The 72,089-nt window shown below is 44.8% G+C and overlaps 1 protein-coding gene across 1 annotated transcript; it reads right to left on the reverse strand.

The window, feature by feature from the left end:
- Positions 1-10,165: 10,165 nt before the first annotated feature.
- Positions 10,166-33,244, reverse strand: LMOD3 (leiomodin 3). The gene is made up of 3 exons (XM_029601081.1): positions 32,772-33,244; positions 19,113-20,624; positions 10,166-11,572 (listed from the first exon to the last, which is right to left on the reverse strand). The coding sequence occupies exons 1-3, from the start codon at positions 33,063-33,065 to the stop codon at positions 11,546-11,548; spliced, it is 1,833 nt and encodes a 610-aa protein (XP_029456941.1). The 5' UTR covers positions 33,066-33,244; the 3' UTR covers positions 10,166-11,545.
- Between the last annotated feature and the right edge of the window lie 38,845 nt (positions 33,245-72,089).

The raw sequence follows: 72,089 nt of genomic DNA on the forward strand, positions 1-72,089 counted from the left end.
GATCCTGGGATTTGAATGGGGGTTTGTTTAGGGCAGATGGTGTTTGTTTATCCTTTATTGGGTTGGATTTATTTCTGAATTCAATTCAGGAGCCCTTGGATGGTTTGCTGAGTTAGGAATCATGGCCGCATCTTTGGGGGGGTCACAGGTTAGTTCTTCTACCTGTGCCTATAGTGGGTTGCCTGAGCTGGTTATGAGTTCAGCAAACCATTCCAGCATACTATTGATTTGACCAAATGGTCATGTCTGGAAAGTGGGGGATGGAACAATTGCGTGCAGTTTTTCCATTCATGGCTCCTTGTTGGGTGAAGGTGGGGGTTGTGGGTACTGAGGTTTGATATATTGGTGGCTTGCAGGTTGAGTGGCCTGGGGGTGGTCATCTTGCTGGGTGGTGGCAGATGATCACTGTGGTCTTGTTGTTTTGGTGTATAGCCAGCTCAGGCTTTTGTTATGTATGGGAATAAAGCTACGGCCTATGTTTATTCCACTTATGAGTTTGTGTGTTTCTTCGTATTCTGGTGACTCTTCTGTAAAAGGGTGGGTGCCAGGAGAGGTAAATGTCCTGGCTACCATATTATGGAGCACTTTGCTGATTGTGTGTGGGTTTGGGGTGGCTTTTTTTTTTTTGCCTGCTCCAGAATAAAAAAATCATTATCAGGAGTAGCCTTATATGTTTCTCAAAATGCAGTGCTTTAGCTTGTTTAAACTTAAGAAAGCTTCTGAAAAAAGACCATGCTTTTTACTTTTTTTTTCTGATTTTTAAATTAAAAAAAAGTATTGACTTCCTTGAGGCAGATTAGCATTATTTTTGTAGCTGTGTATGGTGTGAGACATTTTATTTATTTTAGTTTAAGTGCTTAAGCACTTAGGTTTGAAATTCAGAATTCTAAATAAGAAGGAAAGTGTCTTATTTCCCTTTTCTAAAGCAAGGTTGCATTTGAGGCATAATACACTCCAACTCCATGGCAATTTCAGTTTCAGGAATTGCACTTCACATTGCCTTGAGATATGTGGAAAACTACATTGGATGGATTTTTCCAGACAGTGGAGGGGAAGGGAGGATTTGTTTGTCTGAACTGAACTGTTGGGTTTGAGTTCAACCTTGAAGAGTTTGCGCACATCTGATTCCAAGTAAACTCTGGTTACAGGATGAAAGCTTGAACATTGCATTTTGAAATTTGCAGGAGTCCTGTGCTCTAATAGAAGATGGGATTTTTTAGGTATTAGCTAAAAATGTAAACAAATCACAACATCAAACCACCTCTGGTATTGTTTTTCATGAGCTTTCTGTGCCTGCCCAATAAAAAAAATAATCCAACTGGTATTTGCCCTCTCCCCCACCCCATCCAGTCAGGTATTCAGATAGGGCATGCAAATAAATCTCATGCATAGTCATTAGAAATATCCTGAAACCCTGGCTGGCTAAGACCCAATGACTGATTGAGCACCCCTGGCCTCTACACATCCCAGGAACCCCCAACAAAACACATGTAAGGAAGGTTGAAGGCATGTTCCTCCACTTTCGGATTATTGGCTTTGTTACATGATGCATGATGATTGCTATATCTTGTTGGGCAAGGAGAATTGCTCTAATACAAGCAAAAGCTAGAACTGCATTGGAGGATGGGCAAAGCATGCACTTGGCATGATGTCTGCATGGAGCTGTGGCTAAAAGCCAAAATAACTGTGGACATAGGCATATGCCTTGAAATGGAGTAGATGGCCTCCTTGAATGCAGAGCTGTATATATGCCTAAACTCTCTAGTATTCCATTTTCAATGCATCATTTTGCTTTTGTAGTGGGAGTCTGAAAATGCTTTCACTAATTTAGCTTTTTTTTAAATCAATTTTGGCTGTACTATGACATTGCAGGAATAGCTGAAGGAGAGAGTGAGGTTGAGGAATAAGGCTCCCTGCCTCATAAAACTTCCATGTAGGAACTCTGCTGTCAGGGTGGGGGGAGGGATGTAAAAAAATATAATAAAATTTATATGTAACTTTTTTTCCCAGTAAAATATTAGTCCTATAAATAATGAGATGCATTTTCTTATAGATATAGCATGAATAGGTGTGTATGCATGTGTATAGTGTGAATATAGATACTTTTGTATGTTAAGGAAAGTCTGCAAGAGAAGGGCATATGTGCATGAGCTATGAACATTAGACTGGTTGCGTAGGAGGCATAATCTCATGAAGCATTATTATAAAGATGGCTGCTGTCATCTGCTCTAGGGTACTGTCTCTTTCTTAGTATCCAGTCAGATGAATCCAGAACAAGTGGGTTATGCACCTCTACCAGCAGATGGAGAGGGAGCAAATTGACGTCACAGTGTATATACCTCTGCAGTGACATCAGCCTGCCAGTATTCTCCGTCTCCAGCATATAGTGGACGTGCATCTCCCTACTGGGGATTGCTTCATCATGAAAGAGGAGAATTAAGGAAATAAATTTACCACATTCTCCTGCGGTGATACCAAATGGTTCCTCCCCTAGTTGAGAATTCCTGAGGTGATTTCTGTGGTCCTTCACATGAGTGCCTTAGACCAGTAACTAGTTTTCAGCCGGCATGGGCTTAGCTGCTCAAGCAGCTGAAAGGCAGTGGGTGCAGGAAGCCAAGCGCAGCAGTGACCGGCTCTGTATTTAGCCAGGTAAAGCTGAGCTCTGGTAAGTTTAAAAAAAAAATAATAATGTAATATACAGAGACTTAGAAGAAGGCTTTTGTTGTGTAGGCTTCCTCCTTCCCCTGGTCTCAGTGCTCGGCGCACCATTCTGATGTTCGTCCTGCTCCATGAGAGGTTAAGGGACATAGGCAGCCTGGTGGGTTACAGCCTCCTTAGGCTAGGCCCTGCTCTGAGGCTTTTTTGCTGCATTACACATGGTAGGCTGCAACAGCACTTCACACACTTTCTCAGGCTGCCTTCTACAGGATTGTCAATTCAGCGTGTGCGTCTAGCAGTGCGTCAGGTTGTGCTCCCAGTTTTTGGACGCAGTCAAGGCTTATAGCCTGTGTCCAAGTTACACAGCACTGTGGTGGTCACACACTTTCCTGTGCACACAGGTTGTACTGCACGCTTAAGTTTTTTAGGGCACTTATTGTTGAGATGCCTAGGTGTTGGACGCCTAATTTTGGGCACCTAAGTTGGAAGTATATATATAAAAAAAAAGCTAGACACATGCCTCCGGCTGCAGCTCAGTGCACTGTCAGTCATAATGGCTCCTATACCAAAGAAGCCTAAGCGCCTTTCTCTTTGCACTGCCTGTCATATTAGGGCATCTCAGCCAGGAGTGCCCACTAACTTGTGCCAGGGCTGTTTGGAGGCTCAGGAAGATTTATCCTCTGATTTCACTAAACCTGGTTCTTCCCAACCGGATGTAGGGCTGGGTAAAGACGACTCAGGTGCGATGCCTGAATCTGGACCTCCCCTAACCGGTTTCTCAGCAGGGGACAGTAGCTTAGTGAGTGTGCCTCCTGATTTGAATATTTGCCTGGACCTTCTGCTAAGAGCCGGAGTACTCCTGCAGCGGGACTTCAGGATACGGATCATGGTGCCAATCCTGACTCTTTCAGATGGTGAAATTCCTTCAGGATTAGAACCATACAGAACTATGCTACAGTTCTTTCATAGAGGTGAACTGCCAGCTTTGCTCTCCCAGACCTTGCAAATTCTCGGGGTTTCTGGGGCAGATTCTGGGGCAGATTCTGGGTCTGAGCCAAAGAGAAATCCCATCTTGGTTTTCTTGTGTAAAGCTTTTTGTTTTTCCCCAAGATGGAGTCCATTCAAGAATTGATCTTGAGTGTGGTGCACCAGAGGCTAATTTCAAAGGGGGTCGGGTTTTGGAAGGCCTGTACCCTCTGGATCCAGTGGTAAGATAGTGCTTACTTTTGCCGCAGGAGATGCACTTGTGTGTGCAGTCTCCAAGCAGACCAGTATTCCTGTGGAAGGAGGAGTGGCCTTGAAGGATGCTCATGATAAAAAGATTAAGTCTATGCTTAAGCAAGCATTTGAAGCAATGACCTTGCAGATTGCTTCTTGTTGTTCCTTGGTGGCTTGCTCTTGTTTGCTTCTCTCCCAGGAGGTTGATGACTCTGGGGTAAGCTGCAGGGCAGTTATGGAACTAGCCGCTGCCTTCTTGGCAGATGCAGACTATGACTTGGTCCACACTTCATCCAAAGGGGTGGCTTCTATAGTAGTGTCCAGGTATCAGTTATGGTTGAGAAATTGGTTGGCCGATGCGACCTCCAAGGCTAACCTCACCAAATTGCCCTTTAAAGGCTCACATTATTTAGGAGCGAGTTGGAGGAACTGGCCAGTAAGTGGGGTGAGTCTTCAGTTCGTTTGCTAGAGGATAAGAAACAGACGTAGCACTCCTTTCACAAGAGAGGTCGAGCTTGAGGATCTAGGTATTCTCAACGCTATAGAGAAGTGATCTTTCAGAGGACTTGACCTTTCAGCGAGTCTCAGTCCTTTCGTTCCAGACAACCTAGGAGGGACATGCGCTCGGGTAGTGGCAGCTCCTGAGTCTCCCAATGAAGGCAGTGTTCCTCGAGATGTGTTCATAAAGTCCCCCTGCCACTCCCCGCAAAAGAAGCAGGCAGTGGAGAGTACATTGATAAGGCTCCTCTGTCTGAGGGCTGTGGTCTCGGTGTCCACATCTCAAATACGGGGTGCTATTCCATTTACTTCATCGTGCCAAAGAAGGAGGGCTCCTTTCGTCCCATCCTTACCGGCACTCACATGCGAGACCACATCTCTCCCATTCTAAAATCTCTTCACTGGCTCCCCATCTCCTTCTGAATATAATATAAGCTAGCTATGATCGTCCACTCCTTGATCCACTCCCCATGGATCTCCTCAACAATTAAAATCTATGCCCCCACCTGAAAGTTCAGATGTTACTAGAGGCTCCACCCGCAAATCTCACACAATTTGTGGAAACCAGAGAACGTGTCCTCTTCTCCGCTGGACCACTCCTGTGGAACAGCCTACGAAAGACAATTAGATGTCTCTGAGAAAGAACTCTATTCAAAAAAGCCCCCAAAAATTTCCTGTTCAAGAGAGCATTCCCGAACTAAGATTACAATGGAATACCTGCAACTTGTTTCCCGCAAGGTATATTATCTAGTCCTCTTTCTTTCTCCTATGACCCCTTGACACATCTGATCTCATACCCTGCTGATGTCCTTTCCCCCTCCTCCTAAGATTCTGCATTGTCGCTATAGTCTGTATTTGTTCATATTGTACCCTGCTCTGAACGTAGGAAGGGTGGGTAATAAATGCTTTTTAAATTAATAAAATAAATAAATAAACAAATAAACATCCTGGACCTCCAAAGGTGAAACATTTTCACATGAAAACCTTGTACTCAGTTATAATGGCTGTGCAATCAGGGGAATTTGACCTCCCTGGATCTGTCCGAAGAGTATCTTCACAGTAATGTGTTCTGCAGTTTGCAGTTCTGGGGCGCCAATTTCAGTTTTGGGTGCTGCCCTTTGGTCTGGCCACTGCTCCCAAAATCTTTTCCAAGGTAATTGTAGTAGTTACGGCAGAGTTGAGAGAGGATGGAATCCTAGTACGTCTGTAATTGGACTGGCTAATTCGAGCCCAGTTGCTGAATGAGAGCCGCCTGGTGACTCGCAAGTTGATTTCCCTATTGCAGGAGCTTGGGTGGGTGGTGAACTTAGCCAAGTGCAGCCTACTCAGTTGCTGGAATACCTTGGAGTTCAGTTTGACACGAAGATGGGCTGCTGGAAGCTCAAATTCAGAAGTTGCTAGCTCAACTCCATCTGTTGTTGAACAGTCTGTGCCTGACTGCATGGTCTTATTTGCAGGTACTTGGCTTAAAGACGGCAATCCTGGAAGTGGTACTGTGGGTGAGGGAGCATATGCTGTCCTCTTCAGTGATCCCTGCTGTCTTGGTGGAATCCAAAGTCTCAGGACTATTCAATTTGGTTCCACCTGCTGATGGAGATCTCCTCCCAACTGCAGTAGTGGCTGCAGGCAGATCATCTATGAAAAGGAGTTTCCATAGCCCCACCGGACTGGCTAGTACTGACAATGAATGTGAGTCTCCTTGGTTGGGGAGCTCACTTCAGGAGCTGACAGCACAAGGGCGCTGGAGTGCAGTATCTCTGGAACAGCAATCGGCTGGAAGCTGGGGTGGTCCGGCTGGCATGTTTACAATTCAGCAATAGGCTGCAGGGTTGATTGGTCTGAATAATTGCTGTCAATGCAATGACTATGGCTTACATCAATTGGCAGGGAGGTACCAAGAGCTAACAAGTGTCACAGGAAATAGATCAACTTATAGACAGGCCAATTCAGTAAAGTCCGTGGGAGAGCGGATGAACGCCCGCTCTCCCGGCACGCGCACTGGCCGCTTGCCGGTGTGCGCGATTCAGTATTCAAATTAGGTGGTGCGGTAGAAACAGGGAAAAGGAGGCGCTAGGGACACTAGCGCGTCCCTAGCGCCTCCTTTTAGCCTGGAGCGGCGGCTGTCAGCAGGTTTGACAGCCGACGCTCAATTTTGCCGGTGTCAGTTCTCGAGCCCGCTGACAGCCACGGGCTCGGAAACCGGACGCCGGCAAAATTGAGCGTCCGGTTTTCGGCCCGATAGCCGTGGGCCAAATTCAATTTTTTTTTATTTTTATTTTTTTTACTTTTTTTACTCTTCAGGACCTCCGACTTAATATCGCCATGATATTAAGTCGGAGGGTGCACAGAAAAGCAGTTTTTACTGCTTTTCTGAGCACTTTCCCGGTGCCGGAAGAAATTAGCGTCTACCTTTGGGTCGGCGCTAATTTCTGAAAGTAAAATGTGTGGCTTGGCTGCACATTTTACTTTCTGTATCCCGTGCGCATTTCTAATAGGGCCATCAACATGCATTTGCATGTTGAGGGCGCTATTAGGTGCCGCGGGTTGGACGCGCATTTTCCTCCCCTTACTGAATAAGGGGTAAGGGAAAACGCGCATCCAAGAGCAGACTAACAGTGCGCTCTGTCGGAGTGCACTGCACTGTATTGGCCTGAGAATGAGCAGAGGTGCATCTCCAGATGTTCTCAGCCTTGCACATTGTGGGCAAAGACAAAGTAAATGCAGACCTTCTCAGCAGAGAGAGTCTGGACTCAGGAGAGTGGGCGTTGACAGACGAGGCATTTCAGCTGATTCAGAATCACTGGGGTCTCCTGTACCTAAATCTGTTGGTGACTTTGTGCAATGCCAAAGTTCCGTGTTTCTTCAGCCGCAGGAGGAAGTCATTGGAGATTGATGATCTAGAGCAGGAGTGGCCGGAAGGCAAGTTGCTGCATGCCTTTCCTCCATGACCCATGTTGGGTAGACTGATTCAAAGAATCAAACACCACAAAGGGATGGTGCTCTTGGTCACTCCAGATTGACCCAGGAAACTGTGGTATGCAGATCTGTGGAGGCTTCTGGTGGATTTGACTCTTTGACTTTCAGTGCACAGGAACCTGTTGCAGCAGGGACCTGTTCTTCATGAAGATCCAACTCTATTTTGTATTACAGTATGGCCCTTGAAAGGGCTCGCTTGCTGAAACGTGGATACGCTGTGGCAGTGATTTCCAGCTTGCTAAGAGCTCGAAAGTTCTCCACTTCCTTGTCCTATGTGCGGATTTGGAGAGTGTTTGAGGCCTGGTGTGAGGATCGAGGTACTCTTCCTTTCCTTGTTCAGGATTATGCTAATTTTGGAATTTTGCAGGATGGCTTGAATAATGGCTTGGCTGTCAATTCCTTAAAAATACAACTAGCGGCTCTCGCCTGTTTCAGGGGTCAGTTAAATGGCGGATCCTTGTCAACTCATCCTGATGTGGCCATTTTCTGAAAGGAGTGAAACATCTTCATCTTCCTTTGTGGTTTCTGGTGCCCCTATGGAGTCTTAATTTGGTTTTGGATTTTTTTGACCACTACATACTCTGTCTTTGCGGTTGCTGACCTTGAAAATGGTTTTCCTTGTGGCAATTTGTTCTGCGTGTAGGGTTTCCAAACAGCAGGCCTTGTTTTGCCAGGATCCATTTCTTCAGGTGACTCCGGGGGCAGTACAGCTGCGTACTGTTCCTTCTTTTTTACTGTAGGTGGTCATTGAGTTTCACTTGAATCAGTCCATTTCCCTGCTGTATCTGGACAGAAAGCGAGATGTAGAGGAGTGTTGTCTTTTGCGACCCTTGGATATCAAGAGGCATATTGTCAGGTATCTGGAAGCTACTGAGCCTTTGCGGAAGTCAGATCACCTGTTTATCCTTTATGGTGGTACTAGGCAGGGAGAGCCAGCCTTGCGTGCTACAGTGGCTCATTGGATTATGGAGGTAGTCTCAGCTGCATATGTGGATGCTGGGAAGCCATTACCTAGTCAGGCTAGGGCTCAAGCAGTATCATGGGCAGAAGTTAGATTGTTGTCTCTTGTTGACATTTAAGTAAACACAAAGGGATAGATGCCTTGATCTTTTTCAATACTTTTTATTGAAGCAGAGACGTATTCATAAAAATGCCCGACTCAGGCCGAGTTTCGCAGCTCAACAGCTGCTGCCTCAGGGGCTCAGACACTCCAAAGTCATAAGTGAAACACAGTGATGTAGTTTCATCCAGTGAACAGTAATTGTATATCAGCAATACAAAAACAACTGTGCTTTACCTCTTCTTCGTCTTACGCATTACGCGTTTGAAGGCATTATGCGGGAAGTAGCTGCAGGTCTGTTTTGAAGGACTAAAGTTGATGGAGAGCCAGAGAATAAGAAGGTTTTAGAAGACGAAGAAGAGGTAAAGCACAGTTGTTTTTGTATTGCTGATATACAATTACTGTTTACTGGATGATGCTACACCACTGTATTTTATTCATGACTTTGGAGTGTCTGAGCCCCTGAGGCAGCAGCTGTTGAGCTGCGAAACTCGGCCTGAGTCGGGCATTTTTATGAATACGTCTCTGCTTCAATAAAAAGTATTGAAAAAGATCAAGGCATCTATCCCTTTGTGTTTACCTGACGGCTATTATAGATCGCCTCTTTGTTTTCTTGTCGACATTTGCCAAGCTGTGGCATGGTTCCCCTTACACACCTTTTCCAGGTATTATCATCTGGATGTGCAGGCCCGGGAGGACGCAACCTTTGCACGTGTGGTTTTGACTGGACCATGAGCAGCCTCCCGCCTTGTTCAGGAGTAGCTTGAGTACATCCCACTTGTTCTGGATTATCTGATTGGATGCTAAGAAATAAGAAATTATTACTTACCTGATAATTTCCTTTTCTTTAGGACAGTCAGATGAATCCAGCTCCCCTCCCTTGGCTGTAGAATGATTGCATAATGATCCTCTTGTGTGCCTACCTGTTGTAGGGGTTACTGGTAAGTGTTACTCCAGTCCCTAGACTAGTGTTATTACATTCTTGTCTGAGCTCAATGTTTCCTGTTGGCTGAGTATTGCAATGGTTATCTGTTTTTAATCAAGTATTTTGCTAGTCTGTCATCCACGGTTGCTTTTGAAGAAAATACTGGCAGGCTGATGACCCTGCAGGGGTATATATACTATGATGTCAGTTTTTCTCCGTCTCTGGTAGCGGTGCTTAACTCGCTTGTTCTGGATTCATCTGTCTGTCCTAAAGAAAAGGAAATTATCAGGTAAGTAGTAATTTCTCATTTAAAATCAGCCTTTGCCATAAGAATATGCAACCAGTTTATCTTTTTGTTGTTGTTGTTGTTTTCTTTTTTAAAGAGAACATGGTTTATCAGCTGTTCCTCTCATGTATATGATTAGAATAAAATGGCATTACTTGTTTTAGCTAGGTTTGCTATTTTGGACATGAAAAGTGACAGGCAGTTCCTGTTATAGCGCAGGAGGATGACTAACTAACTATAGCAATGGGCCTTTCCTGAGGTATTCCAGCCTTGTATAAATATGTTTAGGGTTAAGAGTCATGGAGGTCATATAAAAATAGCATGAGTATGTAGTCTGTGGGCAGAGGTGAGTGTATCCATAAACTCTATGCCTCCATACCCTGAATCTTTCTGGCTACCTCATATATTTCTAAAACAAAACCCCTTTTTTGTCTATTGCTATTCAGCAAAACCCAAATAGCCCTACATGTTTGCCCTCTGGAGCCCAGCAAGGCCAAGCTTGAGGTGATAGCGTTTATAATTAAAAGAGATGAAGACCACAGTGTTCAACAAAGAATAAAAGGTCTTTATGCAACTGAAGCTCTTAGTTTAATGATATAAAAATTGACAGGTTGTCTTTAAAGAGGATCTAGCATGCTTCTTTTCTGCAGATCTTCAGACTTGCTCTTCTAAATTGTATTTCGCTTTTGAAAACATTAAACCTTTACCACCAACCCCCAATATTAGGAAGGAATCCCTGTTCTGGCTGATGCAATTACAGTTTAAAACAGCAACCAAGGCAGAAAAATAAACTGGTGTTAACAAAAAAAGAAAAAAAAATCTAATTCATGATAGGGCCCTACTGAGGCAAAATCCAAATTGGATCGTTAGTTGTAGCCATTTCTGGAGCAGAAGCTCTCTTCACACAAGTGCTATAGGCAGATCAAACAGCTGGATTTATACCTGCACCATGCTTCTCCTTACTTCTATAGCGCTACTACATCCACAGTGTCTTCTATATACAACATACATTTCTAATTCTGCAAGACCTGATGCTAGAAATGGCCTACAGAAAATAAAGTGAAGCCAGTATTTCCTTTCGCCAAAGCTGAAATCTTACTTTAAATGAGTAGAAACCTCCAGAGTGGCTTTCTGAGGAAAAGACCAGTTAAGGGCTGCAAGGGGTATTCCCACCCAGCTCTCAGGAGCTATTTTTCAGCTGGGAGTGGAAATGGTGGCTTAATAAATGGTCTGTTTCCAATGAAAGGCTTGTGTGCTGCTGCAGCACCCAAAGAGGAGCAAAGGGCAATCCGTCGGTGTTCCTTACGGAGAACCCTTCCCCATGAGAAAAAAAAAAAGAAAGAAGTTTGTCCATCACCCAGAAATGTTGCCACTTACTGCCTTACCAGCAGACAGGGAGCCCGACACAGTTTACCCTTTTTGAGACTTGCAGAAGATGGGAACCTGTAAGCAATAAGGCAATTTTCTATTCTGCAAGATTCCCAAATCCCACCACTGGCCAAATCGCGGAAGTATTTTCTTTCCCTTGCCTGTGACTGATTTCATTCCTGCACGTGGTGGTGGTTTGTGTGGGGAGACTGTGCACATATTTGAATTTTGCAGAATAGTGGCCAAAAATAACTGAAGATGGTAGGGCTTCATCCTACTTTAGATTTCAGAACAGAGGGAAACGTGGTGGAGGTCACCAGGGACAAAAGAAAACAAGGGAGAGCTGGAACCCAAGCTTCATTTTCACAGCTGTTTAGGTGCTCTCTTATATCAGCCCTTGATAGCGTCACTTCATTGTACTGCTGAAAGCATCTGTCTAACGTTGTTCCCACGTGTATTTACCACCTGGCATCTGAAGAACAAGCTTAGAAGGATCTTGAAAGAAACACTGGACTAGTCCGTTTGGTTCAAGTTTTCCCCAGATGAAAGTGTTCTCCTACTCCAGCTCTTTCGGCAGTGGTACCTGAACAACAGCAACAAAACAGAGGAAGGAGATAAGATGAATGATATAATTAATGAAAGGTGGAGGAGGAGGAAGGTTCCCTGACAGAAGTCATGTTTCTGCTGCAGCTGCCTTGGAAAATAATACCGGGTAACCACAAACCAGGTCACGCACACGCGCGTGCACACACACACACACACACACACACACACACACACACACACACACACACACACACATATACACACACATATATATATATATATATATATACATGCTGCTTCAGGCCTGATTTACTAAGGTTTTTCTCCCATTCTGTATCTATGGGAAAAATGCTTAGTAAACGGCTCCCCAGCTAATTGCTATTTTGGAGCAGGAAACCTTTGTCATAAAGGTGGTCTCCTTTGCAAAAAATTGTATTTATTTTATTTATTTATCAATTTATAGCCTACCTATGTACAATAGTAGGCGGGTGACAATATTACATTCAGTTACAAAAAAACATAGCATTCTGAAACAACTTAAAACTTGAATAGCTAAGACATAAAGCATGCAAAAAATTCATTAAAACAAAATACTCAGATAATTCTATTTTTTGCACAGTTTTCAGAGTGCAACAGTTTTTTTTCAGATTCTTAGTTAATGAGCTGATGCGCAAAATAGTTCAACTGTTAATTCTGAAACAAAAAAATTTCACACGGAAAACTGCACCCAATTTTATTCTTTGCAAAGGAGAAAAACTTCACTAAAATGGCAACTTAATGCACCTTATTTCCATAGCGCATGCTATGTCCCATTTTGTAGTTATTTGTTTTGTGGAATTTCACAGTGCAGCTCTTTATGTGCTATTTTTCTCCCAAGCTCATGTGCATGTGTAGAAAAATAGCATGTGAAAAATGTGAGAGTGCATGCAAAAATTTTTAATTTAGTACACGAGCCTCAAAGTTCAAAGAACAGTTTTTCTGTGCTAAAGAAACCACAGACGGTGTGCTACTTTTCTAACTCACAACCGGTGGCACTCATGTAAACTTTCATGTGACGGTTATAGTGCTATGCTTCTACACTATTTCAAGGCAGTGAAGTCAGCCCCCAGATAGGACCTCACAAAAACCTGGCAAGAAGCCATTAAAACACTGAGGAGTCAAATGTAAAATAACAGATGTAAAAATAATTTCAGCTGGCCTTCAGTGCATAGTTTAGACCCCCCTAGCCCTTTATTGTTAGAAGAGGTTCAGCCTGGTGTTCAGGAGGAATAGATACTGAGGAAGGACATGATGGTAGGAGGCATGGCCTCTGCTTCCCTGACCTGGACCGAATACATTAATGGTGAACAATTTTACTCTTTTTTGGTGAATAACATCCTTTGTGGTTTGAACGGGATCTCCTGTGTCTATTTCTAAAGCACACACCACTTCACGAGTTGCTGGTAGCTAGATTTTAAGGAAGCAAATATTAAGCCAAGCAGTGTCACTACTATCTTGAGAATAGTAGATCATTGCTTTGATGATGGCATGTTTGTATGCAAGGTTTTTGCCTCAGCAAAATTCAGATTATGTGTAACCGTTATCCCGACTCCTTGAAGGAAAAAAGTAGTTTGAAAAGGAAATGCTAAAGGAAATTGTTAAAATGTTCAGACACCTCAGAATACCCCATCAAGCTTGTTGTCAACGTTACAAGGTAAAGGGACACCAGTAAGGTTGATATAACAGGACAGAAACACTTTTGAAAATAAAGATTTATATCAATTCTTCATTTTTTGTTATATTATAGATGAGAGGCGATGCAGGCTCGTCCTGCATCGCCGACTATAACATATGGAACGCGCATGGCGGCGAGGGAATAGTCCGGGGCTGGTGGGGGAGGGAAAGGCAGGAGCGCGGAAAAGAGCCCGTGCTGATAATGGGCGGGAGGATGCAGTGATTGGTATTGCTGCCTCCTCATTGGCTCCTGCAGTGCCTTGCCATGATGCAGCAGGTAGCTCGGTCTCGGTGTTCAGGTGGGCTGCAGCAACGGCGGTGTTCTTGGCTCGCCATGGAGAGGGACCCCGTGTACAATGGGAAGGAGGGGAGGTCGAGCCCAGGAAAAGAAAGAGGAAATCGGCCAGCAGCGGCGGGCGGTTTCCGTGGGGGAGCGCAGGCGACTGGTATAAAAAAAACCCCCAACAAATAAACAATAATGCAGGGATATGGGGGGTGGGGGATGGCAGGCCTGCCTTGTGGCCAGGTCGGCTGTGGGTCGAGCAGCGATCCTGTGTCCCGTTGGGGAGTGTGCGCGGTGAAGATGAGTTCGTGCGGGCTGATGCGTCATGGGGACTGTGCCCCACCAATGGGGGGGAGGAGAAAGTTGTCTTTCGGGCCGGTGGCAGTGCCCGCCTAGGCGTGCCATCCTGGGAGGGTGCGAGAGGGCGCTTCCAGGCGTTCCCCACCCGCGCAGTGGAAGGGCCTTGTGTTCTCCCAGTTCCCGCCATTTTGACATGCCCTTTCGGTGGCAAGCCGCTCGCAGCAGAGTGGCAGGGTGCCGATACAGCCGCCTGATGTACCAAAGAAAAAAAGATACTAATAATATATAGTTAAAGTTAAGACTAATACCAAATGCAGCAACAGTGCTCCGGGGCCATGCCAGTGCGGCGGTTGGTAGCGGTGGAGGGTGCAGGGTGTGGGGGATGGAGGTGGAAAGGGGGGCGGTCTGCCGCAGTGGAGGGAAAGGGCACCACTGACGGGGAGGTTTGCGATCACCATGGCGGGCACATGAGGCAGATCGTGCGAAGGGTGGTGGGACGAAGGGAAGGGTAGAGGGTGGATGGGGGATAGGCGGTGTAGTGGGCTGTGGGTGGAGAGGGTGCAGCGCGCTCTACAGACCAATCGAGGGACCCGCTGAGAGCGAGAGGGGCAACAGGAGATGCGAGACACTAGTTTCGTAGGGGAAGGGCCCAGTGCTTGCGTGGGGGGAGGTCGATGGCCTGTTACGATTGGGTAGGCTGGGGCGGACCTAGCCCTAGTGAATGGTTTGGTACCAAAAAAAAAAAAAAAAAGAAAAATATGAATAAAAATTAAAAAAAATCGATAAATACATATCTAACTAATGGAAAGGGGGGGGGGAAGGAGGTGGTGAGACCTGGGGCATGGGAGGGTTTTTTGTGGCTTGTGCTTGTGTGTTCCCAGGAGCGGCAGAGAAGGAGACCATGCATGTTCAGGCAGGTGGCTCGGTGGGAATGGAGGCATGTAACGCTTGACAAGCATTGCACCAGTGGATCTTTCGCAAGGGCAGAGAGTACAATCATGGGGAGGCGGTTGCCATGAGAGGTCATGTGAGTATACTTGAAGGGAGTGAGGGGTTACGCAGAGGGCGAACAAGGGGAGGGGAGTCAGCACCATTAGTTCTATGGGGGGGAGTTGCGTTCGGCACAGACAGTTCCTGTAACTCTAGGAAGTGGCGAGGATATGATAATGAGGAAACGTCAGAGGCCATGGTGGGACCTAGCCCTCGGGCGGAGTGACCCCAGGAAGGGTAACATGAGTGTGCATACAGGTAGGGAGTGAGTAGTGGGGGGGGGGGGGGGGGGGGGGGGCGCATAGGCCAAGGGAAGACGGAGTGTGAGCGCCTGCTCTTCAGGGGGATAGGGCTCACCAGCTAGCCTGAAGCTGGTCCGCACGGTGCGGCTGGGGGTAGGTTGCAGGTGATAGGATCCCTAGGTCATGTACCTCTTCTCAGCTCATAGGAGGCGCAACCATGTAGTGGGGGGTGGGCGCAGATAGGTGCGTAGATAGTAAGGTTTTCGAGGACAGGGGAGAGGGATCGTCGAGTAAGTTAGCTGATCGGTCAAAAGGTGAGCGAGGGCTCAAGCACATGCGCGGAGATTGGAAGGCCGCCGGACGGTGTTGCGAAGCTGCTGAGCGGTGCCTTCTTCCCTCGACAGGGCAGCCATTCAAAACAACAACAAAAAAAAAAAATCCCAGGGGACAGGGGCTTCAGGCTGGTCACCAGCCTGAAGCCCCTGTCCCCTGGGGTGATGTGGGGTGGTGTGGGGTGATGTGGGGTGTAAATAAGATACTAGGGCATGTACGAGTAATTTGAGGGGTTCCGGGGAGTTTGGGGAGGCAAATGGATGCTGAGTGAGTCGTCAGCCAGGGGCTCATTGATACATGAGAGAAGCCATGCAAGGAACAGGGTCGCATTTCTCCATGCCACGGGGACGACATGGGGGTTGGGGATGGGGTTTGACAGAGAGTGCTACGGCCCCCGGGAAACCTGTCGATGGCACTTGCCCAGCCACAGGTGGCGGGGTTCTTTCTGTGTCATAGTAACAGGCGGGGAAAGAATACACAATGGTCCGGTGCTGCATTTTGGAGGGTAGCAGGGGAAAAGAGAACGGGATGGTGCCAGGAGGATGCCCTGCTATCGGGGAGTGGATTAGTTAGAGGGGCCAGTTGTGGGGCGTGCAAGTTGGTTCCGAGGTGTGATAGTGAACGGGGCATTGCAGTGACTTCTACCAGGCGTCACGATGGAATACTCCAACGGAACCAGTTGGTTACCATAAACAAATTTTAGCAGGAAACGGTAGAAGGCGGGGCATTCGTCTCGGTAAATCCATGCTTTGGGTGACCGTATGTTCCAGGGTTCATTAAAGTGTCGTGGGAAGAGGGCCATTGCAGGAGGGGGCGGGGGGTTGTGGCTCTCCACTTCAGGCAATGTGACTATATTAAACAAAGAACTACAAACACAAGAACCCGGTAGGCAGTGCATGGTACTAACTGACTTATCTTCTTTCATAGAGGTATCAAGGGTATTCCGGGTCAAAGGTGCCTGGATTATGGGCCATTTGATTAGTCATTGTGCGCATGGACAGGCAAGGAAAGGAAAGTATGGTGTACACCTGGACCTGGGTGAGGGAAGTGGAGGATTGCCGGGTGCCGCAGGAGAGGGGGAATGAGAGGAATGGATATTCTTACGACAGGAATGGGGAAGATGCGTCAAACCGAGAATCATAGAATCACGTAAGGGATACCATCGTCATACAGTCATGCAAGGAGTCTATCACCGGCAGGATGAGGGACCTTCTCAACCAGATGGGAAGGTTGTACTGGTGGTGGCGGGGCTGGACAATATGGTGCTATTGGCTACAAGGAGGAAGTGTTGCGAAACTTGGAAGAAAGAAAGGGAATTATACGGTCATGCAAGGAGCCGATCACCGGCAGGAGGATGGACTTTGCGCAACCTGATGCAATGGTTATGTTTGGTGGTGGAGGGGCTGGACATTATAGTGCTTTTGGTCGCAAGGATGAGGTCCTGCATAAATTGGAAGGAAATGGAATTGGAGCATAGGGACAGGGGTTGGTTTTAGGTATCAGAGGCCGCAGTGGGGGAACAAGGATGAATTAAGACGTCCTTGTTTGTGGCGGAAACCCGAGCCCAAATTATATTGGGGAAGAATGTACTGTGAGAGGAGTGGGGGGGGGGAGCATCTCATGTAGTTGGGGGGGCTGCTGCACGAGACGGCCGTTGTGCTGTGGGGCTAAAGCTCAAGGCCAGAGCTTGACCTCGCTGGGGGCGAGGTGGGTTAAGTAAATAAAGAATGGCGGGTTATTGCTTTACCACTGGGGCGAAGTGGTAGAAGTCTCAAGGGGGGAGTTATAAGGGGGAAGAGGAGGAAAGAAAGGGTTGGGGGTTTGCTATAAGTGATAATGATACAAGGTTATACCATTGTAATGGGCTCGGGTTAGGTTAATAAACTGCGGCCTGTTGTAATGCCAAATTGTCTCATTGTGGGGTGAGATGAGCAAGCTAAGGTCAGGTCTTGACTCCTGTGTTATAGTAGTCCTGCTTTTTTTTGACCCGTTGCTGTTTTATTTTCATCATTTTTAGTGTAGGATTGAATAAATTAAAGACCTTGACTACCACACTATACTGGCAGACATTTATCTTATATTAGAGGTTCAGTTGAGCTCAGCAGAATCAACCAAACCCAGCGTCAGTGGAAGCAGTGTGCATTCCGGCCGGATGCCTTGAGCGCCACAGTTTGGGGAGGTGGCAGCTACAGAACTGGACTGGGCTGGCATCATTTGGGGCCCAAGCCTTGCTGAGCAGCAGGAGCTCACCAATGTGCTCCATGCTGTTTCCAGTACTTCCCTCACTCTGCCGGCTCTCTCCCACAGCAGCGGTTTCCAGCGACAGCTGGGACCCAACTTCACTTCCAGGTCCATGGCAGCACTGAGCCAATCGACTGTACTCCTAGGCCCTCACCTGTTAATTAATTAATTAATTAATTAATTGGTTTAAAAAATATTTATATCCTGTAGTGGCAGCAGCCAGCAAAAATGCTCCCCTCCTCCTTTTGTGCACACCCCAGGCTTGCAGGGGCCGGAAAGAGGAAGCAGAATACTTTTGAGGCTGTGGTGGGTGAGGGGGAGAAAGGACAGGAACAGAAATGTTCCTGGGGCTGGGCAAAGGGGGTGGGGAGAAAGGAAGAGGAAAGTTCCTGGGACTAGGGGTAAAGTGAGAGGGAAGGAGAGGAAGAGGAATGCTCCTGGACTAGGGGTGAAATGAGAGGAAAAGGAATGTTCCTAGATTTTGGGGGGGGGGGGGGGGGGAGAGGAAGAGAGATTCTCTTGCGCTTAGGGTAGGTGGGGAAGAGAAAGGAATTCTCCTGGGGCTAGTGGTGGGAGGGCAGGGCATATGACAGACGTTTTGCCTAGATCAGTGGTATTTACTCCTAGCCTTCAAAGGCCATCACAGGTTGGGTTTTCAGGCTATCTCTAATGAATATGTATGAGACAGATTTGCATGCAAATTTATTTTATGCATATTTATTAGGGATAGCCTGAAAACCCAATCTGTTGGTGGCCTTCGAGAGCTGGGAGTAAATACCACTGGCCTAGGGCATCTAATACTCGTGCACTAGCTCTGGCTAAACCTTTTTTTTTCTTTTGCATGTCTTTGGTGCATAATTATCTTGCAAAAATGATCCATTCACTTTAAAAGCTTTAAATTAAAAATGAAATTTAATGACATTTCTGTGCATTGTTTGAGAAGACAGGGAATTTACTATTTTATACCTACGTGTGAATCTCCTACTTTGTTCTTCCTACGTGATGCAGCAGCGAAGATTTAGAAACTGAAACAGGATTGGTCTATCCTGTCAATTCAGTTTTCAATAAACTGCAGCTAGGTCACTCTTACATCAATTTACAAATCTTTAATTGTGCCAACACCAGTATTGTTCCTAGAAGTCATTTTGCATCAGATTCTATTTATATAAAATTAAATTCTGTAACCCTAATTGGATGGGTCTATATATTTTTACACGCCTTGGGTATTCAGATTATCATTTTAGTGATAAGTTATTGTGTAAAAACAGAGTTGTCTACATGTGGCTGCCCTGTGACTTTCAGTTCTCATCTACCCTCCTTACTTTATGGAACTTACCAAGTACTTTCAACCTGGATTTGCCACTGTCAGAGACAGGATGTTGGGCTTGATGGATTTTGGTCTGATCTAGCATGGAATTCTTATGTTCATAAAATAATGTTTTACTCCAGTGGTTGCCCACTTTATGAATACTCACTGATTTAAGATAAGCGACATTACTCTGACGGATGTCTTTCAATAACTCATCTCTAGGGGTCAGCTCAACCAGAGGAGGTGGTCGCCTTCTAGGAATTGGTTTCAGAGTCTTGATCACGTCTCTCAGGTTTGCTCGCTCCGATGACTCTATCTCACTTGGCATACTTGATTTTGGTTTTGTTCTTTTGAGTTTGATCATGTCTCGGAGGCTGGTTTGCTCACATGGCTCAGCCAGCTTCTGGGCAGATGACTTTGGCTGAAGTTTCTTGAGCTTGATCACTTTAAAGGACACTGTTTCAGGATTGTGCTGTTTATCAGGGACAGGGACTGATTTTGTCTGTTCGCTTTTATGCCCTATATGGGTAGTATGGGGCATGGATGGCTGTAACTTTGGAGAAGTTGGCATAGAATTGGGAATAGGCACGCCTAACATCTGTATCAATCCAGGAGGCAACCCGTATCCATTCTCTAGCATGGATATAATATCTTCTTGATCTTTGACCTGCTGTTGCTTTTGATCCTCTTGCCTTTTTTGTCTTTGTTTGTCAAGATTTCGGGTGAGCAAATTAGTCACCACCATTCTGGGACCAGGAAGCTCAAAGTGATAGCCCATTTTTAACAAAGTGGTGTTGGCCTTCAGGAGCCGTGCAATTTCCATTTCTGCATGGTGGCCCAACATATGCCTCTGATTATGAAACCGTAGTTCGGTTAACACCTCATTAAATTGTAGACACCTCAAAATCGCTATTATCCCTTTGCCTGAGATGAAGTTAGATTCGATATTTAGAGTCACAATACTTCTATTTTCTCGCAGCATATTAGCCAGAGCAAAGGCTACATTATCATCTGCTCCCACATTTGCTAAACTAAAGGTTTTTACATGTTTGTTCTTTTTCATTGCATCAACAAAGTCCACTAACATTTCTTTTGGGATATTTTCAATGTTGTTCAAGTTGACTTCCCTCATAACTGGGTTGTTTTTCCGGATGTTGCCTAAAGTTTCATCTAAGTTTGTCTGGTTTCCAGAGGGCCTTGCAGTCATCTTAATAAAATTAGTATCCACAGTTAACTTTTTGGGCAAGTTTAATTTCCCTATCTTCTTCTCACCATTTTCTTGATCTTGGAACTTTGCCACTGGTTCTGTAAGCATGTTGGTTGGTGTCTGATCATTTGTCCTGATTTGTTCCACATCATCAATCTTCACAGGCATCTTTAAATCATTCCCATTTTCTTCTCTTTGGCTGTAAGCCTTAGAATCTTCTATTTCATTTTGAACTCTTCTTACAGTATTGGATTGTTTCACTGATTCTTCTTCCTTTCCTGAGTAAACCTCTGACCATGCTGAGTTCTTTTCATTTGCCCCATTTTCATGATTCCTGTCAGAGTTATGTAATGTTTCTTTTTTGACTGGATTAGTGTACCTTTCTGATGTTTCTTCAAAATCATAATTTGTTTCTTCATTGTCCACCTCATCATCAGTTGTATTATCTTCATCTTTCTTTGCAAATTTTCTCTAGAGAAGGCAAAATTAAAAGTTGAAATACATTTGAAATGGATCTAGCAACTTTTTTTCTGTGTGTGTTGCTTAAATAAAACAATTACATTTCTTTTAGAGGCAATCTTGTTAGACATAATTGACTATAACATACTGAAAAACATAAAGAACAAATATTTTATGTTCCAAATAGTTCAATATTGAAGATTGATAAGTTAGATGACGATGTCTATTTATGTTGATTTGTTACTCACCTTTTTGAATACGAAATTCGCTCAAGGCAATTTACAGTACATTTGAATAGCAGCAGTATTTACAGCTTTACTATAGTTCATTATGTGACCATGCTTCAAAATCATTTACATAATGGTTGAGAGAATTTCAAAGTGATTCTTCAATGCTAATGATTAGCATCTTTAGAACCACAGCTTTCATCTAGTGCCCCACTGAATTCTGGGATATTGGACTTGGTTACTGGTGAATCATGGAATACATTGCAAAAATACTATGCTATACTTCAGAAAGCCCCGTGAAAGCAGATGATAGGCAATAGTAGCTAGAAAGAGGGGCTATAGCCCATTAGGCTTATCTTTACCATCTCAGTACTAATATCTCCAATTCAATTTGTTAACACAAAATTGTCAGTCTTGTTTTTAAAACCACATAACAACCTTGCAGGAGCCACATCTTTCAGCTTATTCCAGCTACCCTTTGTAAGGGCTAGTGGAAGCATTAGGCGTGGTAGGCAGTGGCCTGGGGTGGCAAAGTAGCTGGCAAGGGCAGCAGTTTTGAAAGGATGGATGAGATCAGAGAATTGGGGGCGACAAAACAGGATTAGCAGCCAGATGTCCAAATAGTATCCTTTATTGGGTAGTAACACGAGTATATGAACAATGCCCAACTCTGGCCGAGTTTCACCCTCTTACAATGGGGCTACGTCAGGGGCTACAACATACAACAACACATACTTGTAAATAATAAAAATCATAAAAACATAACTAAAACGCACAATTAAAATGGTAACATGAAAATGTGGTATAAATGTGAATTATGACAAAACATGTGGTTGTGAAATGGAGACCAAATGATCAAATATTATGCCTTTACCTCAACTTGAGTCGTGTTATGATGAAAATCCAAGTCTTAAAAAAGACTGTGCAACAAAGGTCTGTAATTTAAATACATTAATTATGTTCATTAAAAACAAAAATAAATAATAAATAAATATAAAAAATATATTTATGGACCTATTATTATTATTTACAAGTACTATTGGACATCTGGCTGCTAATCCTGTTTTGTCACCCTCACGGCTTTGTTAGACAGCCTTCCTTGCTGTTTCTTCTGAGATCAGAGAATTGGCATGGGTGAGGCATGGAACTGGAAGGCGTCTTCCATTTTTGGGTATGTATTTCTTTGAGGAGCTAGGGTCGTTTGTTGTGTGTGTGATTTGAGAGAGAGAGAGATCACGTGATGACATCACTGCCTAGGATGGCTGGACAACCTTCCAACCTTTGTATGAAGTAGTACTGGCCTTTGACAGATCTACTCTGATCTGATCAATTCTATTTTCCCTTTTTTATTTGATGTTAACTTGCAGCCTAATTTACTAAAACTTTTTTACCAGACCATGTCTAGAGGGAATAAAGCTTAGGAATTCAGGTCCTTAGTGAGAGTTACAATGTTCGTGTTATTATTTAATCATTAGAGTGTATTAAACCAGGGCACCTCACAACAGATTCAAACTATTGATCCTAGCCTATAAGGCAATCAAGGGCCTGCTCCCCTCCTATCTATGCAGCCAACTATCTGTACACACCCCCACTCACCCTCTTCGTTCTCTGTCTAATTCTTGACTGGTTGTACCTGTTCCCAAGGAAATGTGGCTCTCCAGCACAAAAACGAGAACATTTGTTGGTTGTATCTCTTCCTTCTTGAATGTTTTGCCATTAGACATCAGGCTCACACTGGATATCATGACCTTCAGGAAGAAACTAAAAATTTGGCTTTTTATAGAAACCTTTGGCCCATAAACTTGGATCACTGTGTTTTCCACTCTAATTCCTTAGCTTCCTGTCCCCTCTTGAACCCAGCCTTTATTTCCCTTGTACCTGTAGAAAGAACTGGAAGACTGGGAGAAAATGGATGAGAACAGTGGGCCAAATTAAAAGGAGCTATTACAAAGGCAACAAATCTATATGTTAGAAAAGTAAACAAGAGTAAGAGGAAAAAGAAACAAATTTGGTTCTCTAAGAAGTGACTGAAAAAATACAGGCAAAAAGAATAGTGTTCAAGAGTATAAAAGATCCCAAAAAAGGAACACAGGGAAGAATATCTGTTAAAACTGAGGGAGATGAAGAAAGAAATAAGTAAAGCAAATGGTCAAGTGGAAGAAAGGATGGCCAAAGAGGTAAAGCGAGGAGACAAAACATTATATATCAGTATATCAATGAAAGACGGGAGGTCAGAAGTGGTATAGTGAAACTGAAAGGTGACAAGGAGCAATGTGTAGAGAGTAATGAAGAAATGGCAGAAATATTAAACAAATACTTCAGTTCAGAATTCACTAAAGAAGAACCTGGAGAAGGACCATTGCTGGTTAACAAGACTGTAGATGGGGATTGAGTAGATGAAACTCCGTTTACAGAAGAGAATGTTTGGAAGGAGCTAGGCAAACTGAAAGTGGACAAGGCTATGGGGCCAGATGAGATATACCCCAGGATACTGTCAGAACTTAAAGATGTGCTGGCGGGTCCACTGAAGAACCTGTCAATAGATCCCTGGAATGGGAGTGGTGCCATGGGATTGGAGAAGTGTGGTGGTGGTCCCACTTCAGAAGAATGGTAGTAGAGAGGAGGCCGGAAACTACAGGCTGGTTAGCCTCACCTCGATGGTTGGAAAATTAATGGAGACTCTGCTAAAGGAAAGGATAGCGAACTATCTACAATCTCCTGGGTTGCTCAACCCGAGGCAGTATGGATTCAGCAAGGGAAGGTCCTGTCAGTCAAATTTGCTTGATTTTTTTGATTGGGTGACTAGAGAATTGGATCAAGGAAGAGCACTCAATGTGATCTACTTGAATTTCAGCAAAACATTTGATATGGTCTCGCATTGAAGGATTGTGAATAAAATAAGAAGCTTGGGAGTGAGCGCCAAGGTGGCAATGTGGATTACAAACTGGTTGACTGAAAGGAGATAGTGTATTGGTAAATGGAATCTACTCTGAAGAGAAAAGTGTATTAAGTGGAGTACCACAGGGTTCGGTTTTGGGACCAGTTCTGTTCAATATCTTTGAGCGATATTGTGGAAGGGATAGAAGGTAAAATTTGTCAATTTGCAAATGATACTAAGATCTGCAATAGAATGGACATGCCTGAAGGAGTAGAGAGAATGAAAAGAGATTTAAGAAAGCTGGAAGAGTGGTCAAAGATTTGGCAGCTAGGATTCAATGCAAAGAATAGAGTCATGCATCTGGGGTGCATTAATACAAAAGATCTGTATTGATGGGGGATGAAAGACTAACGTGCAGGAACCAAGAGAGGGATCTTGGGATAATAGTGGCTGGAGATCTGAAGATGGTGAAGCAATGTGACAAGGCGAAAGCTAAAGCCAGAAGAATGCTGGGCTGCATAGAGAGAAGAATAACTGGTAAGAAAAAGGATGTGATAATGCCCTTGTACAGGTGCTTGGTGAGGCCACACTTGGAATATTGTGTTCGGTTTTGAAGTCCATATCTCAAAAGAGACAACGACAGGATCGAGGCAGTCCAGAGAAGAGTGACCAAAATGGTGTGAGGTTTGTATGAGAACCCCTATGAGGAGAGGCTAAAGGATCTCAATATGTATATCCTAGAAGAGAGGTATACAAAGGTTTTAATGATGCACATTTGACAAATCTTTTCTTTTGAAAAGGAATCAGTAGAACTAAGGGTCACAAAATGAAATTCCAGGGAGAATGACTCAGGAAATATTTCTTCACAGATAGCATGGAGAATGCCTGGATTGCCCTTCCAGAGGAGGTGGTGAAGACAAAATAGTGGAAGAATTCAAAGGGGCATGGGATAAACACTGTGGGGTAGATTTTTAAAAACAGATCGATCGCGTACTTTTGTTTGCGTAGCAGGCGCAAACAAAAGTACGCTGGATTTTATAAGATATGCGCGTAGCCGCGTGTATCTTCTAAAATCCTGGATCGGCGCGCACAAGGCTGCCGATTTTGGGCAGCCAGCGTGCGCCGAGCCGCGCAGCCTGTCTCCGTTCCCTCCGAGGCCGCTCCGAAATCGGAGCGGCCTCGGAGGGAACTTTCTTTCACCCTCCCCTCACCTTCCCCTACCTAACCCACCTCCCCGGCCCTATCTAAACCCCCCCCCCACCTTTATCCATGGATTTACGCCTCCCAGAGGGAGACGTAAATCCACGCGCGCCAGCAGGCTGCTGGCGTGCCGAGACTCGACCCGGGGGCAGTTCCGGAGGGCGCGGCCACGCCCCCGAAACGCCCCGGGCCGAAACCACGCCCCTGGTCCCACCCCCGAAACGCCACGTCATCGGGTCCCACTCCCGACACGCCCCCGACACACCCCCTTCCAAAAACCCCGGGACCTACGCGCGTCCCGGGGCTCTGTGTGCGCCGGCGGCCTATGGAAAATAGGTGCGCCGGCGCACAAGGCCCTGCTCGCGTAAATCCGGGCGGATTTACGCAAGCAGGGCTTTTAAAATCCGCCCGTGTGGATCCCTAAAGGCTAGAGGATGGAAATGAAGAAAAGAGTGCTTGGGGGGTAATTTGCTGGTGTGGCAGTTACTACCCTTAACCAATAAGCCTGATACTTTGATGCAACTCTAACATTGCTCTCTGCTTCAACTGCAAGGGGTAATAGGGAATTAGATTCAAATAGCAACCAACAAGAGCCCTGGCTTTTACGGTCTGGGAAATTGATAAGCATTGGGGTAACCTGCACAGTACAGCAGATACTACCATAAGCTTGCTGGGCAGACTGGATGGACCACCTGGTCCTTTTCTGCTGTCATTTCTATGTTTATATGTTTCTATCTTTCTCCCTACATTTTGAAATTCCCTAACTCTTAGTATTTGGGGTAGATTTTAAAAGGAGCTCGCGAGGCGTACATGTGAGTGCGCTACCCGGCACATGCAAATGTACACCCGATTTTATAACTTGTGTGCTCAAGTTATAAAATCAGGGGTCAGCGTGCGCAAGGGGGTGCACAATTGTGCACCTTGTGCGTGCCGAGCCGCGCTGACTTCCCCCCTTCCCTCCCCCTAACCTGACCTTCCCACTCCTTCCCCTAACCTTTCCTCCCTCTAGTCCTACTCTAACCCCCCAAAAAGTTTTATTTTACCTTTTGTGCCTGCCTCCGGGCAGGCACAAGTTGCACGCACCGGCAGCCTGCCAGCACGCAATCCTCCAACACAGTGGCAATGGCCGCTGTGTCGGAGGCCTCTGGCCCCATCCCCGGACTGCCCCTTTTGTAAAGCCCCAGGACTTACACGCATCCCGGGGCTTTACGTGCATCACTGGGCCTTTTTAAAATAGGCCCGGTGCGCGTAACCCTTTTAAAATCTGGCCCTTTATGTGTTGGCCTTGATGGCTATTGTTACTGTTTTGGGGTTTTTTTTTAACTATTTTCAGTGGTGTTTTTCAAACATTCTTATAACAATATGCAACGTGAAAATACATATATAAATGTTCAATAAGACCCCTCTTCCCTCTTTGGGGTAGATTTTCAAAGGGTTACGCGCATAACCCTTTAAACCTACCCCTGCATGCGCCGAGCCTATTTTGCATAGGCTCAGCGGTGTGCGCAAGCCCCGGGACGCGCGTATGTCCCGGGGTGGTCCCGAGTCCTCTGGCACAGCAGCTGGCGTAACTCCTGTAATAAAGGTAGGGGGGTGGGTTAGATAGGGGAAGGGAGGGGAAGGTGGGGGGGAGCGAAAGGAAAGTTCCCTCCGAGGCCGCTCCGATTAGGGAACAGGGAAAGCCATCGGGCCTCCCCTAGGGCTCGGCACGCGCAAGGTGCATAAGTGTGCACCTCCTTGCGCGCGCAGACCCTGGATTTTATAACATGCGCGCGGCAGCACACGCATGTTATAAAATTGGGTGTACATTTGTGCGTGCTAGGTAGCACGCACAAATGTACCCCGTGACGTAAGATTAAAAATCTGCCCCTTTGGTTATTGCTACTGTTTTGTTCTGTCTCATGGTTTCCCAGCACCTTGTAATTCCTGATTTTGATTTTCATAAAATGAACCCTGTTGGCCATTATTACTTTTTGGTTTTTGCCTCCTTCACTCCCTGCTTAGTTTCTTTATATGCTTGTCCTTACTAGCTCTTGTTATTTTGAAACATGCTTTGAGTTCACTCGCTGGAAGATGGGTAATAAATAAAGATGATGATGATATAGGTATAATGAGACCCTGCCCAGTGAGTTTAAAACTAAGCAAGTACCTGGGGCAATGAGGGAAAGAATACCTCTCTTTTCTCTCCTTATATCCTTCCTCGTTAACTCAGTTCATTTGTCAAGTCATTCTTTTCTTTACCTTTTATCTTCCATCACTAACTCCAACATTTTCCACCTTGCTGCAATGTATGCTTGGAATAGATTTCCTAAGTTAATGTGACATGCTCCCTCTCTACCCTTATTCAAATCCAGCCTAAAAATCTACCTTTTTGCAGCATCTTTTAAATCTTAACCCCTAGTTCATCTAATCTTACCCTTGTTGGTTGTAATCATTTTCCATAATAAGTTAAACTCCCTAAGACTTTTATTCATCTTATTTTTCTGTATTGAATAGCTTGTGAGCTTGACGGAGCAGGGACTGTCTCTTAGGTGTATTTGTACAGCGCTGCAAATGTCTAGTAGCGCTATAGAAATGATAAGAAGTAGCAATAGTGGTAGTAATAAAGTAACTTGTGGGCAAAGCAAAATTTTAACCTGATTCATCTGTTTCCTAGTTCATTATTTTAACCACTAGGCCACCTACTTTCTTGGATTCTTTTAGATTCTGATACCATTTTTATTGGAAGCAATGTAGCACAAGGCCTTTCAAGACCATAGAAATCAATTATTTAAAATGTGACCACAAAAGTTTATGGGCCACATTGTATTTGGATTATTTTTACATTAGTTTGTTCATGTATGTATGTATTTATTTATTTCAATCTCTTACCCGTCTTTTTGAATATGAAATTCATCCAAGGTGGTTTACAGTATATTAGAGAAAGCAGCAAATGTGCGAAGATCATTTGCAGCTACACAAAACCTGTATAACATTTTAAAGTAACCACAATTTAAAATAGTAGCAATAACAATTCAATTTGGCAAATAAAAGGTGTTTGCAAAATACTGATTCAGTTCTGCAAAACAGCAAAGTGGAAGAACACATGAGAATTACAAACAGACACACTCAACAGAAGTGTTTGCAGATGCATATTTCAGCAGCAATTTTAAATGCACTAATGATACCAGCAACCTAAAATGAATCATTTTTTTCTAGGACCAACTATAGTCTTCAATTTCATTTCATCTCACATTTATAACCTGTTTTTCTAATCAAAATATGACCCAAAATGGATTAAAACATTAACATATATGTAATACAATCAAAATGATACATAATATTAGCATACAAAGAAAACAAATAGCAGCATATAGACATAAAAACAAAAAAATATAACAAATACAACCAAAATTATACCTAATAATTTGGTGATATTAAATACAAACCCAATTAGATATAAAACTAGTCCACAAACCACCCAAAGACAACTCAGTCTATAACAAAAACAGTCATCCTCCTAAACTCTTACAAAATAATTCTTCCTGACTAAAGTATACTTTCTCCTACTGTGGGCATTAACAATTAGTTCCATAGCAACACTAAGGGGTCTAGGTTATTAGAGCCTCACAAGTAGCACATCAACAGAAAGACAACATAAAAAAAACAAACAACAATCAGCCAGTAGTGAATGTCCTTCATGTAGATTGTTTATGATTATTACATGTGTCCATCAATAGTGGTTTTTGGTCCAATAAAAGAAAACCATAAAAACAATGTGATGAACTGGTAGCTAATGCAATATGAAATTATCTTGGCATAATTTGGTGATAAATAAATCTATATGAAAATGCAAAAGGCTTTTGATGTTATTACTTAAGACAACTTTTTTTGTGATTTTAAGCTCAATCCCCAAATCAGTGTCCCAGCTACTTAAAAAATAAGGCCCAGATTTTAAAAAGATTACGCGCATAAATCCCGGGGATTTATGCGCACAACCGGCCTTACGTGTGCCGGGCCTATTTTAAAAGGCCCAGTTACTTGCGTAAATCCCCAGGACGCGCATATGTCCTGGGGCATCAGGGAGTAGGCGGGGTGGGGTGATCCGGGGGTGTGGGGCTAGAGGCCCTCGGCACAGCGGCCATTTGCCGCTGTGCCGGGGGATCACGTGCCAGCATGCGCTACTTGCCTGCCTTTAGGCAGGCGCAACAGGTAAAATAAAAATTTTGGGGGGGGGGTTAGGTTAAGGTTAGGGGGCGGGAAGGCTAGGGAGGAGGGAATGGGGAAAGGCTGCGGGCGTCGACGCACGCAAGTTGTACAGTTGTGCACCCCCTTGCATGCACTGACTCCCGATTTTATAACATGTGTGCACGTGCGCGCGCATGTTATAAAATCACACGTCCATGTGTGCGCGCTGGGTAGCACACGTACATGGATGCACGAGCGCAACTTTATAAAATCTACCCCTAAATGTTGTTCTCTTAGCCCCCACTTGTCCTATAAACCTGTTTCCTCACTGAAATATACATTTCCTAAGGAAACGTCTTAAGAATTTGGAGCTATAGTGACCAGTCCTTTCTGACCCAGGCATGACATTAGTATATGTACTCCTCATTTGTGCGAGGGTTTTTTTTTGTTTTTTTTTTTAACTATCTGAATGATGAATGCATATGAAAAAATGTAAATTAAATAATAGAAGTTATTCTTATCAACAAAGTTACTGACCACATAGACGGACATGGGGGGAGAGTCAACATGGTTTTTGTAAAGGGAAGTCTTGCCTTACTAATTTACTAGATAATTTTTAAAGTATAAATGAACTGTGGATAAAGGCAGTCAGTTGATATAGGGGTAGATTCTCAAACCAGCGCGAGCGCATCCATGTGCGAGATTTTATAACATGTGCGCGCAGGCCCGAGCCCGCAACGAGCCACGCTGCCTTCCCCCACTCCGAAATCAGAGTGGCCTCGGAGGGAACTTCCCTACCCCATCCCACCTTCCCTTCCTGTCCCCTACCTCCCCCGCCCTTTCCCCCCCTACCTTTTTCTTTTTTTTTCCTTTTATTGCAAAACTTACATCAGCCCTGGGGCTGATGTAAGTTGCGCGTGCCGGCCAACTGCTGGCACGCGATTCCCCTCACAGTGGCAAATGGCCGCTGTGCCGGGAGCCTCTGACCCCGCCCTACCCCCGCCCCTTTAGTAAAGCCCCGGGACTTAGACGTGTCCCGGGGCCTTACGTGCGTCGCCGGGCCTTTTGACAATAGGCCTGGCGCATGTAAGGCACTCTACACACGCAAATCCACTGGATTTACTTGTGTAGAGCTTTTAAAATCTGGTCCTTAGTGTATTTGGATTTTCAGAAGACATTTAACAAAGTCCCTCATGAGAGACTCCTTAGGAAATTGGGAGGTCATGGGATCAGAGTCATGATTGTGGATTGGTAGCTAGCTAAAAGACAGGAAACAGAGGGTAGGACTCAATGGTCAGTTTTCTAAATGTGGAGAAAGGTTGTTAGTGGAGTGTCCCAAGGCTCTATACTGGGACCTGTGCTATTTACAATATTCATAAATGATCTGGAGAAAGCAATGATGTGTGAGGTGAACACATTTGCAGATGACACAACATTGTTTAGAGTCATCAAAACAGCAGCGGATTATGAAGAACTGCAGAAGGACCTTATGAGACTAGGAGACTGTGCTTCTAAATGGCAGGTCCAAGTTAATGTGGACAATGGACAAAGCATTACAAATAGGGAAAAATAATCCCAACTACAGATACACAATACTGGGTTCTGTGTTGTCACCATTCAGGAAAAGGAACTTATAGACACTACTTTGAAATCTTTGGCTCAAAAAGGCAAATAAAATATGAGGAATTATTTGGAAAGGAATAGAGAACAAAACTATCATAATGCCTGGTGGCTATGTCTCAAAAAACACACAGTGAACACAGAAAGTGTACAGAGAAAGGCAACAAAAAAGATAAAGTGATGGAAAAGCGCCCTTACAAAGAAAGGCTAAACAGATTAGGGCTCTTTAACTTGGAAAGGAGATAACAGAGAAGGGACATGATTGCAATTCATAAAATCATGAGTTGGGTGGAATCGGTAAATAGGGAACAATTATTAACCCTTTCAAATAACACTAGGACTAGGGTATACTCCATGAAACTAGCAATTAGCAGATTTAAAACATCATAGGAAGTCTTTTTTCACTCAGCGCACAATAAAGCTATGGAATCTGTTGATAGCCGATGTGGTCAAGGCAATTAACTTAGTGGGGTTCAAAAGAGAGGAAAAGTCCATAAACAGTTGCTAGCTAAGTAGACTTGGAAAAGCCAGTATGTATCCCTGGGAGTGAGATGCAAGAAATAGATCAGCTATTGGGGATCTGACTCTTGAACCAGACTAGCCACTGTTGGAGACAGGATGCTGGGCTCAATGGACCTTGGTCTGATCCAGCATGGCACTTCTTAGTTCTTATGTTAAAGAAGCACGAATTGACAGTAGCCAGGGTTGAAGCCTTGTCAATTGGCTCCTCTGCTCACAAGTTTCAAACTTGTGCTATTTCAGCATCTTTTTGGATCTGTTACCATCGTCTCAAGATAAATAAATGAAATTAAAGCAGTTGCTTACATACATGTTGTTGAATAAATACATTTGTATGCTATGCCTTTTATTAAAGTGCAATAATAGAAAGTTACAGTGCATCTTAGTGTTGGTAAGTTGGGTTAATGTCTCCAAATGGATTTGTTTTGTCCACGTTGTGATAGGCATGAACCCTCAGTGTCATGCCAGGATATATTGGGTATGAGCTCAAGCTGTGCCTTTCTTTTCTAAATACCTGCATCGTGCCAAAAAGAACTTTTTCCTGGAGCTCATATGGCGTCACATAGACTGGCAACATATCAAGGTGGACTTAGAAGTTCTTTATGATCATTAGGTCATTTGCATCTAGACCTATTGGGACTATATCTGTAGTATTGTTTTGCTATGTTTTCCTGGTCTCTGCATGCATCTTTTGGTATTTGAAGATCACCTATTTCTCCATACTTAGAACAGAGAGTTCTTGGAGACAGATTGGTCCAAACTGGAGTATTTTTTAGGTGGTGCTAACTTTGAAAAGATCAACCCAAAATCCCAAGTTGCTGTGTATGACATGTTTCTGTGATAAACTTGTACTAAACATATGTTAGATGCTTAACATTCTTTGATAAACCACACAGTAGCTTAGTAGTAAATTAATTTTGTTGATAAACATCTTAATAACTGGTTATTGCCTATAGACTTCTGTATGATTTATTGAGTGTTAGTTTCTGAACATGTACTGTAGCTTTATTCTGTATAAGTGTTTTAGCTGTATAACTTTTCATACACAGAAAATGTATTATTCTAGTGTAATGATGATAAACTTCCATAATGTTTAATTTATTCTGGCACAGGATAGAGATGAAAAGCTTGCCAACTGCATTGCTGCTTACAGTACTTAACTGATACCAATGTCTTTCTGTTCAAAATAAAAGCTGGCCAAAAAGAGTTAGGGGTATTCAAACCCCTCCACTGTAGTACATTAGAGGGAGATCATCATCTCAGATGAATCTGAGAAAGACAGACAAAAATCCTTATCCTAAGTTAAGAACAGCTGCCCCTTTGCCTGGTACGTGCTACCGATAACGAAATGCTGGACATGCAACACACTACAATTTTTTTTGTCACCTGCCTTTCCGAATAAAAGCTCAAAGCCAGACTTCAGCAATAAAATACCGATATTCGAGTAAAAGCTTCTGCTGCATTAACTTTTGTACGCCAGCGAAGCAGAGTGAAGGACGGACCTGCAGCGAGTCCCGCTAAGGTGAGTGCCCGGCGTCTCTTTCTTACCTCGGAAGGCAGCAGCGTGACGGGCAGCCGCTCCTGCTCCTGCCTACGCTCGGATTCCTTCTGCCAGTACAGATAGTCGACCAGAGACCGATGATCGAAGTTCCCTGTGGGGGTTTTGTCAGTTTGATCCCTTTGGATCATGCCGACGGGCACTCGGGGGTCCGGCGCCAGGACATCCATTTCGCATTGCAGCTCCTGGAGCTCTTCAGGCGAGAGATTCGCTAAGATTTCATCCTCGTCAATCTCCCCAGCAAAGGCCTCCTCTTGGTCAGATTCTTGGCTGATTTCGGACATTTTATAATGTGGGAGGAAAAAAAAAATGTATCTGGAATAAAGTGGCCAAGCTTGTAAAATACACACCACAATGTCTGTTATATCACCAGGTTTGTGCAAACTGAGTCTGAAGTAGAGATCATGCTTGATCACAGCATGGGGGACACTGGGACGAGGACTTAGTCTAAGTCTATATTAAGCTGTGTTTGGCTGCCTAAAGAGAATTTATGGAGTTGCTGCCATGCTCCGTTTACAGCAGCTTGTGTCAGCTGCACAAACCTTTCTGACATTTCAGTGCAGCTGGTGTGTCCCTTCCCCATTGAATGATACATTTACTGTTAGCTTTCTAGAGGATTCGAGTAACAAGATAACTTTTTTTAAAAGCATCATTTTCTCTTTATAACATGTATATACATTAGCATAAAACTGAGTACTTGTTCCTGGCATCCAGCCTTTTAGTGAACTACGAAAATCATCACATCCATCTGTATTTTGATAAAATTTGAAATCAAAATATAGATTTTACTCATTGAAGTATTGAATGCAAGTTCATAATGCCTATGCCATAAGAATATAAGATTTGCCATACTGAGTCAAACCAAAGGTCTATCAAGCTCAGTATCCTGTTTCCAACAGTGGCCAATCCAGGTTGCAAGTAAGTGGATTCCATGCTGCTTATCCCAGGGCTAAGCAATAGATTTTTCCAAATCCACTTTAATAATGGTTTATGGACTTTTCCTCCAGGAGCTTGTCCAAATCTTTTTAAAACCCAGCTACACTAACAGCTTTCATCATGTCCTCTGGCAACAAATTCCAGACCTTAATTATGCTTTGAGTAATAAAATATTTTTTCTTATTTGTTTTAAATGTATTACTTACTAACTTCATTACAAGTCCCCTAGTCCTTGTACTTTTTGAAAGAGTAAACAACTAATTCGCATTCACTCACACTGTTCCGTTCATTGTTTTATAGACCTCTGTCATATCTCCCCTCAGTTGACTCTTCTCCAAGCTGAAGAACCCTAATTTCTTTAGCCTTTCCTCCTAGGGGAATCATTTCATCCCTTTTATCATGTTGGCTTCCCTTCTCTATAGGGATGTGCAATCTGGGCCCCCCCCGAAAAAAAAAAACCTCTGAACCGTGGGAAAAATAAAATTCCCACAGGGGGCCACTGAAACGAAGCCAGACATGATATAGCAACCCGAAGCACATCTTCTCTATACCTTTTCTAATTGCACTATATCTTTTTTGAGATACAATGATAAGAATTGCACACAGTACTCAAGATGCGGTCGCACCATGGAGTGATACAGAGGCATTATGATATTCTCTGTTTTATTCTCCATTCCTTTCCTAATAATTCCTAGTATTCTATTTACTTTCTTGGCTGCTACTACCCACTGAGCAAAGGATTTCAGCATATTATCCACATTGTTGCCTAGAGCCTTTTCCAGGGTGGTGACTTCCAATGCAGAACCTTGCATTGTGTAGCTGAAATTTAGATTGCTCTTCCCTATGTGTATCACTTTACACTTGTCCATATTAATTGTCATCTGCCATTTGCATGCCCAGTGTCTTGCAAGGTCTTGAAATTTCTCATAATCCTCTTTTGAATATTTTGTATTATCTGCAAGTTTGTTCACCTCACTGGTTCTCTTTTCCAGGTTATTTACAAATAAGTTAAAAAGCAGTGAATCCGGAACAGATCCCTATAGTACTCCACTACTCACATTTCTCTATTGAGAAAATTGACCATTTAGAGCTCATCTCTGTTTTCTATCTTTTAACCAGTTCCTGGTCCACTCCTTGTGACCTTGGGCAAGTCGCTTTACCCTCCATTGCCTCAGGTGCAAATCGACAGGATCATTTATCAAATTGCATTAGAGCCCTAACACCCGCAATGATGCTGTAATGCACGCAATAAATACCGCATTGCAAAATGTGTATGCAAATTTAAAATTAGTATTCAAGTGGGAGGAGTTTGGGCAGAGTAAATGGAAATGAGGGTTGGTTAATGTGGCGTGCGATGGAGTAAAGCGCAGCAGCGCAGGTTTTAACGCTGGAAATAACTGCGCCTATTTTCTGTGCGTTATGCCTGCGTTAGCTTTATGTTACCAGCCAAAAATGGTTTTTATCACAAATGCCAGTTCGAGAGGGGAGAGAGAGAGAGAGCGCGAGCGAGCGAGCTTCTGTTGAGGCTCACTTATAATTTAACTTTTATACCACTGTAAGAGGGGGTGAGGTTTGTGGGGTGGGGTAGGTTTGGAGGGGCAGTTTTACATGCACAGTCATAGGTACGAACATAAACAGCACAGTTGCTATCAGTGAAGATTTACTGTCATTTGGAGTGATGAAAGGTGAAAGAAGAGTAGATTTGTACAATATTCTCTCAACCTAGTTTAATGCACTCTCTACCTAGCTGCAGTCAAGCTAGGTAGAGAGTAAATTGTACAAATCTACTCTTCTTTTATCTTTCATCACTCCAAATCACATAAAATCTTCACCGATGGCCACTGTGCTATTCATATCTATGACTGTGCATGTAAAAGTGCCTCCCAAAATCTACCCCACGTTACTAGTGCACCCTCTTACAATGGTATAAATAGTTAATTTATATGAGAGCCTCTTCAGAGGCACTTACTCGCGCTCTCTCTCTCTCTCCAGTGTGTTACCCTAACCATGCCCCCTTTTTTTATAAGCTAGGTCTCAGATTGTAAACTCTGGGGGTAGGGACATACCTACAGTACCTGAATATAATCCGCTTTGAAGTGCTGAAAAGTGGAATATAAATCTAATAAATAAATAAATAGGACACCGCCCCGTATCCCAGGACTTTTTAATTTCTTCAGAAGTCTCTCTCATGAGGGACTTTGTCAAACACGTTCTGGAAATCCAGATATACTATATCAAATGGCTCACCTTTATCCACATGTTTATTTACACCTTCCAAAAAATGTAGCAGATTGGTAAGGCAAGACTTCCTTTGGCTAAAACCATATTGGCCTTGGCCTATTAAGCTATGACTATCTATATGTTTTGTAATTTTGTTCTTTAGGATAGTTTCTACCATTTTGTCTGGCACTGCCATCAGGTTCACTGGTCTGTAGTTTCCTGGATCACCCCTGGAACCCTTTTTAAAAATTGGAATTACATTGGCCAGCCTCCTTTCTTCAAGTACCACAGATGATTCTAAAGATAGTTTACACATTACTAAAGGGTTGGAAAATTACTGGAGCAAATCAGTGTTAGCACCTGACTATCCCGTATTTTAGTAAATGCCACCTCTTTTTAAGAGGACTTTATTCGAATAGAATTGCACTTGGAGTTTGTCACATCATTTTTTTTTTTTCATATCCAATTTGCTGTCCAATAAGAAATTTAATTTACTTCTTCCTGTTTGCCACTAGGTGTGGCCTGTGGAAGAGCGACTAGCCCACATATTCCCAAGCAAGTCAGTTAATTTGTGCCTTCATTTCCTTGTTACATGTAACTGCTTTTCTGCACTATTGTTCAAATTGTAAAGTTTATTATAATTGCACCCCTGTTTCTTGTGAACCAGCATGATGGGACTATCGTCCTGAATGTTGGTATATAAAAAACTTAAATAAATAAATAAATAAAATATTAGCGAACATTACCTAGCTTTGCTCAGGGTGTCTGGTCAATAACAGTGTGTGTGTGTGTGTCCCTATGCCTGTGTGTGGGCGTGTGCCTGCCTGTGCAAATATATCTGCCTGCATGTGTGCCTGTGCTTGTGTGTATGTGTAGCTGTGTGTGGTTTTGACAGTACTTTGCAGACAGAGCATATTGTCTTTGCACATTGTACCTTCTGGGTGCTACCTGCTGCTCACAGACAGACACGACGGTGTGACCAAGACAAGCCTTTTATATAGATATAGACAGATAGAAAAATAAGACTACAGAGCAGAACCATTACCAAATTCCAGTAACTTTATTATAAAACCCACTGCAATATACATTCCTTAGGTAACCCCACCTAAGACCTAGAACTAGAAACCAAAGAACAATGACAAAGTATAACATTTATACAATTGCCAGGATCTATTGCCCAGAATAAATCTCACAGCTATCTTCCTTCTCTTTAACAATGTTTTTATTAGCACTTAGTCATATACATAAAGAAAAAGAGATAAATCCAATATCAATGGATTCTTCTGAAAATGATCAAAGGAAAATATCATAACGTTACAATTTAACCCAAGTCCCCATCTACTAGGGGGAATTTTAATAAAAATCACAATATGAAGAAATTTTACTATCCAAGCTGAGAACAAACCAATTTTGAACCCAGATACCATCTCTATGCATTATCCACAGTCTTATCATTAAGAAATGTTTCCAGGTGTGATGGATCTAGGAAAATAAACTGATAAACAGCAATGCATTTACATGGGAATTTTAGGAAAAATTCTCTCCCAGTGGAGAACATTCTGCTTGAGTTGTAAAAAAGCTCTTCTCAACTGGGTTTCCCTGGTAACATCAAGAAATATTAATACCTTTTGACCAAAAAACATCTGGTGCTTACATTTAAAATATTGCCTTAAGATTAATTCTCTGTCTGATTCAAGAGCATAGGTAATAATTAAAGTAGCTCTTGAGTAAATAATCTCCTGTGAATTTTGAAGAAAACCTGTACTGTCAAGACTTTCAGATGGGGCTAAGATATCTAAAGCACCTTCTTCAGTAGCAATATTTTTCTTTATTTCAGGCACAAGAAAACACCATGAAAGCTGTATTCCCTGTTTAGCATCAAATTGCAATACTTCATGGAAGTATCTTTTAAGTAACTCCATAGCAGATATCATAAATGCTCTAATTTGTAATGCAAAATTAAGATATCTTTCACACCCAATGTTGCTGCTGTTTGTAAATTTACAACCTTAACGAGTAAAGAGGAAACCTGAGACTCAACTAACTCTAATCTATGCTCTAAATCGGATAACTTAGTCACAGTTCTAGTGGAAAATTCACATAACTGTGTGACCGTATTCGCTAAGGATTTCTTATTTCTCATAATGACCCACCCGATGATGTTGGTTGATTCAACAGCACTCTCACCAACTTTGAGCACACCTGAGTCACATGGAGTCACATTGCTCCCAGTGGGAATTCCCATTCCCACTGGGAGCAATGTTCTAAGTTCCACAGAACCATTCCCTTTAGCACATGGAGATGGTCTCGCTTGTTGGTCACTCCATAAGGGAATAGAGGAAGAGCTAGAGACTGGCAAGCCTTCATGGGCACTTAAAGGGCCCACACTTGATTCTCCAGAATCTATACCAGTCAAAACGTTCTTCATGTTACTCCCAATAGGAAGAGGTATAATCGGGGGTTTATGCTCCACAGGGCTAAGAGAGACCTCTGAAATGTCCCCTCTCAAACAAATCACCATGGGGATATTGTAATGTTGGTGTTGACTGTCTATAAGTCCTCTAACCAACTGTGGCATAGCTAGGGAAGGAAAAATCTTCCCTTTCATTTTTCTTCCCATAGATCCAACAATTGAATCAGTCACCAAAGGGGCGTGCCACAGGGCACTCCCATTAATCACCGGTGCTACTGGATGATGTCAGTGCTCTCTCTGACAGCGAGAATCTTTTCAGCAGGAGTTGATGCAGGGCCTCAGGATCTCAGGAAGCACGGATGGCAGCAAGTCAAGTCCTCCCGCTGTCTTCCTTCAGAGCACACTGGGGAGGGCAGTAATTGAATAATATTTTTATATGGTTTCTATTCCATGTACCCTTCTGTCTGCTAGATTCTTCTCCCCCCACCCTAGGTCACAGGGCATACTACTTAGATCTTCCTTTGATTTCATATGTCAATAAATTTCCCTTGTGTCATGTAAAATTTATGGAGCTGTACTGAGATAAGAGTATGTGCCTTTGTTTACAGACTAGTCTCATCATTCAGATGTTATTAAAGAATCTGGCCATTGTCCAGCCTGCAGATTATTTGTTTAGTTATGCAGACCAATTCTTGCATTGTTTTTTAGATGATTTGTTTATTTAGGAACATTTACTGTATAAATCTCTTTACAGATTACAATAAATCTCCCAAAGCGATGTACATCTTATAAAATACTCAGATATCGAATTAATAGAACAATTCAAAAGAAAAAAATAAAAACAATAGGAAACAAGAATGAACAAAACAAAACACTTAAACTGCAATCTTGTAGTGGCGACCTGAATGTTGATGAGATCATATTGGTCTCTTTGTATTTCATTGTTGCATGCATATAAACTTCAACATTGACCATCTTCTGTTCTTGCTACTAAAATCAGCACACACTCATCACTTTTTCTTCATAAACAATCCTAGCCAAAGAAAGCATATAGGTTGGTTTTTTTTTCATTCTATACATCCTCTGATAACCTAGAGCTGGTAGCAATAAATTACTGGCAATTTCAAAACCAAAAGCAGTAGGATAGCACTAGAAGTTTTTGAACAAGCCCAGAGCTAAGGTTGAACAGGTCTATAGATAAAGACATTACTGATGCCAGACCGCACATGCTCCATACTATCTTCACACATATTGACGGCTTGAAAGTTATGTTCTCCATCAACAAGCAGGCTTTTTTTTTTTCAAGCTACTACCTCAGCAGCCCCTCAAAAGAACCTTTTAGTTCTACAAAACAAGAGAGATTGTGAAATGGAGAAGCTGGGGGCCAAGAACACCATAGTCAGCGGCTTCAAAGCCTGTATTTGTGGGTGCTGGCTGACCATCACAGATTCTCATTCTATCTGCTATTGCTGCCTCGGGCTGGATCATTATTCTGCCAACTGCTGCAGTTGCGATAGGATGTCCCCACAGGCGCAACAACACTGCTCCTGGAAAATGGAGGTCCAGCAGAAGGTGCAGTAGAGCCACTCCTCATTCCAAAGTGAGAAGACATTTCAGAAGCATTGATGGACTCTAGGTGCAGGTCATCAAAGTGGGATGCCTCTCTCTCCCACAGGTCAGGGAAGGCTCCCCCCCCCCTCCTGTGGTGCAGGTTCCCAGATCCATCTCAGGTCAGGGATTGAGCATGGTGTATAAGAGTGAGGCACCAGCTATGATGCATATTAAAGCATTTAAGAGGCACAAGGGATCTTCTCTGCTGCCTTCTCCTTTGGTGCTGAAGAAGCCTGTGTCATTAGTGTAGTTGTTACAGTTTTGGCTGCAGTGCAACCGCCTCACCACCAGGGGTCCCTCTAGTGCTGGCTCTCCTGACAGGCCCAGGCCATCTCCCCTGTCCACTCTATGTTCTGGGTTGGCCCTTATAACCCTGCCTGACAGTTCCCTCGGTGCTTCGGCATCGAGCTCACCTGGGCTCCCTGCTCTAGCCTTGCGCGGCCTTCAGGCCTTCTTCCTCGCTTTTCTTACCTGGCCTACGGGCCTTCTGACCTGCCTTGCTCTGCTTACGGTGTGTGGCCTATGGGCCTTCTGTGTATGTGTGGCCTACGGGCCTTCTGACCTGCCTGCTCTGCTTACGGTGTGTGGCCTACGGGCCTTCTGTGTATGTGTGGCCTACGGGCCTTCTGACCTGCCTGCTCTGCTTACGGTGTGTGGCCTACGGGCCTTCTGTGTATGTGTGGCCTACGGGCCTTCTGACCTGCCTGCTCTGCTTACGGTGTGTGGCCTACGGGCCTTCTGTGTATGTGTGGCCTACGGGCCTTCTGACATGCCTTGCTCTGCTTACGGTGTGTGGCCTACGGGCCTTCTGACCTGCCTTGCCCCGAGTACGGTGTGTGGCCTACGGGCCTTCTGTGTGTGTGTGTGGCCTACGGGCCTTCTGACCTGCCTGCCCTGCTTACTGTGCCCTGACCCAGCCTGAACCTAGACACTGCTTTCTGCCGCCTGCCCTGACCCAGCCTGAACCTAGACACTGCTATCTGCCGCCTGCCCTGACCCAGCCTGAACCTAGACACTGCTATCTGCCGCCTGCCCTGACCCAACCTGGACCCAGACACTGCTATCTGCCGCCTGCCCTGACCCAGCCTGGACCCAGACTCTGTTTTTGCCATTCCTGTCTCTCTTAACCTGGAGCCACCCTTCTGGGTGGTGTTCACGACTCCTGACCGGAGCCCAGCCGTAACAGTATGCCGAAGCCATTTACATTGGGAGAGACAGAGAGGACTCAGTATTCAGACGGTGAGTCCTCACGGTTTATTATCTGTACCATTTGTCAAACTCTGAATTATCCTACGTACCTGAACTGTTTAGCTTGTCAGCTCTCGGACCAGGAGCACTGGATTTGCAGCAACTGTCACAAAAGAAATGTGTCTGTATACCAAGAATGCCTTAATTGCAATTCTCCCAAACCAGGCTGGTGGAAGTGTCTCTGTCTTCCTTGTCTTTTGCCTCCAGGCAAACCCTGCCCCCGCTGCACAGCTAACGGGCCACCGTCTCCTCATAAAGATTCAGCCAGAGCTATCGCACTCTGCCCTGCTTCTGGCTCAGCTAGGAATGTTTTCACCCTGGACAGTTTACTAACAGAAGATTGTAGCATAACTTGTCACAAAACTTTTCACCAAAAAGCAGCTTATACTTCAAGAAAACCAAAAACTTACCTGGCCAAGAGAACTTCTAGGACTTCCGTTCTAGGAGATCAAACACAAAAACAGATGGAACTCATTAACCAGAGCAGGGTTCTGCTTCCCACAGCTGCTGAACAGCCTGTAACGAGCACCTTCCCTAGACGTCCTAGAACTGCCTGTGCCTTCTCTAACCTGCTCCTCCAGAAACAAAATCAGGAGCTTCAGACTTTGGCTCAAGGTATCAAGCCCTTGGCAGTACAATCTGTGTCTTCCATGTACACTACTTCTAACCTTGCTGCTCTGCCATCTGAGTTTGCTTCATCACCCCGAATGGGGTCCGAGTCTGCTACATCGCCCCGAGAGGGGTCCGAGTCTGCTACAACGCCCCGAGAGGGGTCTGAACCTGCTACAACGCCCGGAGAGGTGTTCGAGCCTGCTTCATCGCCCCAAGAGGGGTCCGAGCCTGCTTCATCGCCCCGAAAGGGGTCCGAGCCTGCTTCATCGCCCTGAGAGGGGTCTGAGTCTGCTACAACGCCCCGAGAGGTGTTCGAGCCTGCTTCCTCGCCCCGAGAATGGTCCGAGCCTGCTTCATCGCCCCGAGAGGGTTCCGAGCCTGCTTCATCACCCCGAGAGGGGTCCGAGCCTGCTTCATCGCCCCGAGAGGGGTTTGAACCTGCTACAACGCCCCGAGAGGGGTCCGAGCCTGCTTCATCGCCCCGAGAGGGTTCCGAGCCTGCTTCATCACCCCGAGAGGGGTCCGAGCCTGCTTCATCGCCCCGAGAGGGGTCCGAGCCTGCTTCAACGCCCCGAGAGGGGTCCGAGCCTGCTACAACGCCCGGAGAGGTGTTCGAGCCTGCTACAACGCCCGGAGAGGGGTCCGAGCCTGCTTCATCGCCCCGAATGGGGTCCGAGCCTGCTTCATCGCCCCGAGAGGGGTCCAAGTCTGCTACAACGCCTGGAGAGGGGTCCGAACCTGCTACAACGCCCGGAGAGGGGTCCGAGCCTGCTTCATCACCCCGAATGGGGTCCGAGCCTGCTTTATCGCCCCGAGAGGGGTCCGAACCTGCTTCATCGCCCGGAGAGGTGTTCAAGCCTGCTTCATCGCCCCGAGAGGTGTTCGAGCCTGCTTCATCGCCCCGAGAGGGGTCCGAGCCTGTTACAACGCCCCGAGAGGGGTCCGAGCCTGTTACAACGCCCCGAGAGGGGTCCGAGCCTGCTACAACACCCGGAGAGGTGTTCGAGCCTGCTTCATCGCCCCGAAAGGGGTCCGAGCCTGCTACAACGCCCCGAGAGGGGTCCGAGCCTGCTACAACGCCCCGAGAGGTGTTCGAACCTGCTACAATGCCCGGAGAGGGGTCCAAGCCTACTACAATGCCCGGAGAGGTGTTCCAGCCTGCTGTTTCACCCCGAGAGGGGCCCGAGCCTGCTGCACTACCCCGAGAAGAGCCTGCTAAACCGGTCCTGCTGCCACCCCCGGAGGGGCTCAAACCGGTACCACTAACAGACTTTCTGACTCAGCCATCTGAGCCTGTTGAATTGCTCCAGCTGTTGCTGCCCTCGGAGGGGTCTGATTTCATTTTTGAGTACCCCCTGCTAAGATGGGACCCAGGAGGAGGGGGAGGCCTTGAGGAGGGGGTACTGTTACAGTTTTGGCTGCAGTGCAACTGCCTCACCACCAGGGGTCCCTCTAGTGCTGGCTCTCCTGACAGGCCCAGGCCATCTCCCCTGTCCACTCTATGTTCTGGGTTGGCCCTTATAACCCTGCCTGACAGTTCCCTCGGTGCTTCGGCATCGAGCTCACCTGGGCTCCCTGCTCTAGCCTTGCGCGGCCTTCGGGCCTTTCCTTGCCTTGCGCGGCCTTCGGGCCTTCTTCCTCGCTTTTCTTACCTGGCCTACGGGCCTTCTGACCTGCCTTGCTCTGCTTACGGTGTGTGGCCTACGGGCCTTCTGTGTATGTGTGGCCTACGGGCCTTCTGACCTGCCTGCTCTGCTTACGGTGTGTGGCCTACGGGCCTTCTGTGTATGTGTGGCCTACGGGCCTTCTGACCTGCCTGCTCTGCTTACGGTGTGTGGCCTACGGGCCTTCTGTGTATGTGTGGCCTACGGGCCTTCTGACATGCCTTGCTCTGCTTACGGTGTGTGGCCTACGGGCCTTCTGTGTGTATGTGGCCTACGGGCCTTCTGACCTGCCTTGCCCCGACTACGGTGTGTGGCCTACGGGCCTTCTGTGTGTGTGTGTGGCCTACGGGCCTTCTGACCTGCCTGCCCTGCTTACTGTGCCCTGACCCAGCCTGAACCTAGACACTGCTTTCTGCCGCCTGCCCTGACCCAGCCTGAACCTAGACACTGCTATCTGCCGCCTGCCCTGACCCAGCCTGAACCTAGACACTGCTATCTGCCGCCTGCCCTGACCCAGCCTGGACCCAGACACTGCTATCTTCCGCCTGCCCTGACCCAGCCTGGACCCAGACTCTGTTTTTGCCATTCCTGTCTCTCTCAACCTGGAGCCACCCTTCTGGGTGGTGTTCACGACTCCTGACCGGAGCCCAGCCGTAACAGTAGTCTTCCACCAAAGCACAGCTAGCCTTGAGCCTGAGATGGGACAGGTCCTCCTCAGGGCAGGTGCCATCCTTGTCCATGGCACAAAAGACCCTCATCGCATCAAGCCGCCTCTTCTCTCTGCAGTCTAGGGTTCCATCCACCTCTTTGGTGTGGAGCTTTTCCATAGTGCAGCTTGCTAAAGTCCTATCGTTGCTGAGGCAGAACATTTTGGCTCTGAAGCGCGGACAGGCACAGACCACAGGACCTGCACGCAAGACTCAACACACCTAAAGAGCATGACCAGATAGCCCATTTCTCAGAACCAAGCATCGAATACAAACCTGACAGCTTAAACTAAAACAAACCCTAGAAAACATACACAGGCAACATGCAACTACTCAACCAAATTATGATGATCCATGAGACATCAAAATTCCCATTAATGAGACAATGAAACCTAATAAATATATCCAGCAATGAATCACTAAAATACTTGATATGCCTCACATTCATACTCATAAACGCTCAATCTATCACCAAAAAAATCATGCTAATATCAGACATGATAAAAAAACCTGACTTCATTGCGATAGCCGAAACATGAATAAAAAATACAGACAATGTAATAAAAAACCAACTAGCCAATAGCACATATGACATATTCTCAATTCCCAGGATAAACCACAAAGGCGGTGGAATAATGCTAATAGTTAAAAAATGCCTAGCTATGAAACTAATACCCAACTCACTCCCCAAACAATACGAAACAGCCATATTCGATTCTACCAAGTTCCAAATAATACTGATCTACTGTCCCCCCAAACTGCTTGAGAATGACATCTCCCCACTAATAGAGTTTATCACTTCTACCATCAAAAACAAGAAACCCACAATCATATTAGGAGATCTTAATCTCCACACCGACGAAACCCCCCCTTCACAACCCACACAAACCCTGATTGATATCCTAACTGCACTCAACTTCACGCAACTAGTAAACAAACCAACACACAATAGACTTAATATTCACCAATGATAAATTTCAATCAAACCCTACAATAAATTGCTCGCCTGTCCCATGGTCTGACTACTACCTCATAAACTGCAAGACAAAAATTATATCTACCTTCACACAGGAACCTAACAAACCATACTCCTTCAAATACAGACTCCTTTTCCCCCTAGAACCATTTCAACAAGAACTTGAACAACAACTAAAGAACATAGACCTTACCTGCATAAACAATGCCACGCAATCATGGCAAACAATTACCACGAATATAGCCAATAATCTAAACCCTGAACGAACAAAAAAGATTAATAACAAAAGAAATAATGATAATCCATGGTTCAACAAAGAACTAAGAAGCACCAAATCAACACTCAGAAAAAAGGAAAAAGAATGGCAGAAAAACAAATTCTCCCTGACGCTAGCCAGATATCAAACCTACCTAGCAATCTACAAAAACCTAATAAACAACGTTAAAAGAGAATACTACAGCAAAAAAATCCAAAACCATGCAAACAACCCAAAAACCCTGTTCAACATAGTAAAAAACCTAATCTCAGACAAGAGCAACTCTAACACCCATGCAAACAAAAATCTAAGCCAAGCTCTAGCAATGTTCTTCAAAAACAAAATATATAAAATTACGGAAAACATTATCAAAACACACAACCTAAACATACAACTAAACAACATTAAAAGAACACCATGGTCAACATTTGAAACCATATCGTCCATCGAAACTGAAAATCTAATCAGAACCCTAAACCCAGCAAGCCATGATCTTGACAAAATACCAACTCAAACCCTAAAAGAGCTATCCCACACCATCGCCCCAATCATCACTGCAATCATTAACAAATCACTTGAAGAAGGAGATCTCCCAGACACCCTCAAAATGGCAACAATCAAACCCATCATTAAAAAAAAGAAATGAACCCCACTGAACTCAATAACTACTGCCCCATCTCAAACCTACCATTCCTGGCCAAACTAACAGAAAAGGTGGTCCTAAAACAATTGAATGAACATCTAGATCTAAACAACATTCTATACCCCACACAACATGGATTCCGGAAATACCTCACCACAGAAACATTACTTCTCAACTTATCCAACACAATACTAAAAGGTTTAAACAAAGGACAACAATACATCCTCATACTACTGGACCTATCAACTGCCTTTGATACAGTCAACCATCAAACACTTCTCCATAGACTATCAGAAATTGGCCTAACTAGAAGAACGTTAAACTGGTTCAACTCATTTCTTCAAAACAGATCATTTCTGATAAATATTAACAACTCCATCTCAGATCTAATTCCTCTCGAAACCGGAGTACCACAGGGATCTGCCCTATCTGCCACATTATTCAACATCTACTTACTCCCCTTATGCCAACTACTTTTAAGCCTCAACATCACTTACTATATGTACGCAGACGTCATCCAACTACTCATCCCTGTAACGAACACCGTTGAAAATGCTCTCAAACTAGCCACCACACATCTCACCATAATAAAAAATACTCTAAATCACATGAATTTATGCCTTAACATGGAAAAGACTGAATGTATACTGCTTGAAAGAAAAAGCCAACATAACCAACCCAAGAACTCAATCCAAACTGTCAGCACCAACACCATGATCAAACTAAACGAAAATGTAAAAGACCTGGGGATTTGGATCGACCCTGAACTTCAAAAAACATATAGCCATGAAAACCAAAGAAGGATTCTACAAGCTATCTATACTTAAGAGACTAAAACCACTTCTAAACCAACCTGAATTCAGAACCATTCTTCAATTCCTAATATTCACAACCTTTGACTACTGCAATTCACTACTAATAGGATTACCCAAATCAACCACACGCCCCCTTCAGCTACTACAGAACGCCACAGCGAGAATACTCACCAATCACAAAAGATCATAACACATCATCCCAGTACTAAAGGAACTACATTGGCTGCCCATAGTGAAATGCATAGAATACAAACTACTTTCCATAATACACAAAAACATATACAACAATGAAAAATAATGCTTAAATAATATATTCCAAAAACATATTCCTCAGTGCAACACCAGATCAGCTAATAAGGCTCTGCTTGCTATCCCATCAGCAACAACTGCTAGCCTAACTACAACTAGAGAAAGAGTAGCTTCAATAGCCGGGCCTCGCCTATGGAATTCACTACCTGAAAACCTTAGGCTACAAAATGACACAAAACTATTCAAAAAACAACTCAAAACATTCCTATTTAAACAAACCTACAAAGATGGCATCAGCTAACAAAATCATCACCAAATATACACACCAAGATAAGAAACCTTGAACTTTAAAACTCAGTCAAAATGCACAACAGTAACCAATTACCTAAACTACTAGTAAACCTAATGTAGCCAATAATTACCCCAACAGTTAACAAATTCAAACGCAACCAAGCTAACTTTAGCAAATCGAAATATCACCATGTTACTTCTAGTAAAGTTAAATCACAGCTAATTGTACCGGTTTTAACCGTTATGACATTCATTGAAAGAAGTTGCTATTATTATATTTGTTGTTATATTTTTCATGACACCCATTGTTATATCCGTTATGACATTAACTGTACGAAGTTGTTATATTTGTAAACTGGAGTGAAGGCGTGTACCAAACTTCGATATGTAAAAATACACAAATAAATAAAAATAAATAAATGGCTTGCTATGGCACAGAAGGAAGTATCTCTGGTGTCATCCATCAGACATGGTGTCAATCAATGGAAGTCTCAATGCATCCAGTGCAGAATACCCATAGAGCCAGCTGTGGTTACTGCTACTACTACATTCCCAAGCTTACATTTGGTGCTACCGGTGTTGGTGGGCCTTAGTGAAAGGAGATTATCTGGGGCTGTGAAGAGGATGTTTCTCCTCCAATTGCAGCTCAGAAGGTCCCTCAACCAGTTCTTTAGAACATAAGAAGATGCCATACTGGGTCAGACCAAGGGTCCATCAAGCCCAGCATCCTGTTTCCAAAAGTGAACAATCCATGTTACAAGTACCTGGCAAGTATCTAAACACTAAGTGGATCCCATGCTACTAATGCCAGTAATAGCAGTGGCTAGTCCCTAAGTCAACTTGATTGATAGCTGTTAATGGCCTTCTCCTCCAAGAACTTATCCAAATCTTTTTTAAACCCAGCTATACTAACTGCATTAACCACATCCTCTAGCAACAAATTCCAGAGCTTAATTGTGCATTGAGTGAAAAACATATTTCTCTGTTTTGTTTTAAATGTGCTACTTGCTAACTTCATGGAGTGCTCCCAAGTCCTTCTGTTATCCGATTTACATTTACCCCTTTTAGCCCTCTTTTCCTCTTTAAACTCCGATAATTGGAGAGGGAGGTTAGGCCCTGTCCAAGATGGAGGAAATCTTCCAATATAGTGGTGCTGCTTAAAATCTCTAGAGGCCTGTGCTTCTCCTCCAGGAGAGTCCCTACATGGATCGGAAGGGGAAGAAGTGCCATCTATGTACTTTGAGCTCCTCCTGGAAACTTCCCCTTTGGAGCGACAGAGGTCTTCTTCCCAGCTGCCATAATCATTGCTGGGGTCGAGGCTCAGTTTACTGCCATGGTTGGAAGAGGAGAGATTCCTTCTGACCCGTTACCAGACTTGCCCCACTACATCTCCTCTGGAAGATCTCTGCTACTCACATTTCCTAGATAAACTGCCAAAGATGTATTCCATCAGTGTCAGGAAAGAGACAGATCTGAGTGCAGATGTCTTTGAACCGCTTCAGTTTCTTTAGCCTTTGGAAGATGCAGCTTCCATTCTGGTACAAAAGCTCATCAAATCTCTACAGATAAGGATGTGATAGATTCCAAAAGCATATCTTCTGGAAGCTTAAAAGATGAATGAGAATTATAGGGTGCAAGTCTTCCCAGGTTTTGGCATAGTTCAGTTATTACACTAATTAGTGGTGGTGGAGTCAGCTTTGAAACATGTGATCCCTGTTATGCATCTCCTGAGAAGAACTCAAAGATGTTAAACACATTTGGGAAGAAAGTCTTCCAGGGAGTCATGCTTAGTGCCTGGATATGGCTCATTAGCTCTACATGGTACAATATTAGAATTTGTGTAGAAGCTGAAGCCTTAATTCTACTCAGCTGTGGAGGTTACAGAGGAATGTGAGAAACATATGATCTGTTCCATATATGAAGCTTTTCACACTGTGGCCAGGACTTCAGTAGCTTCCACTGGAAGGTCAAAGGCTTGTGTGGTTGAGAGTGATTGTCCTTCATGAATATGTGCTTGACCATCTGGTGGATGTTCCATGTATTGGTGACAACTTGTTTGGCGACAAGGTGAAGGAGATCATGGCTCTGATTAAGGAGCATCAGTCCACCCTACAATTGTTGTCAGTGTTGAGCCGGCCCCAGCTCAATGACAGTAGTTTTGCTATAAGTGTCCACTCTTCCAAAGACACCCCTTCCGCTCTTTCAACACCATCACACTCCTCCCATTCTTCAACAGAAACAGTTGCCCACTGGAGGCTAGCAGAGGTAAGTACATCAACAGAAGTCCTAGTGGCAGTTGCAGCCGAGGCCTGGGATAATTTTTTGACATCCTTGAGGCACACCAATCTGCCTCTTCCAGTAAGGGAAGGGCCCAGTCCTTCCTACCAACATGGATTGATATCACCAAAGACCAGAGTTCCTGAGTATTGTGAAGTCTGATTCTGTTTGCATTTTCTCCCCCTCCTCCATCCCAATTGTCTTCTATCTTCAGTTCTGACCTCTTTCAATCTCCTCAAGTGCAGCTGGAGGTAGAGTTGTTCCTACAATAGAAGGTGATCGAGTTTGTCCCTTTTTGGGAGTGTGGCCAGGAGTTCAACACTGATATGCTCTGATCCCCAAGAAATCACTGGAATTGAGACCTATTATGGATTTACAAGGGCTGAACAAACTATACATTTGGGAAAAGTTCAAGATGAACTCCCTCCAAATGATTCCTCCCTTCATTTAACCAGGGAATTGGATATGCTGTGGACCTGAAAGACACTTATGCACACATCCCTATTCACCTCTCTCATCAGAAGTTCCTCATATTTGTGATGAAGGATATGCACTACCAATACAAGCTGCTTGCTTTCAGCCTCTCAGTGTCCCCAAGAGTGTTCACAAAATGCCTTGTAGTAATTGTTGTGCATCTGTGTTGGCAGAGACTCTGTGTATTCCCTTACCTGGATGATTAGTTGGTGAAGGGTCCATCTCTGACAGGAGTTGTGGAGTCCCTTGAAGCGACCATTCGACTTCTCTAATCTCTGAGGTTCCTGGTCAACTTCCCCAAGTTTAACCTCACCTCGTTTCAAGGGATTCAGTTCATAGGAGCCTGGATAGACTCTGTCAAGGAGAAGGCATTTCCTCCACACTAAAGAGCCACATTACTGATGGACCTAGTGAACTCGTTTCAACAACGAGGTCAGAATCTGGATTTGAAAATAATCCAAATACTTTTCTTAATGCTGCAATCTTAGACCACCAGTGAAGTTTCTCCAATAATGTCTAATCTTTTGTGGTGAATATCCTGGCTGAAATTCATGTATTCATTTGTTGATATGACTCATGAAAAAATATAGCAACACCATTCAGTAATCCGAAAAGTGATGCACTTGAAAACACGCTTGTTGTATCTGCCAGTACTAAATTCAATACATAAGCACAGCACCGTACATGAATTTGTTGCAGGGATGCTATGGTCAGCCATGCAGAGACGCTTTTATATTGTCCCACCAGTTGAATTAACAATTCATTTTCTTATATCAATGTTGCCAGTTTTGCGGACTTGCATTAGCAACCAGTGCATCTTCTCCAAATAAAGGACTGGTTCTTTACTGCTGTAGGCAGCTTTTCATGAATTTGATCTGTTATGTAGTAAATAATAACAGAGCACTGATCTTTAGAAGTGATGTTGTGACAAGGCACTCATCTATGCCCTGTCCAGGACTGTTGCCCAATAGTTCAAAACACTCATAAATGCAGTCAAATGATCTGAAATGGCAAGTTTTACTTCCCAGCCTGTTACGCCACAGGACAATTGCAGTACAGTTTACATAGAAAACAGCAATGTCTTAAGCATACATTCTAGTTGGGTAGATCTACTGTTCCCTAAAATGGACTTGGAATTTACCTCCCAATTTATACTCTGACATGCTGTCCCTCCAGCTTTGAGTCCAACTGGCTTTCTCCAGGCTCCCTGGTCAGGTTTCCTCAGCATCTGCCCTGTTCCACCTTTTCCCAGGGCTTTTGTTTCTCTGGAAAGCCCTTGTTGATCAGACACACCTGTCTGTAATTACACTCCACCCTGTTGGAACTATAGCATTTATTCTGATTTATATTCTGCCTTTCAGGCACTTGGAAGCAGATTACATTCAGGAACTGTAGGGATGTCCTTGCCCCAAAGGGCTTACACTCTGAATTTGTACCTGAGACAGTGGAATGTGAAGTGACTTGCCCAAGGTCACGAGGAGAGGCAGCAGTGGGATTTGAACCCTGAGCTTCTCTGGCTCTCAGCCTTCTGTTCTAACCCCTAGGCTGCTCTGCTTTCTTCTTTTACTTTCTCCCTCAACCACTGCACTCTCTCTTCCTGCACAGTGTCGTCTGTCGCTCTTGATGGCCAGTGTTTGTCTTTCTCCAGTTTGTTTCCAGTGATGAAAGCTTGCTTCGCATATGTGTGGTGCCAATTTGTACTGAGTACCCTCCAGCTTCTGTCACGCCACTTGCAATGGTCTCTTAAATAAGCTGTCAAATTGTTTCTACAGCTTAGATTATAAACCCTCTGGGGATAGGGAAGTACCTAAGGTACCTGAATATAATCTGCTTTGAAGTGATTGAAAAGAAGAACATAAATCAAATAAATAAATAACTGCCTGAACAGTGCTTTTAGTGAGAAAAGTAACCAAAGACCCTCTGCCATTTCCTTCTGAGTGTTTAGTTTTAAACTTTTTCTATGCAGACAGGTATGTACTCTTGTACACAAAGGTCGTATTTACTAAGAAGCATAACAAGTTCCAAAAAAATGTCCATGATGTAGTGTAGGCAGCCTTGGATTTATTTCCCTTGTAACTGAATCTGAGCTTGCCTATCACTTTGACTGTATCAATAATTTGCTCCAGAACTTGATGTTTTTTCTGCTCTTGTTCATGCTTTGTTGACGTTTGATTTGAAAATAATAGTAGAGTTTAGAAATCTGTGCTGCTGACCTTCTACTTTAGCACAATCTTGGTGCATTATGCATTCTTTCATGTTCTTCAAGCCTTTACTGTCTTTCATTCCTTCAATGAAGGGACTTGTCTCAGAGGTCTTGGAAAAGACCAGCCAGAATGAAGAAAATACACCTTTTTTTTTTGTTCCAGGTCAGTCACTTGCAATTTCTTTCATCTTGGCAATTAAATAATTTTTTTTATCACAACATGATTGGTGTCTTGGGTAGTAGTAGTTAAAAAAACACATGAGCTGATCAGATGAGCAAATGAAGCAGTTGAAAATCTAAGCTTTCCATCAATGATAAGATAGCACAGTCCTGTTTTATTTCATCTTCCTTTTTTCTCCATGGCCATGAACCTTATCACAATCCTATCACTTCTCTCTTTCCTGTTCATTTTCACTTTCCTGTGAATATAATATGCATCAAGTTAGATTTGGTCTCTCAACAGGATGTTTTTGGAATTCCAGTACCTGACTCTGACCATACACTGATATATATGAGATAAAACCTGTGCTGTGGTGTTCACATTATGGCACTTGATGAGTTCAAGGAACTCATGCATTATGGCATCCATCAAATTCTAGGAACGCATATATGCAAGTTTAGTGCCTTGCAATCCTAGTTCCATTCTTTCCTTAGAACAGTGGAGAGCAACCTGGACCTGACAGATTTTTCAGAACAGTAACATTTCCCTGTAAGTAAACAATATTTTTTCATGAGGACTGAAGCAGCCCCAGCTGGCACTGACCCCTCTGGCATTTGCCAGAACTACCAGATGGCCAGGCTGGGCCTATAATGCCTTGTGAACAGCTATTCTAATGCATCACAGCTTGTCCAGTGGTTTTTAGACAAGGCATTGGCAACAATGCACAGATGTCCAAAATGCTTTAAAAAATTAAAACTCTAAAAAAAAAACAAACAAGCCCTTGCCTTTTTTGCTCTGACTCATCCATCTCTCTTCCATGCCTATTTTTTTTTTCAGTGCAAAAGGTGGCTTACTTATAGGTCTGCATTCACCGGCCGCTGTGCAGAATGATATGACCTAGAAAATGATGATGACCCAAGCAACTTATTCTGAACACTTTGCCAACTCCCAAAGCTCCCCTTGATGGAACTCTACTTATTAAGCTGAGAGCCTGGTGGATTGACATTTGTAATTAATGTCTTTCAAGACACTTGGGCCAGCCCTCACTCCAAGCATGTGTTTTTCACCTTGGTTGTAAAGTTCGGAAAGCCTTCACATCAAAGATGGCAGGGATTACTTACTCAGATAAGTCTATTTTTATCTTACTTTATACAGAGAGAAAGTTATATTCTCACAGTTCAGATTTATTCCTCACTGTCGCAACAGCATTTTTTATAATTTTATTTTACATGAAGGCTAAGAAGTACTTTTCTGTTGTGGAAATATCTGTGCTAGGTTGGCTTTTCTTACACCTAAAATTGCATGCCATTCATGCATTCGGCTCATTATTTATCAATGTATTTTCAGATGTGAATATCCTCAGCTTACTGACACTGTATGTAAATTATAAGCATCAGTACATGAACAATATTTCTAACAAATGGCATATATTATACATGTGCTTGAATAGTATAATTAAAAACAAATAACTTTACAATTTTATGGTAAGTTAGAACTGCATTCTTTTTTTATTTGGCTTGCCAGTATCTTCCTGTGCCTTTAGGTTTTGTGCTCAATCAGACCCAGTTTGTAATGGGTTATGGCACTATGGGTCTCCATTACCATCTAACCAGAGGGATATGTGTGTGTATGTGTTGTGGGGGAAGGGGAGGGTTCAATATATATATATATATATATATATATTTATATTTATTTTTTTATTTTTTCATTTTGCTCTTAAGTCAGCCTGGCCATTGTAGTGACATTTTTCAGTTGAGGGCCCCAAACCAGGCATCCTTCTAGAACCCAGTTAACGTGGACCCTAAATCTGCCCACTAGATGTCACCATTGCGCAATGACTGAGTCTCCTTCCTCAGCTAGGGGCCCTGCTTCCAAAGCATCACCAGTCCCGGGGGAGGGGAGGGGAGGGGGAAGCAGGAAACCTGGCCTTGGGATTGAACCCAGGTTTTTCACATAGCCTCACGCAGCATTGCCACTGAGCCACCACGTTGACCCTGACGGAATTGCTGCCTAACCACGCTGGAGACATGCACTGTGTAAGACAGTTGAATGGTAACTTGTCAAACTCAAAAGGTTGAACACTTTTTCCAGATTTTATTTATGCCGCACGGAAAAATGCAAACCCAGTAATTTGGAGAGCCATTTTAACTCCTAGTCATGGCATACTTACAGCTGCCCTCAGCATTTAATCAAATGGGTTCCCTCCATGTCAGCTGGATTTGGAAATAAAATCTAATTAAAAAAAAAACCATGGAAAACAACTGTAATTTGCATAATTAGATTATCATTTTAAACCTTAGATGTGGCTAGAAACTGAGTAAAAGGCAGTTGTGATATAAGATCTAACATTTGTGACTCACAACAAATATTGACCATGTACTGTATCTTGACTTTATTCTAAAAGTTAAGTCTTTGAGTCAAGCTTCATGCATGATGCTACTGACGCATGTTTTCTTCCAATGTACTCACATTTTTTTTTTTTAATTTTTCCAGGCACTAACTCAACTCTAAATGTAGATACAAGGTTGGAGTTGTCCTTTTGACGGTGTCTCTCCACATGCATCAAAATCTAACTTCAATGTGCCAAATCACCATATGTCAGGAAACCATACCTCAAGTGCCTAAAACGTTAAATGGATTCTATTTTTAAATGAACCGACATGGGCTGACTCCGAACACTGTAGGGCAGATTCTATTCTGGTGGGCTTGAGTGTATTTTTTGCTAGAGAAACTGAAATATTTGTGGGCACCAAGCAAAGCATCACCTCAACCAGAAAAAGCGAGTTTTTTTTTTTTTCTGGAGAACGTTGCAATTGTCCATGAACTTGTTCTGCTTTCAGAGGGCTTGTAAACATGATAGAGCAATCTAAAATTGACAAACACTTAGATGTGCTGAGTATGTCTCGCAGTAACCTGTAATGCAATATAGGGATTATGGAGGGTCAGATGGTTTTTTTTAAATAATAACAAGCAAGTGCCCAGAAGCAATGGGAAGAAGGGATGACCGGTGGGACATGAGATTACCATGGAGCTTCTTGAAAAAAAAACAAAAAACATTAAGTAAACAGTGTGATTGAAGGCAGAGGCTATTAGAAATGATCTTCAGAAACACATTACTGATCCCATACAGGATAACATGATACTACTGCCCCTTTCCACTACAGCTACTTTCACTAAAACTAAAATCCCCTGTAGTAATTTATATTTATATTATATCTCAGTTCTGTGCTTGGCCAGTTCGTATTTGCAGTTCAAAATAAGCGATGCAGATGGAATGAAAGATAAACGCTGCTGTATCTGTGTGCTAATATGAAACTGAGACACAAACAGGCCGATGCAATACAGTGCTCTCAGCCGAGCACACTGGTTAACCCGTGGCTGGACACGTGTTTTGGACTCGTGTCTACAACCCATTATGCTATAAGGGGATTAGCATGTCCAACCCCCCCCCCCCCCCCCCCCGCGAAGCTAATAGTGTTTATCACATGTAAATTCATATTGATGAGGCTATTAACTATTTCCTCCCGATGCAAAAAAAAAAAAAAAAAAAAAGCACCCAACACGCATATTTTTACCCTCAAAAATTAAAACTTGCCCCGAGCAGGCCTAAAGTTTTGAGCATTTCAAAAAGTTGAAAGAAAAGCAGAAAATACTGCTTTTCTGTACTTCCTCCGACTTAATATTGTGGCCGATATTAAGTCAGAGGAACAAAAAGGAGAACGTTTAAAAAAAATTTTTTTTAAAGTATGTCGGCGGTCAGGTTAGGAAAAGGGACGGTTATTTAACGAGCGTCCATTTTCCTTACCCGTGGATGCACACAGGTTAGGAAAATGGACTCTCGTAAAACTGAGCGTCCATTTTCCTAACCCGTTAACAGCCACCTCTCCTGGGCACCCGCTGCTGAAGAGGCACTAGGGGCGCACAATTTCCCCTAGCGCCTCATTTTAAATATTAAATCAGGCGCCCCAGAGAGGTCGATTGGCGCACAAGCGCCCGTTTTCCATGCACCGATATTGCATCGGTGTTGCGTTTCCTCCCGCGGCCGAGCCACCGGAGGCTTCTTACCTCTTCTCAGTGCTGGCCTTGCCCCCGCCGCTGCTGCCCTCCGTGGCCCGGACCCCCGCCGCCGCTTTCTGGCCTGTGGCCTGGAGGCTGCCGAAGCCGGGGTCTTTCCTGCAGCATGGAGCCGCTGACCAGTCTTCCTTCCGAGGCCTGGAGGCTGCTGTCAGTGCAGTCCTCTTCCGTGGCCGGTGGGCCGCTCCATAGCTCCTCTTCAGCGGCAGGAGCCGCCCTCCATCTCCTCTTCGCGGAAGGATCTGCTCCGACGCCTCAGGGCCTGCTTCTCCTGGCGCGGCAGCATGGCCGCTCTCCTTGGTCCTGTTCCTTCCTCTAAGGGGCGAGGCCGGGCCTCCTTTCCTTTCTTAAAGGGACAGCGCAGGTGTGGTCCTCTGGTAACTCCTCCCTGGGCGTTCCTGGTCCAGGCCTACAAAAGGGCTCCTCAGTCAGTTCAGCCTTGCCTTGGCAAGGAGCCAGTCCTCCTGGGAGCTTCTCCTCCATGGACTTCGCTGCATCTTGTTCTTTCCTGGCATCTTGTTCCTGATGTCCGAGTTCCTAATGTCTTCATCTTACATCCCAGGTCCTGAGTATCCGCACCTCCAGAGGTTCCTTGTTTTTAAGTGATCCAAGCTTCCGGGTCCCAAGTTCTATGTTTTATGACTGTATCCTGTTCCGACTCCAGAGGATCCAAGGGGTAACTTGTCCTGATGTGTGTCTACGTCCAGAGCTTGCCCGCTCCTCTCGTGGTCCGCGACCAGCCATCCAGCTGTGTAGGGCGCGATGAGGACAGTGTGATCCGTGACCAGCCTACGGGCTGTGTAGGGCGCCTGAGGGACCTTGCTCGCCCTGTCTCGTCCCCTGTGTTCCTAGCTCCACGTCTTGTCTCCGGATTTCCAAGCTCCACTCCCAGGCAAGGCTTTGCCTCACCGCAAGGGCACACATTCCTCGTCCTGCTATGGGGAGCGCCCCCTAGCGCTTCCTTCCATCGCAGCGCAACAATCGGCCTGTATTAGAAGCCTCATGTACTGAAAGGCTTTTTTATTTTTACATTTTTGTGTCTATTTTCAAAAAATTTACTTGGTTAAAAACAGGGTGAATCTTACCTCTTCAAAATCATCCCCTCCCTCCTCGACTTACCTGACTACATTTGTGTAGGTAAAATTTCTATGAATGTATCAGGGTAAGAAAGGGGCCTGAACCAAAATCTGACCGCCAATTAAAAAATGGCCACCCCCACATCCCAAGTTTTTTCTTACCTCCATGGCAACCCCTAGAATCCTCCTTATCACAATTCCAGAGTTCCCCTGTGTCCCTTACCCCTCCCAAGGGAGAAAGAGTGATCTGTAATTGCTGCTTCTCATAATGGCACAGCCCGCATGAAATTTTGCCATACAACAAAATGGCACCACCCTCTTGGTTGGCCAGTGTCAATTTGTTTTATGGGAAAACTTGGGGGTTGGCTGTGCCATTATGAGAAAGAGCACCAGAAGGCAGGAAGAACTGAGGATCACTCCTGTGCCTGGGGGAGGGAGGCAAGTTTAAACATAGTAACACAGTGAATGAAGGCCGAAAAATACCCTCTTGGTCTATCCAGTCTGCCCAGCTAGCTTTATTTATTCATTCTTTCAATTTATTTATTTTTATTCTGTTAATATACTTACTGCTGCTCCGTGCAGATTACCCCCATGCAGGCTACTCCTTACCTTAATAGCCATCCTTTAACTACTAAGGATCCTCTGTGTTTATCCCAGGATCTTTTGAATACCATTACAGTCTTGTAAAAAATAAAAAATAAAATAACACAAACTAAAACAGAACAAAATTAAAAACAAAATGTTATTGTATTTTATGTTTAATTTTTAAACAAGATGAAACAAAGAAGCCTGTTTTGTTGCATTTTTCATGACATTTCAAAAGAAATGGCACATCCTTAGTTATCTTTAGCTCCAGTGTCATGGCTGAATATTGACCCTTTAGCACAGGGCTTCCCAAACCTGTCCTGGGGACCGTACAGCCAGTTGGGTTTTCAAGATATCCACAATGAAAATGCATGATATAAATTTTGTATATACTGAGTCTCCATGATATGCAAATTTATCTCATGCATATTCATTGTGGATATCCTGAAAACCGAACTGGCTGTGTGGTTCCCAGTGGGAAGCCCTGCCTTAGCACATAGGGCCTATAAGTGCATATCACTAATATCATCATTAGAAAGCAAAATGACTCCTCTCTGTGTTTAACGGATTGCGTAATAAAGCATAGCAAAACATTTTGAAAATAGAAACTAATTGTAATTTGAATTTACACTATTAATGCTATTACTGGCAAATTCCATGCTTGATTATAATATAAGCAGAAGACCCCTGTTCTTCCAGATTAGCCTTGGGTTGTGGCCGACTGAGCTTTAAATACTGGGTGAGTCTTGTCACCTGTGGCAATCCTGGGATGCAAAGGAGCTTGCAATGTTTTCACAATAACGTTTCCCAAAGAATTTCAACACTCCAAACATCAGTCCTGCTCAACAGCAGAAACATAGTCAAAGTGGCTTCTTAAATAACAAGAAACCTGCTTTATTCAGAAATTATAAATGGCAGGCAGCACCACTTTCCAGCACCAGGGACAGAAAGGCATCAGAGGTCTTAATGCTTTCCTTTTCTAGAGCACATGACATGACTTGACTGTCTTAAAGGTTGTAGTTAAAATATTTAAAACAGTCCTATGATCTCCTTTCTAATGAAAACCACCCAAGTGGCATCCGGTTCAGATCCATTTCTTGTCATGGACCTGCAGCAAACATTATTGGGCAGATTTTTATTTGGCCGCGTGCGTAAATTCTGGTCTTGACGTGCGAAGCCGGGCCTTGCGCGCCGAGCCAATTTTCAACAAGGCCCGGCCACGAGCGTAAAGGCCAGTACTCACCCAAGTGCCGGCAGTCCTGCAAGGGGCAGGCCCGGGGGTGTGTTCACTGTCCCGGGGCCTCACGCGGCTCCCAGCACACGCAACTTATTTCAGGTCGGGCCCTGAATTAAGTACTGAAACAACAAAAAGGAATAGGTAGGTTTTAGGGGGTGGGAAGGAAGGTTAGGTAGGGGGAATAGGCAAGTTCCCTCCCAGTCCGCTCCTTAATTGGAGCGGACTGGGAGGGAACAGGAGAAAGCCGGGATTGTCGCTATGCGGAAATTGCATAAGTCCACCCCCCACTGCACGTGCAGCTCACACATGCGCCCCGGATTTTATAACATGCATGCGCTGGCATGCGCATGTTATAAAATCAGTGCATCCATGTGTGCGCGCAGGGAAGCATGCACACATGGCCGTGCACACGCTTCTTTTAAAATCTACCCCTATTTATTTTGCAAATAGGGCCCTTTAATGCTCACTGATGAGTGTTACTTCCTGCAAATTCTCCCAGTGGCAACTTCTGCTGAGCTGGTTCTTCCTTTTTATTGTGGGATGTCATTACCTTTTCTTATGATATCCTCAAGAGCCACAAACAGGCCAGGTTGTCAGGATATCCACAATCAACCTAATAAATGAAGGTTGACCGACGTGCCGCAAATGCGCAGTAGAGAGCAGCTCTACTGCGCATGTGCGGGCGAGCACGTCAGTCTTAGGCAGCGTCAGGAAAAAAAAAACATGGCGGCGGCGGCGGTAGCGGCGGCCAGTAGCGAGGGAGGGAGGAGAGAGAGAGAGGGAGGGAGGGAGTGACTGAGTGAGAGGGAGGGACTGAGTGGGAGGGAGGGAGGGATTGAGTGAGGGGGAGGGACTGGGAGGGAGGGACTGAGTGAGGGGGAGGGACTGGGAGGGAGGGACTGAGTGAGAGGGAGGGAGGAGTGGGTGAGTGTGTGGGAGGGAGGTAGGGGGTGAGGAAGAGTGAGGGGAGAGGGAGAATGAGGGAGAGGTGAGAGACAGGGATGTGAGTAAGTGGAAGGGGGAGAGGGAGAATGAGGGAGAGGTGAGAGACAGGGATGTGAGTAAGTGGAAGGGTAAGAAGTTGTGGAGCAGAGAAAAAGGGAGTGGAGGAGGGCTGAGGGGAGGGGATGGGATTGAGAGAGGGTGGGGAGTGACTGAGGGAAGGGGAGAGAGGTGGGAGTGACTGAGGGAAGGGGAGGGAGGTGAGAGTGAGGGGAAGAAGGCAGTGGGAGACAGAGGGTGAGTAAGACTGAGTGGAGGAAAGGGGAGGAGTGAACGAGGGGAAGGGGGAGAGAGGGAGAAAAAGTGTAGAAGGGTGCTGTGTTAGAAAATGGACTGAAAACAAAATGTAATGTAGCCCGTTTTAACGGGCTTAACGGCTTGTAAATATATATGAAATAGATTTGCATACAATGGAGGCAGTGCATGTCTTTGTGAATATCCTGACAATCTGGCCTGTTTGTGGCCACCCCTGCTCTAGATAGTCTGCCTTGCTACTTGTCTTGTATTCTTTTAGCTTTTGATGGATTGTGGCAAGTTGCTCCTGCTTTTTATGGATTGCACCACAGCTGGATGGGTTGACAGATAACATTTTGCTCCCCTTGTGCTATTTGAGCCTTTGATGCTCATACCCTGTACAGTGCCAGAAATAGCCACACATGTGATCAGGTACCCAGGAAGATATAATTGTGAAGCTCCGTAATAAATGACCTGATTTGCCCATTTGTTTTCTGTGCATTTGGAAGCGGGAGTCTTTTTTTTGTTTCTTTATCTTAGCAGATGCCAAGCATAGAAAGAGTTATGAGTATTGAGTTATTATGTTAATACTGTATAAGCACAGAAAGGCCAGTATGGCTCAAAACAAAGAGACGTAGAATATGTTGGCAGAAAAGGGCCGCTTGGTTCACCCAGACTGCTATTCTGTGTCTGTTTACCAGGCTGTCACTGATCTTACTCGATCTCTGGCCTTCTCCCTCCCTCCGCCACTATGGTCCCTTTGGGGCTAATTTTCAAAGTTGTTTATGCATATAAATGGCTTGTTATATAATTGCGTGGGAGCTGCGCGCATAAAAGCATCTGCATAACCCAAATTCACACATAAAAAAAACCAGTCATTCCAGGGGGCGGCGTTGGTATTTACACCCATACTTTGGATTTTAAAAAGTATTTGCACAAATTAATCAGCGCAAGTCATGTGCTGCAAGGAGAAGGTGTAACCTTGTGCAGATGAGTTTTTGCACATTATTTCAAAATACGTTGGCATTGAAAATTGGTATAACTTATTTGTTATTGAAATGCAGAAAGTTGGGAGTCGATTTTAAGACGTCCGCGCGTGTCCATGTGCATGCGGTGCCCGGCCCGCGCACATGGATGCGGCTATTTTATAACATGGGTGCATCAGTGCACCCATGTTATAAAATACAGTTCTCACGCGCACATGTGTGCCGTATTTTAATGTTCACGCACGCATGTGCGGGCGGATGGCGTCCTCCACGCACAGGGGGCGAATTTTAGAAAATTATGCGTGGCGACACGATAGCCGATTCCCAGTTCCCTCCCAGTCCGTTCCAATTAAGGAGCGGACTGGGAGGGAACTTCCCTATCCCCGTTCCTACTCTGCCTCCCTTTCCCTCCCTTTTTTTTCCCTTTATTTGATAACTTACTTCAGACCCAGACCATGCCCCCCCGGCCTGCCACTTCTGCATGTATTTGGGGGTTATGCGCGTGGCGCTCACAGGGCCCAGCCCTGAATTTTACGCACGGAGGGCTTTGAAAATTCAGGCGTTAGGGTAGGTTGTTATAAAATTATGCTCCCTAGGTCTACTTCCATGCCTGTTCCTTGTCACAGTATGTTGCCTTAGCTCTGCTCTTCAGCCAAACTGGAGCCACCCCAACCAGCAATTGCCAACTTTATGGTGTAGGTGCAGACAATTTCCAAAAGACTTCATACTCTTCCTTTATGTTTCAATTAATAAGTGCTGCTGCAGGAGCCACACTTGCTTACCGTGGTTCTGTACCTGCTAGTGGTCAGACACAGCCTTTAGAGAAAGCCTAAAAGATGATGGTGGACGGACACAGAGGGCCAGAAACACGCACACACAGTGGCCAAAACATAGTCCCCAATTCCTGCGTGCTGCAGGATCACAGAGCCTGAGCCTGCGGTACAGAAGATGCAAGCCTGTTGCTTCCTTTACTCACAGGCCCACTTTCTGCTAATATTTTTACTGACATAAATTATTGATTTTACAGATACATTCTTTTGCTCAGCTTTTACTGACAGTTGGCAACTTTGCATCTAAATAAAATATTAGTTTTCACAAATATTTGGTCATACTGAATGGCTGTCTTGAGCTTATCTGAGATGATGACACCCTAGACATTTTGCTATTGGATTTCTGCATCCTAAATGAAGGATTTTGCATTTTTTGGATTAAAGTATACTTGTTGCCATACTGATTGTGAGCAGCTGGATTAGATGATGCAATCAACATCCTTCAGCCACCATCTGATCTCCAAACAGAGGTAGGATCAGTGCTTCATGTGTTTTTATATTGCCCATCAAAGGAAGGAGACCTGATTGTTGTTTAGGCTGGCAACCGGGTTGAGCAGCCACAAATCAATAAGGGTATGCAGAGACTTTTTTTTTTCATTTTGATTGTTGTTTTGTTTCTTTTCATTTATTTAAAAGTAAAGTAAAGAACACAGAACAACATTTTTTAAATAAAAGGAAAAAAACACATTGGGCCCCATCAGCGAAAATAAAAATCTCTTCTGGACCCCTCTTTCTTCAGTCCTCCCCACTCCCTTGCACTCTCTAACCCTATTTTCCTTTCTTCTTGGGCAGGAGTAATCCCTAGTCGCTTCCTACCCCACCAGTGGTATGCGAAGAAATGCCAGCACCATTTTGTGTGGAATTTAATGGTGCCAGCCTCCCTCTGCCAACCTCATTTCTAAGCAATACCACCAGCAGGGAAGAGCGAATGAGGATAGCTCCTACTCTCTGAAGAATCTGTTTTCGCAGCCGTGGTGAAAACATTTTTAGAACAAATTGTGGTTGATCTATTTCATTTTAATAACAAACTGAAAGGGAAATTTTGTTAACATTTCCCATTTTGTTTCAAACAAATGCACATCCCTATAAATGAAACAAGCAGAAAAGAATGACTGGAAATATCATACTTTTGATTGCATCAGAATAATACAAATGGAATGAACCGAGTTATCTATGTTGAGCTGACTATTCACTGGAGGATCACACTCACATTACGTTTGATGTACTTTCAAAAAGTGTACCTCCAGGGGCGGATTTGCCTATCAGGGGATCGGGCATCCCCTGGTGGGCCAGTCGCCCTGGTCATATGGTTTTCTCAGCTTCTGTTGAGGGACTGCTGCGGAACTCACTGTGGCCCGAGGGAAGTGTCAGCGCAGCCTGGGGGAGGTCTCGGCGAGGCCATGCAACCTAAAGGAGGTGTCGTGGGGCCGCAACAGAGCCCAACCTGTTTTGGCCTGAGGGAGGTCCTCATGAGGCCCAAGGGAGGTCTCGGCCCAAAGAAAGATCTACTGGCTTGACAACAGGAAGCATCTGATAGTTGCAGGGCTGATTCCTCCCACTTCCCCCTCAGCAGTAAATGAGCAGCGCCCAGACAAAAAGAGGACACGAGAGGTGTGTGTGTGTCTATGAGAGAAAGCACCATCAGGTGTGTATGAAAGAGAGAGAGAGCCTGAATATGTGCATGAATGAGCCTGCATGTGTGTATGAAAGAGAGAGAGAGCCTGAATATCTGCATGAGAGTGAGCCTGCATGTGTGTATGAAAGAGAGAGAGAGCCTGAATATCTGCATGAGAGTGAACCTGCATGTGTGTGTATGAAAGAGAGAGAGAGCCTGAATATCTGCATGAGAGTGAACCTGCATGTGTGTGTATGAAAGAGAGAGAGAGAGATCCCGAATATCTGCATGAGAGTGAGCCTGCATGTGTGTATGAAAGAGAGAGAGAGACTGCATATCTGCATAAGTGAGCCTGCAAGTGTGTATGAAAGACAGAGCGCCTGAATATCTGCATGAGAGTGAGCATGCATGTGTGTATGAGAGAGAGCCTGAATATTTGCATGAGAGTGAGCCTGTGTTAGAAAAGCTCTGTGTTAGAGCTGGGAATTAGCAATCTGTTATCTTCGGTGTGGACAGACTGCTTGGGAGACAGCAATCTGTAGGTATTTGTAGGTGGATCCTTGGACCAGTGGCAGATGACCACGCCCTCAAGGGAAGATCCTGAGAGGAACCACCAGTCAGGCTTAGAGTATGGAGGCAGACACATACTAGTTCTTTTATTAAACAGTATACCAAACCACCAGAGGTGGCAGTAGTGAGATGGAATGCCCAGCTGGGCTGTAGTCCCTCAGATACTGGAACAGCAATCCCTGGAGACTGAGCTGGAGAGAAACTGAAATATAGTGAGTAGGCAGGGTATGCAAAGTTTATGTACTGAACCAGATGGTAACACTGTCTCACAGAAGCCCAGGAGCTGGAAGGTATAGGCCCTCTAGGAGCGCGTACCTGTTCCAGGGAAAGCTCTGAGAGAGCGATGGTAAGGTAACTCACTGAAGTAGTTTGGCAGTAAAGACTTCCAGACAGAAGGGAATTCAGCAACAAGTCCGAGAACATGGGCCCTCGAGGAGCGAGGACCGGTTCCAGACTGACCTGAAAAACAAGAAGAGAGCGAGGCCCCCGAGGAGCAGGTACCCCTGGTAAGTCCGAGGAAGCAGAGTAGCTCAGATAGAACGAATCCTTATCCTTGTCCTTGCTAACTCGTTTTATTTATTTATTTATTTTATTTAAAAACTCTTCTATACCGTCGTTAAGTTAGATAACCATCACAATGGTTTACAGAAAGGCACTATAAAGAAAATTCTAAGTGGTATAGATTACAAATTAAGCATGTGCCATCATAGTACGGTAACATACATGTGTTAGCAAATACTGAGACCTTAAATTTCTGTCGCGGGTGACGTCATCTTCGGGGGATGCCCCCGAGGATCATGCCATTGCTGGTACTTCTGTCAGGGCCGGGCTGCTCGCGCACCCCTAGGCCTCTCAGAAACATGGCGGTTTGCATCGTGGAGCTGATCCGGGAACGCCGGAGAACCTCGGCAAGAAGACGCCGCGACAGCCAATCTTCCCATGGACGAAGAGGGAGGCACCAATGAGGTATGGAGGGCGGAGAGAGGGCGTCGGGCACCAACGGACACAACAGTACCCTCCTTCAAAGGGCGACTTCCTCTTTGGGTACCAGGCTTAGGTTATGAAGGATGTGCGAGATGGAATTGACGAAGCATCTCTTTGTCCAGGATATTGGTCTGAGGCTCCCAAGATATCAATTCGGGGCCAAAACCTTCCCATTTTAGAAGGTAGTCAAAAGACTTGCCTCTCATACGAACATCCAGGACTTCTTCGACTTGTACTCTAAGTCATCTTCTGCATTGGTGACAGGTGGATCTTGAGTTTTGGAAGAATTCACTGAGATGTAGTTGTGGATATCAGCAGAGATGGATGAACTGCTGGGGACGTCTCTGAGATCCTCAGTGGAAATGGCGAAGTTGGGGAATGTCCAAAGCTCACTTCAAGTTGTAACACAATAGTAGATCTTCTAATTTGATGGAGGGACTCCTCAGGTCTTCCACTAGACTTCTGAGAATGAAGTTGCCTCCCGCCCCTGAGTCCACCAGGGCAGGAGTCTGAACCATGATTGGTCCGTAGGTCAAAGAGGCTGGGAGAGAGAGCGGAGGAGATGTCGCGGTATGACCTAAGGACAGTCCTCCTGCAGGACTTAGGCCAGTCCGTTTTTTTGGACGAATGGAGCATGTAGAGACATTATGGCCGGCCTAACCACAGTACATGCAAAGACCGCGTTTCTTCCGAAATCTTCTCTCTTTGGAGGTCAATCGACCGTGACCAAGTTGCATAGGTTCATCTGTATCAGCAGCAGGAACAACTGAATCCATCCGTGGTGCAGAGACAGCACTGGCCTGTTTAAAATCGGGTAACACCCTAGGCTGGAGTTCTTTCACCTTATCCCGAAGCCGGTGATCAATCCGAGTGGCTAAGGCTATTAATTCGTCCAGCGAGTCAGGTGTTTGGCGAGCTGCCAGCTCGGCCTTCAAACGGTTATCCAGGCCTCTGCAAAAGAGTGTCTTGAGACATCTGGGATCGCAGCATATTCCGCTGCAAGAGTTTTAAACTCAATAGCAAATTCAGCCAATGATCTGTTGCCTTGCTTCAAGTCCACTAAAGCAGATCCGGCTACAGACATATGAGCAGGGTCATCAACAATGGATTTAAACAAGTCCATAAATCCTTCTAGGTCCTGCAAAATAGAGTCCTTGCGTTCCCACAAGGTGGACGCCCAAGACTGGGCCCTGCCTTCCAAATAAGAAAGGATGTAGGTAGTCTTGGAAAGAGCTGTAGGAAATAGAGACAGCTGTAAAGCACAGTGCATGCAGCACTGGTTCAAAAAGCCCCGGGTCTTCTGGATTTCTCCAGAAAAGAGGATTGGAGCTGCCAGTGGTACAGCAGTCTTCAAAGTTACCTCCGGTGACTGACCTTCTTGGTTGGAGGCTGTGCCTTGAGCCTTTGGTGTGTGTAGCTGATGAAATGCTGCAGCAAGTTTCTCCAAGGCATCTTGCTGCTCCACAATGCGCCGGGACAGGCCCGGTATGGCATGTAGCGCACTCAGTTGTGCCGGATCCATGGAGTTAGCAATCAGTTAGAAAAGCTCTGTGTTAGAGCTGGGAGTTAGCAATCTGTTTTCTTCGGTGTGGACAGACTGCTTGGGAGACAGCAGTCTGTAGGTATTTTGTAGGTGGATCCTAGGACCAGTGGCAGATGACCACACCCTCGAGGGAAGATCCCGAGAGGAACCACCGGTAAGGCTTAGAGTATGGAAGCAGACACACACTAGTTCTTTTATTAAACAGTATACCGAACCACCAGAGGTGGCAGTAGTGAGATGGAATGCCCGGCTGGGCTGTAGTAATACTAATAGGTTAGGCTGAGTGGTTATTATATCACAGAACACACTACATACAATCTAGTAAAAGCAAAACTTAGTTTACTAAATGTAGTGAATATATGGTATATAACCAACAAAGAGAAGTATCACACAGCAGCACAGCAATATTGTTAGAATTCTGCTGATAGTTAGACTGCGGAGTAGCAATCCATTATGAATGACTCCTAAGAAGGAGGAGTCAGCAATCTTGTAGTGTCTCAGATATCGTCTTGCTAAGGAGTAGCAATCTGTAATGAATCTGATAGAGTTGTGGGTGGATCCCTGGGCCGGTGGCAGATGACCACGCCCCTGGGAGGATATCCCGAGAGGGACCTGTTAGGGTTGTGGACCCTTGGGCCAGCTGAGACGGTGGATGGAATACTGTGAGAACCCACGGGAAGCGTCACAGCTGGGAGACAGCGCTGAAGAGACTTCACCACTGGAAGCCCGAGGTCCCCCCAGGAGGAGCCCGTAGGGACCCGGGCCTCTTGGACTTAGGCAGGACCCTATGCGACCAAGGATCCGGGCAGGTGTCCGAAGAGATGGAAGACGAGGATGGCTGGGCCCAGGAGGCCAGAAGAGTCTTCATCCTCGGAAGCCCGCTACTCCCCCGGGAGGAGCCCGTGAGAGCCCGAGCTGCTGGGACTTAGGAGAATCCTTTGGGCCAGCGAGTACCGGATACCTGAGGTGGTGGAAGAAGCCGAAGTCGGAGTCCAGGAGCGGAGCCGGGTCAGAAGCCAGAAGTCAGAGATCCAAACCAAAGCCAGGGGCAGAAGCTGAAGACAGTGTTGTGGGACGGAGCCAGGTCGGAAGCCAGAAGTCAGAAGTCAATACCAAAACCAGGAGCGGAAGCAAGGAGGGGGTAGAGAATAGCAATTTCCACGTGGCGACGCATCAAGGCCTTTCCCAGATCCCTCCTGGTTCACTCCAATTAAGGAGCAGACTGGGGGGGAACTTCACTACCCCCTACCCTAACCTCCCCTCCCCTTCCTCTCTCCACCCCACCCCCTTTCTTCTATCTTTTTTTTTGTTGTTTATTGCTCCAATGGAACAGTAGGAACTTGTGCGTGCCTTCCGATCCTTCCCTGGTACAGCGGCAAATAGCCGCTGACTGGCTGCCTCCATCCCTGCCCCCCCTGGAATGCCCCTTCCCGTTTCCTGGACCGCCCCTTTAACTGGGCACAGCACTTTGGCGCGCAACAGGGGTTACATGCAAGGCTGGGCCCCTTTGAAGATGTGCGCAGCACGTGCAAGGCCCGGCCACATGCGTAACCATTTTTATTTTGGGGGGGGGGGGGATTAAAATTTGGCTGTAGGTGTCTATTTAATATCTTATATTTAGAAAGCAAAAAGGTCTTTTGCTGTCCTTGGATGCAGACAAAGCATTTGACAGAGTGTCTTGGCCATTTATCGTTGAGGTATTGGCACGCATGGGTATTCCAGAACAGTTTGTAGCATGGGTTCTGGCAATGTACATAAGAACATAAGAACATAAGAAATTGCCATGCTGGGTCAGACCAAGGGTCCATCAAGCCCAGCATCCTGTTTCCAACAGAGGCCAAACCAGGCCACAAGAACCTGGCAATTACCCAAACACCTAGAAGATCCCATGCTACTGATGCAATTAATAGCAGTGACTATTCCCTAAGGGGTAGATTTTAAAAGAAGCGCGATCAGCCTACTTTTGCTTGCGCATCAGACTCAAGCAAAAGTACGCTGGATTTTAGTAGATACGCGCGGAGCCGCGCGTATCCACTAAAATCCTGGATCGGCGCGCGCAAGGCTATCAATTTTGTATAGCCTGCGCGCGCCGAGCCGCGCTGCCTCCCCCCGTTCCCTCCAAGGCCGCTCCGAAATCGGAGCGGCCTCGGAGGGAACTTTCCTTTGCCCTCCCCTCACCTTACCCTCCCTTCCCCTACCTAACCCACCCACCCGGCCCTGTCTACACCCCCCCCCTTACCTTTGTCGGGGGATTTACGCCTCCCGGAGGGAGACGTAAATCCCCGCGCGCCAGCGGGCCTGCTGCGCGCCGGGCCGCGACCTGGGGGCGGGTACGGAGGGCGCGGCCACGCCCCCGGGCCGTAGCCACGCCCCGTACCCGCCCCCAAAACGCTGCCGACACGCCCCCGCAACGCCGCGCGCTCCGGCCCCGCCCCCCGACACGCCCCCCTCCGAGAACCCCGGGACGTACGCGAGTCCCGGGGCTCTGCGCGCGCCGGGAGGCCTATGTAAAATAGGCTTCCCGGCGCGCAGGGCCCTGCTCGCCTAAATCCGCCCGGTTTTGGGCGGATTTAGGCGAGCAGGGCTCTGAAAATCTACCCCACAGTAAACTTGATTAATAGCAGTTAATGGACTTCTCTTCCAAGAAATTATCCAAACCTTTTTTGAACCCAGCTACACTAACTGCACTAACCACATCCTCTGGCAACAAATTCCAGAGATTTATTGTGCGTTGAGTGAAAAAGAATTTTCTCCGATTAGTCTTAAATGTGCTACTTGCTAACTTCATGGAATGCCCCCTAGTCCTTCTATTATTCGAAAGTGTAAATAACCGAGTCACATCTACTCGTTCAAGACCTCTCATGATCTTAAAGACCTCTATGATATCCCCCCTCAGCCGTCTCTTCTCCAAGCTGAACAGCCCTAACCTCTTCAGCCTTTCCTCATAGGGGAGCTGTTCCATCCCCTTTATCATTTTGGTTGCCCTTCTCTGTACCTTCTCCATTGCAACTATATCTTTTTTGAGATACGGCAACCAGAATTGTACACAGTATTCAAGGTGTGGTCTCACCATGGAGCGATATAGAGGCATTATGACATTTTCCGTTTTATTAACCATTCCCTTCCTAATAATTCCTAACATTTTATTTGCTTTTTTGACTGCTGCAGCACACTGAGCTGACGATTTCAATGTATGTATGTGCGCCCCAGAGCACATTTAGTGGTGAACGGTCATTTATCCCCTTTTTTTATGATTGCACAGGGCACTCGTCAAGGATGTCCCTTGTCTCCTTTGTTATTTATCTTGGTTAGAGAATCCTTGGCCAGGAGTGAGACTTGGCAGTCGGGAGTATGTTATCTCCTTATATGTTGATGATGTTCTTCTGTATCTTTTGGGACCTGCATTGATTAACCTTCTCCAAACCTTTGGGAGTCTTTCGGGATATAAAATAAGTTTAGATAAGTCTGAGCTTTTTTTCTTACTGGTTGTATACCCCCCATCCCAGGTGATCTTTCTGTTTTTTGCCATTCATGGATGTTTCAAACATATAGGGATTTTTATTACTAAAGCGCAAATTATGGTCCTGTGGTAAATCACATAAAAGAGGATATGCTTGTGTGGGGGACCATCTTTCTATTTCCTGGGCGGGTAGGATAAGCCTACTTAAGATGAATCTTTACCAAAGCTGTTGTATTTATTTCAGCATCTTTCTTGTTCAGTCCCTGCCAAGGTAAGATCTTTGTTGAGTTGCATAAGTTGATGGCCAAATTTATCGGGAAAAAGCACAAGGCCCGGGTGAAACTTGGGCGGTTATGATTGTACTCCCTAATCTGCTGTTCTATTATTGAGCTTGCAGATTAGTTTGTTTACATGATTGGCTTCGTGGGGGCGCTGCCCAGTGGTTGGTCTTGGAGAAATTACAGGCTGAACTGGTTAATTTGGCTATGTTGCCTTTTCTCCCTCTTGGGTCCCCTGTGACTAGATTGATCTGTCGTTTAAGTCTGTTAGCTCATACCTTGTCCATCTGGGGGGCAAGTCAACAAATTTCTGGATCTGGATGAGGGTAAACTTTCTCCCATTGCACCTCTGCTTGAAAATCCCATTTTGTCCAGTTCCACTTTTTCTCCAATTTATAAGAACTGGAGGGATAAAGGTTTGGTCTTTATTTCTCACTTGTGGGAAGATGATTCTTTCTTGGACTTCTCTGATTTAATGGAGGAATTTGATCTAGCTCCAAATTCAAGGGCCATTTTTCTGAAAAGACGTTTTAGCTCGTCATTTTACGTTGATTGACCCATTGAGACCCCTGAAGGGTGTGGAGCTTTACCTGATTAACCCTGGAGCTAAATGTAAGGGGATAACTATGGTATATAAAAAGTCTTTTAAGGGATGGATATGGTTCCTTTACAGCACCCAATTTGATTGCAAAGTGGAATTATGATTTGTGCTTGAATTTGGGAACACAAGTTTGGAAAAGTATCTGGATCTTGGCTCACCACATTACTATTTGTGCTAGACGTACAGAAGTTATGGTTAAGTTGCTCCACAGAACATATTGTACATCTGTATATTATTCTAAGTTTCATTCTGCTCTGAGTCCTGGCTGTTGGTGGGGCTGTGGCCCGATGAGCACATATATACATATGTGGTGGTTTTGCCCGTCCATCTATCAGTTCTGGTTGCAGGTGACCCAAGAGATATCTGACATCCTAAATATTCCAGTTTATATTACACCTTTGCTGGATTTACTGGGTAAATGGACAGCATCACTTATCCCTCAGAAATTTCATAAATTGGTTGGACAACTGTTACTTGC

This window comes from Rhinatrema bivittatum, chromosome 4 (genome assembly GCF_901001135.1).
Source record: "Rhinatrema bivittatum chromosome 4, aRhiBiv1.1, whole genome shotgun sequence".
Taxonomy (NCBI): Eukaryota; Metazoa; Chordata; class Amphibia; order Gymnophiona; family Rhinatrematidae; genus Rhinatrema; species Rhinatrema bivittatum.

Excerpts from the sequence above, each read along its gene's own strand:
- LMOD3 (XM_029601081.1), bottom strand. The coding sequence starts at position 33,065 with ATGTCCGAAATCAGCCAAGAATCTGACCAAGAGGAGGCCTTTGCTGGG. Across the intron at positions 20,625-32,771 it reads TCACGCTGCTGCCTTCCGAG|AGAAAATTTGCAAAGAAAGA; the intron begins GTAAGAAAGAGA and ends TGCCTTCTCTAG. Across the intron at positions 11,573-19,112 it reads ATGTCGCTTATCTTAAATCA|GTACCACTGCCGAAAGAGCT; the intron begins GTGAGTATTCAT and ends GCTGTTGTTCAG.